Source organism: Vulpes vulpes, chromosome 12 (genome assembly GCF_048418805.1).
Source record: "Vulpes vulpes isolate BD-2025 chromosome 12, VulVul3, whole genome shotgun sequence".
Classification (NCBI taxonomy): domain Eukaryota; kingdom Metazoa; phylum Chordata; class Mammalia; order Carnivora; family Canidae; genus Vulpes; species Vulpes vulpes.
Genome location: NC_132791.1, coordinates 80,531,250 through 80,603,338, shown reverse-complemented (window position 1 = coordinate 80,603,338; position 72,089 = coordinate 80,531,250). Strand labels below are relative to the sequence as shown.

The 72,089-nt window shown below is 37.3% G+C and overlaps 1 protein-coding gene across 1 annotated transcript; it reads right to left on the bottom strand.

The window, feature by feature from the left end:
* Positions 1-34,683: 34,683 nt before the first annotated feature.
* On the bottom strand, positions 34,684-44,304 carry PRL (prolactin). Its single transcript, XM_025999309.2, has 5 exons — positions 44,208-44,304; positions 41,921-42,102; positions 39,735-39,842; positions 37,216-37,395; positions 34,684-35,028 (listed from the first exon to the last, which is right to left on the bottom strand). Exons 1-5 carry the CDS (start codon positions 44,233-44,235, stop codon positions 34,837-34,839), a joined length of 690 nt encoding a protein of 229 aa, XP_025855094.1. The 5' UTR covers positions 44,236-44,304; the 3' UTR covers positions 34,684-34,836.
* Between the last annotated feature and the right edge of the window lie 27,785 nt (positions 44,305-72,089).

Below are 72,089 nucleotides of genomic sequence, written 5' to 3'. Positions count from 1 at the left end.
CGTGCTTTTTGATGGAAGTATTAAAGCCATATGAATGTGTGCTATGGCACTGAGCATGGACCTATGTGGCTGTTGGAGGAAAAATGCAATTTACAATATATAAATATATAGACCTAGGACCTTGTCTGTGCAAATTGTTCTAAATTCTATGCTCATGTGTACAAGACCCAATATAAATTTTCCCAAGTTATCAATAAAACTTTATTTACAGATAATGCAAAAATAAACAAAATTAAAAAGGAAATCACTGATAATGCATCCAAAAACAAAAAGAGTCATTTCTAAACTATTAATAAAAAGAAAATAAAATTTTTGTTAACCATGTTTAAGGAGAGACTAAAGTAGTTGTCTAGCATCTTTACAAGACAGGGAATGAAAGAGATTGAGGCCAAAAAAATGGGGGTCAATGTTATTGTGGTGGTGATCTGATAGATTGTTAATAAAAATGTTTGTTTTCCTTGAGTCTATAATGTTGATATTTGTCAGCTTTTACATTTTAAAATCTGTTACAATTTTTTTCATTCCAAATATTTATGCCTAATTTTGTATCTACAATTTTGTATTTTTCTCTTAAAGTGGGACGCCCCCCCTAGAATGTATAAGCTTCAAGTCCCACACAAACTAGATCCGTCCCTGCCTCCAAACATTGCTTTACTTGAGCATGTCTTAGCAAGTGAATTATCCAGTGTGTGATAATTGTTTATAATATTAGGGACTGTGTAGGGATTTTGAATATAGATACTGATGATGGTTAGGGAGCCAGTGTTGGCCATGTTGAATATGATAGCAGCGACAGTAATGAATGGCTGTTTCTTTCATTCGCAGATCAAGCTGAATCCATTACCACCCTTTGTAGATTTTTCTGACATGTCAAAGATTGCTTCTTGTTTGCTCAAAATCGCACCTACTGCAATTTAAACTTACTTCACCTTGATCTCTCCTCACTGAACAATGAAAACCTTTGGTCAGCATTTATTGTATATTTCTTGATGTGATTGAGGTCTGTGATAGCTATATTTTATCAACCCAACATCAGAGTACGCAGCTTTTCCCTCATTTATACATTTATGGGATTATACATTATGGTATTTCCAGCTTTATAAAAGTATCTGGTTAATTTATATTTGTTTATATACTTCAAAAATTGCCCTTATTATAGAAAGTGCATGAGAATTGAGTACATATTTTGAGTACATACTTCACAAACATATAACAGTTTGTGAAAATTGCAGTGGAAAATTGGGGACTATGTTATTTATAGTAGTATTTGTTTAGTCTTCAATAATTATGTTTTCAGATGTATTTTTTAATTTAAGGGTTGGCATTGAAATGGGTGGCTTCAGATAGATTTTTAAGCTCAAGACAAAGGTTAGAAGTCTCTTGTATATTATACTTTGAGAATTATTCAACACAGCATAAGTCAACTGATAGGTGTGCTTTCATCATATTTTACTTATGGGTATGTATTGTTTTTAGATGTCTATATTTTGCTGTTCTTCGTGTGTATCTTCCTAGTTTGAATAGATTCCTTCTTTTCTCTCTTCCTTTGTCAACTTTTCAGTCAGATTGCTCAATCCCAAAACAAAGAACTCGTGGATCATGGGCTAGAAAAAAGGGTTAAAGGATGGTTTAGAATGAATTCAAGAAAGAACGATCTGGTTGCCACTTGGAGAAGGACACGGGAGCTGAACCCAATGGTGCTGTGGAGCCTGGGGAGGAAATTGTGAGTACTTGCTCTTGATTGAGTATCATTATCCTCCTGTTGTCTAGGAAGATGATTGTTATAATTAGCGACAAATGTCATGGGCAACTATAATTTGCCTTTCCCTGTAACAGCTGATAGTTTACCTTTCTCAATGCCTTCTTCTACCTAGCCACCATGTCCTTCTCTCTCCACCCCTCCATAACTATAAAATATTGAATAAAATACATTTGTCTTATGGTATTATATATCTATGTACACTTATAACAATAATGTGTTAATTTTTTAGAAGTCACTGAGTGGCCACTCACCCAAATTTTAGGCTCTTGTATAGTTAAAATACCTACAAGGAGAAATAAGAAACCATGAGTTTACATAATAGGCTCCACCAGATGGGTTGGTAGAGATATTTTGGAAGTATCTTTCAATAATTTTATTTCTAAGTGTAGTACAAAGGGATGTAATTTGTGGTGTTGCACAGTGCCTTTTAAACAGACTTTTAATATCCTTTGGATTTTATTTGTAGTGTATTATTTCCATTTCATTTTGAACTTATTATGGTAATCCAATAGAATGATACACAACTCTTGAGTTAAATTTTAAAAAATAGAATGCAAAGCACAATAATTTACAAAGCATCATATAACTGTGAAGAATACTGAACTAGCATGTACTTGTGCTATGCATTTACTCTATGAGAGTCACAGTCATTGAATTGCCTTTAAATAAAAGTAGTTCAAGAGCTCTTTTAAAACGTGTCACTACTTGGTACTTCATACTATATCTAGGTGAATTAGTCCCAGTGTATATTTTTAAGTAACACAGAGTGTTATATTTAGAATAGTAATGAAATGAAAAGTCAGTGAATAAATAAATAGCCGATAAATCTAGGGCAAAGATAAATGCTTCCAAAACTGAGGAGGGATGTGATTTCATGTCTCATGATGATATGTTTTTATCTGAGCATAGCTTCTGCCCCAGCATTTTACAGTAGTCTCCATTACCTGTGGTTTGCTTTCTGCAATTTCAATTACTGGTAGTAAACTATGATCTGGAAGCAGATGAGCCTCCTCCTGACTTCTTGTCAGATGGTCAATAGCAGCCTAATGCTAGGTCACATGCTTACGTCATTCTCCTCACCTCATCTCCTCACTTAGGCGTTTATCATCTCACTTCATCATAATAAGGCTGGGTACAGTACAATAGGATATTTTGAGAGATAGATCACAGTCACTTTTATTAGAACATACTGTTACCATTGTTCTACTTGTTGTCATTGTTACTTGGCCTAAGTGATAAATGAAACTTTGTCATAGGTATATATGTATAGGAAAAACAGTGTATGTAGGATTCTGAACTATCTGCAGTTTCTGGCATCTGGCACCACCCCCCCCCCCGGGGGGTCTTGGAACCAATGGGGGGACTACTGTACTTGTTTTACTCCCACAATTCTAGGATGAAGAGTCAATATCTTACATCTACAGGTCTACTTTATATCCTTATGATCCAAAGTCATTCTGTATGTTTTCACTGAGACTCTCTTCTAGAATGTTATTAATGTATTGTTTTAGCCATATATAGTGGCCTTTGCTCATTGTCCATCTTTATAGCATCTCTGTAGATTTCAACATTTTTGAGCATTCCCTGCTTCTCAAAGCAGTTGGCCTTTGTGGCATTGATTCTGGGTTGTCTTCTCTCCTGGGGACAACTCCTTATCTCGCTACTGTTTTTTTCCACTATTTTAAATGCACATGTTGTGTTATTCCTATTTCCAGAACATCTGCTTTTTTCCTCCTTCTCTGGGGAGTATCTCTCTTCTAGGTCTCAACTATCATTTCTCTGTGGACAAGGCTAAGACAATGAACATCTTTTCATCTTTAGAGCTTTTTCTTGAATCTCGTGGAGTCCAGGAAAATGAGAAGAGAGCTAAAAAGATCAAGGATATTTCTGTGAGTTCAGAAAACTATCTAGTTGCAGATTTGGAGCTACGGAGAATAATGGAGATTCAGTAGGTAGAAACCAAACCAAAGCTGGAGCTTTTCATTTTTGCTCTCGTTTGAAAGATTCTTTTCTTTTCAATATACTTTTTAATCTTTCGTTCTTCATTTCAGAGTTGGTTCTGAGACTGTTGCATAGCTTTTTACTAAAGGTCAATAAAATAAACTGTTTTGAAGTGATTAGGTCAGGTACTAGACAGAAGTACATAGTTTTTCAGGTGATGGAAAAATTCATTTACTATTTATACTGAAAGTTACATTAAATGGCACTGGAGCAAGTCCATTATTTCCTCATCTTACTGATTTTGCTGATATTGATTACACTAAATATAATAATACTTTTCATTTATAAAGTGCTTTTTTATTTTATTTTATTTTATTTTATTTTATTTTATCTTATTTATTTATGATAGTCACAGAGAGAGAAAGAGAGAGAGGCAGAGACATAGGCAGAGGGAGAAGCAGGCTCCATGCACCGGGAGCCCAATATGGGATTTGATCCCGGGTCTCCAGGATCGCGCCCTGGGCCAAAGGCAGGCGCCAAACCGCTGCGCCACCCAGGGATCCCTATAAAGTGCTTTTAAACTATACACAAAGAGTGCCTGAATCAGGTCACATTCAAAATGTCTCTTCATATGTCACTTGGTAAGTTCACTTTCTGAGGCCTGATGAATACATTTGCATCGATTCATTTTCCTGATTACTGGAGCCAAAAAGACCAAATATACTCTATATATTCCAATTATATAGGATTGCCCAATAAAGCAATAGGATTTATTTATTTATTTATTTTTAAAGATTTTATTTTTTAAGTATTTCTACCCCCAACATCGGGTTTGAACTCACAACCCTGAGATCAGGAGTCACATGTTCTATCACCTGAGCCATTCAGGCACCTCAAGGATTAAGAACAAAAGAACAAACAACCAGAAAAACAAAACTTCTGTGAGTCAGAAACTAGACTGGTTTTTATGTGTGATTGTGGGATTAGTTTCATTATCTTAAACTCCCATCTGCACTATTCTTGTCACCACAAAAATTGCAAAGAATACTCTCATTAGCTGCCTAAAATTTGATTTTGCTAATGAAGAAAATATTTCTGTGCCACCTCTTCACCATTGGAAGGGATCGTGTATGAAAGCTCTGCAGGTACTTCTTAGAAGTTAAAGCATATTTGTTGTAACAGGTTAATCTTCTCCTTCAATTTCATTTTGTTCTCATTTGCTTCCTTTGGTCCTTTATCAGTTTCCATCTCCTCCACGTTGTTTGGGTAATGATTGTCCAGCAATATGTCCAGACTCTGGATAATTCAATAGGTTTAAACAACAAAGCGTTCATTAAAGAAAACTACTGAAACTGCATGTGCCCTCTGTCTCTTAGCCTTGTGGGTCTTTGGCTGTTTATTTCCCCTGCCCTTTTAAGACTATATTTATTTATTTGAGAGAGAGATGGAGAGAAGAGTGGGGGTGAGGGGCAGAGAGAGAGAGGGAATTTCAGACTCTGCATTGAGCATGGAGCCTAGTGTGGGACTAGATAACATGACCAGAGCCAAAGTCAAGAGTCAGATGCTTAACCAACCAAGCCACCCAGGTTCCCCTATTTTGCTTTTTGAATTTAAAGGACATTTACACATACACACACACACACACACACACACACACACAGATTGCCTTTTTTTCTTAAGTCATTTTCTGAACTGAAAATATCTCCATATAGACATATGGCCTTCAATATGTATGGAAACTGTATTTGATAGTAAAGAAGAACTTTGGATGGAAGTTAGAAATATCATAAAGTGATATTGAGGGTACTATCAAACTAGACAAAATCATTAATGTCATCAAATATTTGCTATAAAAGTATTAAAATAGAAGATTTATGTCATAGTAAATACTTTGAAAAAAGTTGCAGGAAGCCCTGGGTGGATCAGCAGTTTAGCGCCTGCTTTCAGCCCGGCGGCGTGATCCTGGGGTCCAGGATGGAGTCCCGGGATCCAGTCCACATCAGGCTCCCTGCATGGAGCCTGCTTCTCCCTCTGCCTGTGTCTCTGCCTCTCTCTCTCTCTCTCTCTCTCTCTCTCTGTGTCTCTCATGAATAAATAAATAAAATCTTAAAAAAAAGTTGCTACACTAGAAATTTGAGATGTAAGTTTTCATGGAAGTTACTTAAATATTTTTATTTGTTCTGTTCCTATTTTTTTTTAAATTAATTTTTATTGGTGTTCAATTTACCAACATACAGAAAAACACCCAGTGCTCATCCCGTCAAGTGTCCACCTCAGTGCCCGTCACCCATTCCCCTCCAACACCCGCCCTCCTCCCCCTCCACCACCCCTAGTTCGTTTCCCCGAGTTAGGAGTCTTTATGTTCTGTCTCCCTTCCTGATATTTCCCAACATTTCTTCTCCCTTCCTTTATATTCCCTTTCACTATTATTCATATTCCCCAAATGAATGAGAACATACACTGTTTGTCCTTCTCCCACTGACTTATTTCACTCAGCATAATACCCTCCAGTTCCATCCACGTTGAAGCAAATGGTGGGTATTTGTCGTTTCTAATTGCTGAGGAATATTCCATTGTATACATAAACCACATCTTCTTTATCCATTCATCTTTCGATGGACACCGAGGCTCCTTCCACAGTTTGGCTATTGTGGCCATTGCTGATAGAAACATCGGGGTGCAGGTGTCCCGACGTTTCATTGCATCTGAATCTTTGGGGTAAATCCCCAACAGTGCAATTGCTGGGTCGTAGGGCAGGTCTATTTTTAACTCTTTGAGGAACCTCCACACAGTTTTCCAGAGTGGCTGCACCAGTTCACATTCCCACCAACAGTGTAAGAGGGTTCCCTTTTCTCCGCATCCTCTCCAACATTTGTGGTTTCCTGCCTTGTTAATTTTCCCCATTCTCACTGGTGTGAGGTGGTATCTCATTGTGGTTTTGATTTGTATTTCCCTGATGGCAAGTGATGCAGAGCATTTTCTCATGTGCTTGTTGGCCATGTCCATGTCTTCCTCTGTGAGATTTCTCTTCATGTCTTTTGCCCATTTCATGATTGGATTGTTTGTTTCTTTGGTGTTGAGTTTAATAAGTTCTTTATAGATTTTGGAAACTAGCCCTTTATCTGATACGTCATTTGCAAATATCTTCTCCCATTCCTTAGGTTGTCTTTTAGTTTTGTTGACTGTATCCTTTGCTGTGCAAAAGCTTCTTATCTTGATGAAGTCCCAATAGTTCATTTTTGCTTTTGTTTCTTTTGCCTTTGTGGATGTATCTTGCAAGAAATTACTGTGGCCAAGTTCAAAAAGGGTGTTGCCTGTGTTCTCCTCTAGGATTTTGATGGACTCTTGTCTCACATTTAGATCTCTCATCCATTTTGAGTTTATCTTTGTGTATGGTGAAAGAGAGTGGTCCAGTTTCATTCTTCTGCATGTGGATGTCCAATTTTCCCAGCACCATTTATTGAAGAGACTGTCTTTCTTCCAATGGATAGTCTTTCCTCCTTTATCGAATATTAGATGACCATACATTTCAGGGTCCATTTCTGGGTTCTCTATTCTGTTCCATTGATCTATGTGTCTGTTTTTGTGCCAGTACCACACTGTCTTGATGACCACAGCTTTGTAGTACAACCTGAAATCTGGCATTGTGATGCCCCCAGCTATGGTTTTCTTTTTTAAAATTCCCCTGGCTATACGGGGTCTTTTCTGATTCCACACAAATCTTAAAATAATTTGTTCTAACTCTCTGAAGAAAGTCCATGGTATTTTGATAGGGATTGCATTAAACGTGTAAATTGCCCTGGGTAACATTGACATTTTTACAATATTAATTCTGCCAATCCATGAGCATGGAATATTTTTCCATCTCTTTGTGTCTTCCTCAATTTCTTTCAGAAGTGTTCTATAGTTTTTAGGGTATAGATCTTTTACCTCTTTGGTTAGGTTTATTCCTAGGTATCTTATGCTTTTGGGTGCAATTGTAAATGGGATTGAGTCCTTAATTTCTCTTTCTTCAGTCTCATTGTTAGTGTATAGAAATGCCACTGATTTCTGGGCACTGATTTTGTATCCTGCCACGCTACCAAATTGCTGTATGAGTTCTAGCAATCTTGGGGTGGAGGCTTTTGGGTTTTCTATGTAGAGTATCATGTCATCGGCGAAGAGGGAGAGTTTGACCTCTTCTTTGCCAATTTGAATGCCTTTAATGTCTTTTTGTTGTCTGATTGCTGAGGCGAGGACTTCCAGAACTATGTTGAACAGCAGTGGTGAGAGTGGACATCCCTGTCTTGTTCCTGATCTTAGGGGAAAGGCTCCCAGTGCTTCCCCATTGAGAATGATATTTGCTGTGGGCTTTTCGTAGATGGCTTTTAAGATGTCGAGGAAAGTTCCCTCTATCCCAACACTCTGAAGGGTTTTGATCAGGAATGGATGCTGTATTTTGTCAAATGCTTTCTCTGCATCTAATGAGAGGATCATATGGTTCTTGGTTTTTCTCTTGCTGATATGATGAATCACATTGATGGTTTTACGAGTGTTGAACCAGCCTTGTGTCCCAGGGATAAATCCTACTTGGTCATGGTGAATAATTTTCTTAATGTGTTGTTGGATCCTATTGGCTAGTATCTTGTTGAGAATTTTTGCATCCATGTTCATCAGGGATATTGGTCTGTAATTCTCCTTTTTGGTGGGGTCTTTGTCTGGTTTCAGAATTAAGGTGATGCTGGCCTCATAGAACGAATTTGGAAGTACTCCATCTCTTTCTATCTTTCCAAACAGCTTTAGTAGAATAGGTATGATTTCTTCTTTAAACGTTTGATAGAATTCCCCTGGGAAGCCATCTGGCCCTGGACTCTTGTGTCTTGGGAGGTTTTTGATGACTGCTTCAATTTCCTCCCTGGTTATTGGCCTGTTCAGGTTTTCTATTTCTTCCTGCTCCAGTTTTGGTAGTTTGTGGCTTTCCAGGAATGCGTCCATTTCTTCTAGATTGCCTAATTTATTGGCGTACAGCTGTTCATAATATGTTTTTAAAATCGTTTGTATTTCCTTGGTGTTGGTAGTGATCTCTCCTTTCTCATTCATGATTTTATTAATTTGAGTCTTCTCTCTCTTCTTTTTAAGAAGGTTGGCTAATGGTTTATCTATCTTATTAATTCTTTCAAAGAACCAACTCCTGGTTCTGTTGATCTGTTCCACAGTTCTTTTGGTCTCGATATCATTGAGTTCTGCTCGAATTTTAATTAACTGTCTTCTTCTGCTGGGGGTGGGGTCTATTTGTTGCTTTTTCTCTAGTTCCTTTATGTGTAAGGTGAGCTTTTGAATTTGAGATCTTTCCAGTTTTTGAATGGATGCTTGTATTGCGATGTATTTCCCCCTCAGTACTGCTTTTGCTGCATCCCAAAGATTTTGAACGGTTGTATCTTCATTCTCATTAGTTTCCATGAATCTTTTTAATTCTTCCTTAATTTCCTGGTTGACCTTTTCATCTTTTAGCAGGATGGTCCTTAACCTCCACGTGTTTGTGGTCCTTCCATACTTCTTGTCGTGATTAAGTTCTAATTTCAAGGCATTATGGTCTGAGAATATACAGGGGACTATCCCGATCTTTTGGTATCGGTTCAGACCCGATTTGTGACCCAGTATGTGGTCTATTCTGGAGAAAGTTCCATGTGCACTTGAGAAGAATGTGTATTCAGTTGAGCTTGGATGTAAAGTTCTGTAGATATCTGTGAAATCCATCTGGTCCAGTGTATCATTTAAAGCTTTCGTTTCTTTGGAGATGTTGTGCTTAGAAGACCTATCCAGGGTAGAAAGAGCTAGATTGAAGTCACCAAGTATAAGTGTATTATTATCAAGGTATTTCTTCAGTTTGGTTATTAATTGGTTTAAATATTTGGCAGCTCCCACATTCGGGGCATATATATTGAGGATTGTTAAGTCCTCTTGTTGGATAGATCCTTTGAGTATGAGATAGTGTCCCTCTTCATCTCTCACTATAGTCTTTGGGGTAAATTTTAATTTATCTGATATAAGGATGGCAACCCCTGCTTTCTTTTGAGGACCATTTGAATGGTAAATGGTTCTCCAACCTCTTATTTTCAGGTTGTAGGTGTCCTTCTGTCTAAAATGAGTCTCTTGTAGACAGCAAATAGATGGGTCCTGCTTTTTTATCCAGTCTGAAACCCTGCGCCTTTTGATGGGGTCATTAAGCCCGTTCACGTTCAGAGTTACTATTGATAGATATGAGTTTAGTGTCATCATATCTATTCAGTCCTTGTTTTTGTGGATTGTTCCACTGAACTTCTTCTTAAAGGGGAATTTTAAGAGTCCCCCTTAAAATTTCTTGCAGAGCTGGTTTGGAGGTTACATATTCTTTCAGTTGCTGTCTGTCTTGGAAGCTCTTTATCTCTCCTTCCATTTTGAATGAAAGCCTTGCTGGATAAAGTATTCTTGGTTGCATGTTCTTTTCATTTAGGACCCTGAATATATCCTGCCAGCCCTTTCTGGCCTGCCAGGTCTCTGTGGAGAGGTCTGCTGTTACCCTAATATTCCTCCCCATAAAAGTCAGGGACTTTTTTTCTCTTGCTGCTTTAAGGATTTTCTCCTTATCTTTGGAATTTGCAAGCTTCACTATTAAATGTCGAGGTGTTGAACGGTTTTTGTTGATTTTAGGGGGGGATCTCTCTATTTCCTGGATCTGAATGCCTGTTTCCCTTCCCAGATTAGGAAAGTTTTCAGCTAGGATTTGTTCAAATACATATTCTGGCCCTCTGTCCCTTTCGGCGCCCTCAGGAACCCCAATTAAACGTAGGTTTTTCTTCCTCAGGCTGTCATTTATTTCCCTTAATCTATCCTCATGGTCTTTTAATTGCTTGTCTCTTTTTTCCTCAGTTTCCCTCTTTGCCATCAACTTGTCTTCTATGTCACTCACTCGTTCTTCCACCTCATTAACCCTCGTCGTTAGGACTTCTAGCTTGGATTGCATCTCATTTAATTGATTTTTAATTTCTGTCTGATTGGATCTAAATTCTGCAGTCATGAAGTCTCTTGAGTCCTTTATGGTTTTTTCTAGAGCCACCAGTAGCTGTAAAATAGTGCTTCTGAATTGGCTTTCTGACATTGAATTGTAATCCATATTTTGTAACTCTGTGGGAGAGTGGGCTGTTTCTGATTCTTTTTTTTGAGGTGAGGTTTTCCTTCTAGTCATTTTGCTCAGTGCAGAGTGGCCAAAAACAAGTTGTATTGGGAAAAGGAGAAAAAGAGAGAGAAGGAAAGAAAAGAGAAAAAGAAAAAAGAGAAAGAGGAAAAAAAAGGGGTGAAAAAGAGAAGAAAAAGAAAGAAAAAGAAAGAAAGGAGATAAAAGAAAAAAAAGGGGGGGTGGGGCGGGGTAAGCAATCAGAAATCAAGAAGAAAGAAAGAAAAAAAAAAAGCACAAAACAAACAAAAAAAAAAAACACTAAAAAAAAACAAAACCAAAAACAAAAAAAACCAAAAGCAAAAAACACGGGGGAGTATCTTCCGATTCTGTGTACTTTAAGTCCCTTGACTTCCCTTGGACCTGGTCCGTCTCGCTGGTCTTCTGGGGGAGGGGCCTGCTGTGCTGACTCTCAGGTGTTAGCACTTGGGGGAGCTGCTCTGCCCCTGCCTGGTGCAGGGCTCAGTGGGGGTTGTTCACCCCGTGAGGCCCCGGGAGGAAGCCACAGTGGCGGGGGCAGCTCTGGGACCCTGGAGTCAGCTCCCGCAGTAGCTCCGGGTCTCTCCGGCTGCAGGGCCTGGGGGCTCCCGGGCGGGGCCGCTGATCTGCTCAGTTCCAGGCAGGAGCGTCCTCGCTGTCCTGGGCCCTCCCGGCCTCTGCCTGTCCCGGGGGAGGCCGGATCCTGGGCTGTGTCCCGGCGCCCTGTGCTCCGGGGCCTGCGCTGTTGGATTCGCGCTCCCGGAGCCCCGCAGCCCCCTCCGCGGAGCTTCTTCCTCCGCCCGAGCCGCCGCCGCTGAGCTGTTCCCGGAGCCGCGCAGCCCCCTCCGCGGAGCCGCCGCCCGAGCCCCTCCGAGCTGCTCCGGGTCCCGCCGAGCGCTGCAGCCCTTAGGGAGCTCGGCGCATCTCCCGGGGCGCAGTTCCTCTGTTACTGTCCCCGGGAGCCCGAGGGCATCCCCGCCTTTCTGGGGATCCTGCTCCAATTCCCCGGGAGGCCTTTCCGCGGGGAAGGTTGGTGCAGCTCCTGCTCCTCCGGGACGGGGCTCTCCTGTCCTGGGGACACTCGCCCCGGCCTCAGCCCGGCTCCTGGGGGCCCCTCCCCCTTGGAGGCCTTTTGTGTCTTTATTTCTTTTTCCCCGTCTTCCTACCTTGATAGAAGCGCGAACTCTTCTCACTGTAGCGTTCCAGCTGGTCTCTCTTTAAATCTCAGGCCGAATTCGTAGATTTTCAGGATGATTGGATGGTTTTCTAGGTAATTTGTTGAGGACAAGTGACCTGGAGACCCTGCTCCTCCGCCATCTTGCCCCTCCCTGTTCTGTTCCTACTAAGCTTATTTAGATACTTGATATTCCAAGTGTGAGTGAACTGGAGCACTGTGAGTTACCAAATATTGGAAGACTTAAAAAAATATCACTATATTCATATTCTGTTAAATTCATTCTGTGACCTACTGGCTTCCAAAACATATAGTAATATTACAATACATCCATTGAGGTGAATTTTGGAATATAGTAGTTGGAGAAATTTATTTCTGCATGACATAAGGCAAAAAACTCAGATACTGATAGTAAATACTTTTCACAAAGGATGCAAATTCTCTAACACATGATTAGAATGCTGTGTTATGTTCTACATGTGCTCAAATTTCGAATCCAGTTTTACTTCACAATTAGATTTTCTCTGATAGTTTTAGGTAAAACAACATTAAACAATTCATCCCCCAACATATAACAAAAAAGGTAAGACTTTAAGGGAAATCAGTTTACTTTTGTTTTTAAAATTTTAAGGATATTTGGAAGTTAGGCTGTCTTCATTTCTGTTTCAAAGTAATCAAAATGTAAGTCCATAATATATTTATTTTCTTGTCCTCCAGATCTTCCACTAATTAGATTATTAATGATATGCTTTTAAAACTACACCAGATTTTGTTTTTTGTTCTTAAGTTTTATTCTCTATACCCAATATGGGGCTCAAACTCATGACCTCGAGATCAAGAGTTGCATGTTCCTCTGGCTGAGCCAGCCAGGAGCCCCTTGCTTTTGTTTTTGTTTTTGTTTTTTATTTTGTTTTGTTTTTAAATAAAGCAGACTACTTAATCCCATATTATATATTCCACTATGGTAGATTTAACAGACTTAAAACACACCAAGAAAACATAGCAAAACATCACTCAAAGTAAATTAAATTAAAAACAATTTAAGTTTTCAAAGAGAAACAGTGACAAAAATATTAAAAGCATGTTATAACACCAACAGACTTGCTATAAATACACCAAAATGTCAGCACTAAACTTTTTAACAATTAACTGAAAAATTGTAACCTGGACAATTCCATAGTTCACAGAGCTTATGTGTTTAAAAATAGACCAGTTGTTCAAGAGGTAGAATTATTTTGTGTACTAATCCCAGAAAGGAATTTTTTGCAAGACTCCTCATTAAGAGAATAATATAAAGGACTGTGTCCTCCAGAATCCTACAGAAGAGCTTAGGGGGTCTGTTTTGAAAAAAGTATGTATATATATTAAGTATTTAAGAATTACTATATTTACATTAATGTATTAGGTGTGAACTGATATGAGTGCAGAAATTGAACATCGATGTTAAATATTAAATGACATGCTTTCCTACAGTATTACAACAAAGCAGAGAATAGAGAGGTACATGTATTGTCTTTGTAAGTACCATGAGCCAGCAATGCCTTGAATACACATTTGGCCATATCATTTCTTGACAAGCAGAGGGGCTCAGGTGTACCACTCTAGAACAATAGTCATCATTTTTTTAAAAAACTAACCATACCGTACAACTGACTTATAATGTTTTTTAAAAGATTTTGTTTTTAAGTAATCTCTAAACCCAACGTGGGGCTGAAGCCCACAACCCCAAGCTCAAGAGTTGCATGCTCTACTGAGTGAGTCAGCCGGGTGCCCCTTATAATTTTTGATTAAATGCAGTACATGAACTTATTTAGTTCTCTAGGTATATATTTTGCAATCAATTCTCCTATACTGTACAGAGAATGACCTGCTATTCAAGATGAACCATTTCAAAAGTGCTTTCCTGAGACTTAAAAAAAAAATGCCAAAAGGCATGAATAATTGGTTTGCCTGCATATATAATTTTCAGATTAGTTTGTTTCAACCGTAGACCTTCTACTGGTGAACTTTGGGGATCTTTTGGTCTCTTCATCTGTATTTTCAAAATTATACCTTGAACAGCTTCTTGCCTTTTCCCTTAGGGACTGAGGGCATCTCTCTTCATCGTATGGCCTGTAGGACAGACACCTTGACTTTCCTACAAGAATATTAGTCCATCCCAATTTGGACGTATTGTTCCAAGCTAAGGCGCTATGCAGGATGGCTGCATTCCAGGTAAGTGTTAGGGAATACTACCTTAAGGTCCCACTGCTCCATTTCTGTGGAAAACTCACTTAAACAAAAGATACTTATAAACACATGTGTGCACGCGCACACATTACTCACACACAGACACACCTCCCGTTGGAGATATATGAGGTCACACTGGGAATGGCATTGACTGCTGGCCACTCAAATAATTGTTTTCATTGAATTGCTTTTGTAGTACAAGGCCCCCAGCCTACAGTGAGTAATTTTATATGAAATAGTCTCGTGAAACATGTTGCTGCCTTTAGTGTAAGGGTGCTGTTGGATTTCTTTCGTCACTCAGTGTCCTCTTTTTTTTTTTTTTTTTAAGATTTTATTTACTTATTTGACAGAGAGCACAAGCAGGTAGAGCAGCAGACAGAGGGAGAGGGCGAAGCATGCTCCCTGAGGAGCAAGAAGCCTGATGTGGGGCTCTATCCCAAGACCCTGAGATCATGACCTGAGCCAAAGGCAGATGTTTAACCAACTGAGCCATCCAGGAACCCACTTGTGAGGACCCATGGGAGGACATTGTCTTAGATTTTAAACCAGTGCCTGTCCTGGGCTCCATTGCCCATCCATGCTATGAATCATGCACCTGATTGGGCTACATCTGAATCCTGGACTTCCTGGCTCTGTCCACTAAGGCCTCCTGCACTGGATGCCAGAGAAGGTAGAGTCAATATGTGATCTAGCAAAGGTCCAGGGGCACAGATCTGTAGGCAGCTGTGTATTCATTTTAGTCCTGCCCTCTGGGAATTTTTCCTATTATCATTTTCCCTTGATGCCATTTTTTTGTATCCACTTTGTTTTTATCTTTTCTTAGTATTCTGTATGGATTTTTAAAGCTACCTTAAATAATTGGTGGAAGTAAGCATGAGAATTTGAGGACAATGAAAGCTTTGACCTTTCCTTATTTCATGCCCTTCCAGTCTAGGGCTCCTTGTGTTCTTTAAGCCATTCCCCCAAAAGCAGACCACACTCAACACTTGTTCACTGTTCCCCTTTCCTGTACTGATAAAATGATATATTACCACCTTCCCCAGAGAGGGCATGAGACATGGTTGCTATTGCTTCTATCTCTGCACACCACTTGTGCTGTGCTCTACAAGCATATAAATTTTAATATAAAACTTAAGGTTTCTTGGAAGTGTTAGATTCTGTGGGCTTAACATTTTTGATGACTCACTGATGATCAGTTTCTTGGGTGATTTAGTAAAAGATCTGAACTCCTCTCAAAAATGAACACATTCGCTTAATAAAAAAAAAGTTTACATAATTATTTTGATAGGAGTTGACAGTAAAGCAGAAATTCTGTGAAATGTGGGTACTAAATATTGTCAGTAAACTCAATTCTCCTTTGTCTGAAAATCTTATTTAAGTGGCATAACAGAGATTCCATGTATCCTGGGAGTAGCTTTAGAATTCATACTTTTGAGTACCTAGGATGAATATGGGAAAGCCATTTTTATTAGTTTTTCATTCATTCCCATGTCTGTTTTTCCTGTAGTTAATTAGTGTAACTACTTTGACCTCACTATTGTTCTAGGTGCTGGAGATACAGTGATGACAAATCAAAATCCTTGCCCTTGTGGAACTTATTTTCTAGATTCAGGAGGAGATACTCAATGAATGAATTAATAAGCAATGAAGATAATTTCAGATGCAGATACAGCGAAGAAAGAGAAGTGGTTATGTATCCTGATGACTTTGGTTAGAGGGATCAGGATGGTCCAATGAGCTTTGCTATAAGGCCCAAATAAGAAAGGGAACCAGCCATAGAATGAACCCTCCAACAAAGAGCAAAACTAGGACAAAGGATCTGAGACAGGAACAAGTTTGTGTACTCAGAGTCCAGAGAGAAGTCCAGGGAGCTTAAGCATAGAGATGTCAGAAGAGGTAGACAAGAGGATGATGGCAGACAGAGTGCAGATCACCTGGTGCCTTTAGCTGTGCATATCTACCTATTTGAACCTTGAGAAAATGATCTAATGCCTTGGCCTCAGTTTCTCTTTCTTTAAAACAAAGAGGATGAAAGCTAGCTCATAGGCTTATTTGGATATTTTGTGTGTCGATTGATGTTAAGTGCTTGGAAGAATGTCTGGCCCTCAGTAAAAACTATATATGTTTTCTGTTATTAGTGTGTATATATGCAAAGTACAGTTTTCCTCTAGCTAATCACTTCAATTTATTGCCCTTATAGGCTTTTAAAGCAAGCAAGGGTCTTGGCAATCACATCCAATCTTGATATTTTACAGATGAGGCTTTAGCTCAGAGAGGTCAAATGGCCTACACAAGTTCCCACAAGTAGTAAGTAAATGTTTAGACTAGAATCTTAGTTTCTTGATTCTCAAGCCAAGAGCTTGATACTGTTGAATGGTGTTGGCCTGTAGTTAACCTAATGGCTTGGAATTACTTTCCTTAATATTTACCTTCTAGGATTATATTTAGATTAGCATTATTGAACCTGAATGCTTTTGTAAAGACAGAGATGGTTACCATATTGGTAGTGAAGTTACAAGCTAATGATTTACTGACAATTGAAAGATAGCTGAAAGTAATTAGAATTGATATTATCCTAACATTAACCACAGATTCAAATATCCCCTTAGTAGCTTCAGAATTCGTACTTTTTTTCATTAGATGGATATAGGAAAATCATTTATTATATAATTTATTCATTCCATCAACAACTCCTCCTTGTTTTGGACTATTCTAGATATTGGAAGTATAGTGATAAACAATTTGAAGTCCTTGCCCTCATAGAATTTACACTTTTGTCAGGGGAAACAAATAATAAACCCTTGAATAAACAGACAACTAAGTAAAACATATTTATTTCAGGGCAGTCCCAAAGATACTTGAAAAATTGGGAACTCAGGTGGTCAGTGATCTGATTGCCATTATGATATATATAAAGAGATTATTGCTAAAATTAGAAAATCTAATCCCACTTTATTTCATTTTTTTAAAACATTTTTTAAAAAGATTTTAGAAATTTATTCATGAGAGACACAGAGAAAGAGAGAGAGAAGCAGAGACACAGGCAGGGGGAGAAGCAGGCTCCATGCAGGGAGCCTGACGTGGGACTCGATCCCAAGTCTCCAGGATCACACCCTGGGCCACCGCTGAGCCACCAGGGCTGCCCCCTAATCCCACTTTAAATGATTAACTCAAACAATTCCTTTTTCAAACCTCAGTTCTCTGGCCTCACTTTTGAGATAAAGAAAGGGTCAGGTTACATACATTAAAATACAGTTATGCACATGGATGGTACTAGTTGAATGATGGGGTTAAGTTAATATACGGTATAAAGACTTTGCTAATGCATCACAATCTTGGATTAAAGTTATTTTACCCAAAATATATGATTTGGTGGCTTGGAGAGATTTAAAACTTGTCTGTTTTCTTAGACATATCAAAATTGGTTCCTGGGATAATCTTTTTTTTTTTTTTTTCCTTTGCCTCCTATTAGGAAATCTCTTACCTGGGAAAAATTCATTGTAAGCCATTTTGAACTCTTTTGCCATAGAAGCAATGTTTATTTAATATGATAGTTAAGTTCAAGTGGTAGTTTACAGAAGTTATTTTCTTTGTTTCAAAAGCTGAAAGATTGCATTTACTATGCTCCCCTAAATTTTGGCCAGGTGGGTTTAGAAGCAGTAGGCAGAGTACGTGCATTTTTCTTTTTCTCTAGGCTCAGAACCAGGTCCAGCCATCTTGGGAAACTGGTGAAATACCCCTCTTGCACCCTGCTGCCTTCCTTTCTCTACCCTTACTGGGACATGGCACTCTTCTTTTTTAGGCCTTTATAGTCCCCCATACCCCTGCCCCCTAGCAAAAGTTATGTGTCCCTATTCTCTATTTTCTTATTGAAATAATACCAAAGTTGGTAATTGAGTACACTTGGATGCTTGATTTTTCAGGATGACAAACAGTATCCCACACTGTCAGAAAGATTTCTTGTAACTTTCATTCACATACCTGTTTTTAGGGGCCAATCATTTTTTTTCTCAGACTTGCCTCCCTTTGCCCCCTAACAAACAGCTCCCATTCAGTCAGAGTTATAGCTGACTGGTGTCCATGTATTAATGGAATGTTCTTGTTTCTCACTTTGGGATGGTCTACAGGATTTAAAATCTATAGATTTCACTACGAGCAAGTTTAGTCCTCTAAGAAAAAGAAAAAAAAAAAGGCTGAAAAATTATAGCAATATTTTCCGATTAGTTTGGGTTCACCCTGCTGTTGGCATCTGCTTTATTCTTTATATTGTCTTTGTGCACTTTGCTGTCACGTTAGAGAAATCTTCTATGTGAAATCCTAGCCTAAGCAAAAGGCAAACAGAAGCAGTGAATTTGTCCCCAACCACTGTGAAGACTGTGACATAGGTCTCTGCCTGCCAGAAATAGACGTAGTTTATAGTTTGTTCAACTCCATCACTCAAATTTTTTTCATTTCCTGTTTTCAGTTGAATAAATGGGGGGGGGGGGGCAGAAAAAAATGACTACCATAAAAAGTACATTTCCCACTCTATGTTCAATTATAAAGGGACATCTATAAACACAGGAATAAAGCCCAAAAGAAAGGAGAGATTTCCTAAATGTTGTCGGATAGTCATGTTAGCTTCCAAATAAAAATTGTTTAAAAATACATTTAGGACATATAAGCAGAAATATTGACATATGGTATGTGATAATTGGCTGAGTTTATGGATAACATATAAGCCTGGCTGGAGGAGCTTTGATGACAATTGATGAGCCAGGAAGAGTCTGGTCATCAGAAATACAGATATTTAGGGATTCGTGGAAACTTAATGGTCATGTAGAAGAATTTATTTGATAATTAACATGAAGGAATATAACTCAAGATGTGACTCATATTAATGACACTTTTTAGAAACAACTAAATTATTCAGTTTTTATTTTTGTGATCTCCAAAAATGCTATTGGGTGAGCCCCTGATAGCCATGACCTTTGTCAGTATCTACAAGGGAATTCTTGTTTCCAGGCTACTTAGGGTATGACATTTGTTTATTAAACGTTACCTCTGAAGCATATCACACATGCATTTATAGCATATATAAACTTATAAGGATACGTAGATTTATGAGAAAAAGCTAGATTTGCAGCAGTACATGCTCCAGACTGTGCTTAAGTGAAAAGTAGAGTTTTTAAGAGATGGCATGGTTATAAGATATTCTACTGGATTGAAATTAGAAAATTTAGTTTCTATCTCTACTCTTGTCATCTAGCTTTATGAGTTTAGATACATGAGGTAATCATTCTTGGATTTATTTATACAATTCTAAAACAGCAGGACTGTCTACTTGATTTTCAAGATTCCTTCCTTTTCTAGATATCTGGTGAATCCTACTGGGTATTTTTAGGATATGATATTCCTTTTTTATGTTAAGACTATTGGTTGAAAGACCTATAAAATTATGTAAAAAGTTAAGAAAAAGGGACGCCTGGGTGGCTCAGTGGTTGACCATCTCTCTTTGACTCAGGGAGTGATACTGGGGTCCAGGATTGAGTCCCATATCAGGCTCCTTGTGGGGAACCTGCTTCTCCTTCTGCCTATGTCTGTGCCTCTCTCTCTCTGTCTCTCTCATGCATAAATAAATAAAATCTTTAAAAAAAAAAGTGAAGAAAAAGCATCTGAATAGCTTTTTTTTAAAATCTTGGTTTTTATTTAAAAATTTGTCTTAGCCGTTTGCTGACCTCTCAGCTTCTGATATTTGTTTTATTGGAAGCAAATTGAACTTACTGTTGGGGCTCTGACACATTTTAGTGTCATTTCAGTATTTAATCTCCCCATTCATGCACAATGCTAGATACACCCAATTAGGAAAGACTTCTTTATGGCTTTTTATATTTATATATATATATTTTATATACATATAATTGAAGTATAATTAACATGCAGGTTATATTAGTCTTAGGTGTACAATATAATGATTCAACAATCGTATACATTGCTCGGGGCCCGTCATGATAAGTGCACTCTTAATCCTCTTTATCTTTTTCATGCATCATCCCCAACCACTTCCCTTCTGGCAACCACCAGTTTGTTCTCTATATTTAAGACTTTGTGTTTTGTTTGTATCTCTCTTTTTTATTTTTTATTTTTTTTCTTAAATTCTATATATGAGTGAAGTCATATGGTATTTGTCTTTCTCTGATTTACTTCATTAAGCATAGTATCCACTGTATCCATCCATGTTATTGCAAATGGTGAGATCTCATGATTTTATATGGTTAAGTAATATTCCACTGTGTGTGTGTGTGTGTGTGTGTGTGTACCACACCTTAATCCTTTCATCTACTGATGGGCATGTGGGTTGCTTCCATATCTTGGCTATTAATAATGCTGCATAATGAACATAGGGGTGCATGTATCTTTTCTCATTCCTATTTTTATTTCCTTTGGGTAGATGTCCAATGGCAGAATTAGTGGATTATATGGTAATTCTATTTTTAATTTTTTGAAATTTCCATACTGTTTTCCACAGTGGCTGCTCCTATTTGCATCCCCATTAACAGTGCACAAGGTTGTCTTTTTCCCCACATCCTTGACAACACTTGTTATTTCTTGATCTTTTGATTCTAACCATTCTGACATCTGTACGGTGATGGCATTGTGGTTTTGATTGGCATTTCCCTGCTGATTAGTTGATGTTGAGCGTGTGTTCATGTGTCTCTTGGCCATCTCTATGTCTTCTGTGGAAATATGTCTGTTCAGGTCCTCTGCCCATTTTTTAATCAGATTGTTTGGGACCTTTTGTTATTGAGTTGTATAAGTTCTTCATATATTTTGGATATTAACCCCTTATTGGTTATATCCTTTACAAATCTCTTATCCCATTCAATACATTGCCATTTTGTTTAATTGTTCCCCTTGCCTTAGGAAAAATATCTGGAAAAATGTTTCTGTAGCCAGTGTCAAAAAATTAATGCCTATGTTTCTTCTAGGATTTTTATGGTTTCAATTTTCACATTTATGTTTTTAATACATTTTGAGTTTATTTTGTGTGTGGTATAAGAAAGCAGTCAGTTTCATTCTTTAGCCTGTACCTGTCCAGTGTTCCCAGAATCCTTTGTTGAAGAGACTATCTCTTCCCCATTGTATATTCTTGCCTACTTTATCATAGATTAATTGCCCATAGAAGTGTGGGATCCTTTCTGGGCTCTCTATTCTATTGATCTATGTGTCTGTTTTTGTGTGAATACCATCCTGTTTTGATGAGTACAGCTTTGGAATATGGCTTGCAGTCTAGAACTGTGATACTTCCACCTTCATTGTCCTTTCTCAAGACTGTTTTGCTTACCTGAAGTCTTTTGTGGTTCCACACAAATTTTAGGATTATTTGTTCTAGTTCTGTGAAAAATGCTGTTGGTATTTTGATAGGGATTGCATTAACTCTCTAGATTCTTTTGGGTCATATGGATATTTTAACAATATTATTCCTCTGGGTAGTGTGGGCATTATAGAAATATTAATTTTTATAATCCATGAGCATGGAATATCTTCCCATTTGTGTCATCTTCTATTTCTTTCTTTTACCTCATTGTAAGTTTCTTGCTAGGTATTTTATTCTTTTTGGTGTAATTATAAATGGGAGATTTTAAAATTTCTACTACTTCATTATTAGCATATAGCAGTGCAACAGATTTTTGTGTTGAATAGTTGATTTTTTATCTTCACCTAGTAGCTCTGTAGCCATATGTATCATTTTCAGGAAATAAGATAGTTCAATGAGGACTGTAAGGGAAACTTAATGAGCTTAGTAGAGTTTAAGCAGCTAGTTGGAAGTTGTAGTCAGAGTTAAGGTTAACCAAGGAATGACAAAAAGCTTTGGGACAGGCAGAAGCAAGGAAGCATTAACACTTTTAGGGCTGCAGAAACAAAGAGTGTGGACTTTGGAATTTGTAGAGTTTTGTGGGTAGCTAATAACTGTAGCAGAGGGCCTCTGATTAGAGCTCTGGGCTTCAGTGAGGAAGTCTGGCTGCTTTCCAGAGAGATACTTCTCTCTTTCTCCACTGACTGATGTCTTACTGGTGTCTCTCATTGGCCAAAGGGAGCCAAAGAAATGCTGACTGGCCAGGTCTAGAGGGGCAAAGAAAGAATATCAAGTATATCCATTATTTGATTCTGTAGAAATAGTTTCTTCATCCTATAATACATAGCTAGTTGTATATGTTTCTTTTTAAATTTTTTATTTATTTATGATAGTCACAGAGAGAGAGAGAGAGAGAGAGAGAGAGAGAGAGGCAGAGACATAGGCAGAGGGAGAAGCAGGCTCCATGCACCAGGAGCCCGACATGGGATTCCATCCTGGGTCTCCAGGATCGCGCCCTGGGGCAAAGGCAGGCGCTAAACCGCTGCGCCACCCAGGGATCCCTGTATATGTTTTTAATAGACATTGAGTATGGCTTTCGGCAAGATTAACTTTAATGGAAAAGTTAGTTTACAATTTGACACAGACTTGAATATTTGTCACCATATTGCTGTAATGATGATAATATTAGGGCCCAGACTGACTGTCACTGACTAATGCATACTCTTTCAAGAGATAGGTAGTGCAACCAGACCTTGGAAGGGAGCAGAAACAGTTCAATATCTATTTTTATACATAGTTAGATTCATTTTGCTGGTTTAGGTGAGAGTGAGGAATTTTAAATCTAAATTTATGAATGATATTGATCTGTTGTTTCCTTTTTTTGGTACTGCCTTTGTTTTTGGTATAGGGCAATTAGTTGGGAAGGTTTTTTTTCTCTTCTATTTTCTAAAAGAAGTGCTATAAAATTGATTGTAATTCTTCTTTGTTTGGTAGAATTCTCCTTTAAAACCTTCTGAGCTTGGGGCACCTGGGTGGTTCAGTGTTTGAGCATTTGCCTTTGGCTCAGGTCATGATCCCAGGGATTGAGTCCCACATCAGGCAGGGAACCTGCTTCTCCTTCTATCTATGTCTCTGTCTCTCTGTCTCTCATTAATAAATAAATAAAATCTTTTAAAAAATTAAAATAAAATAAAACTTAGCTAAAGATTTTTTTTCAGGAGTTTTATATAACAGTTTCATTATCATTAAACATTATATGACTATTCAGATGATCTAATTCTCCTTGGTTGAGTTGCAGCAATTTGTGAGTTTTAAGAAACTGATCATTTCTTCTATGTTGTCAATTTCATGATTATAAAATTATTTGTAGTGTTCTTTTTAAAAATTAACTATAGGATCTGCAGTGATATCTCTTCTATTTCATTCCAATATTGGTGATTTGTGACTTTTTTTTTCCAGTCTTGCTAGAAATGTATCTATCTTACTGATTTTTTTTTTTTCAAGGAACCACTTTTTGCCTCATTGGGTTTTTTTTCATATTGTTTTTACTGTTTTTTATTTCATTGCTTTCTATTGTTATTTTTATTATTTCCTTCCTTTTCCTTGTGTTAGATTTTCTGTACACTATTTTTTTTTTTTGTCTAGTTTAAGGTAGATATTTCCTTCTTTCTTTTTTTAAAGATTTTTGTTTTTGTTTTTGTTTTTAAGTAATCTCTACACTCAATACAGGACTTGAACTCACAACTTTGAGATTAAGAGTTGCATGCTCTACCAACTGAGCCAGCCGGATGTCCCTAATGTAAGCATTAATTTATAAATTTCCCTCTCAGCACTGCTTTAGCTACATTTCACATATTTTGATATGTGTACTTTCATTTTTATTAAGTTCTTTCTATTTTTAAAATTATGTTAAAATTTCCTTTTTGACTTATGGATCATTTAGAAATGTTTTTCATTTATACATGTTTAGAGATTTTCTTTTTATTTTTATGCTATTTCTGGGCACTTTTGGTTTTGTTTTTTTTTTTTTTTGGCTTTTTTTTGCAGTTTAGTTAGGGAACAGATTCTATGATTTTATATTTTAAAATTGGTTGAGGATTGTTTTATGGTTCAAGATATGCTCTATCTTAATGTTCTATGGGCACTTTGAAAAATATATATTTTGTTATTGTTGAGTGTTGTAATTCTGTCCTTTAGGTGCTGTTTGATTGTATTGTTCATATCTTCTATAACCTTGCTGATTTTCCATCTTGTAGTTCTTCTATCAGTTTCTGAGAAGGAGGTGTTGGAGTCTAAAACTATGATTGTGGACTTACTCATTTCTCCTTTCTGCTTTATATATATTTTAGACATTGTTATTTGATGTGTATGTATTTCGGATTATTATGTCTTCATGCTGGATTGATCCTCTTTCCTTATGTAATGTCCTTATGTTTTTCTTTGTCCCTAGGAATTTTTTTTAAATTTTATTTATTTATTCATGAGAGACACAGAGAGAGGCAGAGACAAAGGCAGAGGGAGGAGAAGCAGGCTCCATGCAGGAGCCCGATGTAGGACTTGATCCTGGAACCCCAGGATCATGACTTGAGCCAAAGGCAGACATTCAACTGCTTGAGTCACCCAGGCGCCCCAGTCTCTAGGAATTTTCTTTACCTTGAAGTCTTTTTTTTTTATCAGATATTTATATAAATATTCCTGCTTCTTTTTAAAATTGTTTGCATGGTACATTTTTTTTAATCCTTTAACTTTCAACATATTTCTGGCATTACATTTGAAGTGTGTTTCTTTGAATCAACTGTTACAGTCTCTCTCTCTCTCTCTCTCTCTCTCTCTCTCTTTTTTAACTGCCAATCTGTCTTTAAATCTATCTACTTAAATCAATCTACGTAGGTGATTATTGATATGCCTTGTTTAAGTCTGCCATTTTATTATTTACTTTCTTTAGTTTTTCTGGTTATCATTAATCTTTCTCTTTTCTTGACTTTTTATGTTACTTGGGCATTTTTTAAGATTACATGTTAATTTATTTCTAGTGCTTTTGAGTGTTTTCTTTTTCTGGGTCAGTCTATCTATCTATCTATCTATCTATCTATCTATCTATCTATTCATCTATGGATGAATGACTTATTGCAGCCTATTAGTATTACCATAGTGAAATGTAGAAACTTTATTTCCATTTATGGTTTTCCCCACTTTTAAATACCATTATCATGAATATCATGTGGTATTATATTTTTTGTTTCAATCAATAAATATGATACATAGGTCTCATGAGGACAAGGTCCGTCTGTTGTACATACTCAGTTCTTTCCACCTTCTTTTTTCTTTTATCCTGAGCCTCTAAGATTCTTTTATTACTTCCTTTTTGTTTATAGAAATTCTTTAGTCAGTCCCTAAGATTAGGTCTGCTAGTGATATAGTCTTTTAGTTTTCTTCTTCATTTGTGAATGCTTTTATTTTCCCTTCATTCCTGAAGGGTAATTTAGCCAAATATAAAATTTGTGATAGATAGTTCTTTCCACATGTATAGCTTATTTCCTCATATCCTTCATAGTTTTACGAGAAAAATCCATTGATGTATGACTTGGTGTTTCCCTATAGATAATGCATCATTTCTCCTTAGTTACTCTCTATATTTTTTCTTTGTCCTTCATTTCCTGAAATTTGATTATGATGTGATTTGGTGTGGATTTCTCTGGATTTATCCTTTTTTGAGTTGCTGAACATTATGAATCTGCAGGTTTGTGTTGTTTTCCATATTTAGGAAGCTTTCAGCCATTATTTCTTTGATTAGTCTTTCAGCTCTATTCTGTTTCTTCCTTTTTTCTGAATATGTTGAGATGAATGTTAGATTTCTTATTGATGTCCCACAGGTCTCTGGGGCTCCATTCATTTCTTTTTCAGTTTCAAGTTTCTCTCTGTTGTCCAAATTCCATGAATTCCATTGACTTGTCCTTAAGTTACTGATTCTTATCTTCTGTTGTTTCTACTCTTTTTTCTTTTATTGTATCTTTCATTTGTACAATTTCCATTTAGTTCTTTTTTATAGCTTCTATTTCTTCTTCTATAAGGTTTTTTTATATGTTCCTAGAGAATTTGTAATTTATCTCAAAGTCTTTTTAAAATGGCTGATTTAGGGAACCATGGGTGGCACAGCGGTTTAGCGCCTGCCTTTGGCCCAGGGAGCAATCCTGGAGACCCGGGATTGAATCCCACGTCGGGCTCCCAGTGCGTGGAGCCTGCTTCTCCCTCTGCCTGTGTCTCTGCCTCTCTCTCTCTCTCTCTCTCTCTCTCTCTCTCTGTGTGACTATCATAAATAAAAAAATAAAAATAAAAAAAATAAAATAAAATGGCTGATTTAAAACCTCTGTCAGATAATTATATCTGATTAATTCCAATGTTGGCATTGGTTGGTTGTCTTTACTCATGCAAAGTTTTATTGTTGTGGTTCTTGGCATGACAAGTCATTTTCTTTTGTTGCTTGGACATTTTTATCTTATGTTAGAAAACGTTTGGATTTTATTTAAATCTTGTTCTGGCAGAAAGTCAACCTGTTTATAGTTAGCATGCAGTTTCAGGTCTACTTTATGGGCTGTGCTTCCATTGCATTTAAATTTCAAAACTTTTGCCATGTTGTTTTAGTCTTTTTGCCTTACCTGATGTTTCTTAGGCTCCCATTGGCTCCTAATGATGCTATCTGAGGAAGCAAAATAGGTTCCTCCAATCTGGACCATTGCTTGTCTTAAAGTAAGACAAACAAACAAACAAACAAACAAACAAACCCACAGGGCCTATGGGAATACAAAGGCTTCCTGAGCCCCAAGTTACTATGGCATGATCCCCCTAAAGTTCCTCCCAGATGCACCAATGTCTCCAGGTAGAGGATGGGAGTTTTAGACTTTTAGAGACAAAGAGACTTTCTAGGTCCTGCTGCTTGTGTGGTTAGGTCTCTTTTGGGGGTCCTCCCCACATAGTCTGCCTGGTGCCCCCAATGTGTAGAGGAGTTTCAGGCTTACAGAGGCTTCTATGGCCAGGTGCTGGCCTGATGGGATCTTTTTCTCGAGGGGTACAGAGAGTGTTTCTCAGGCTGTGCTGCTTCTTGTGGTGGAATTCTTTATAGGTACCCTTGGAGGGAAGTTACAGGACCATGGGGACAAAGAGCCTTCCAGAGCTAGACTTGCTTGTGCTGTGTGGTAGCCTCAGATTCTTCCAATCCATTCCCCTTGTTGCTGTGGCCTGACTGACCTGGTATGCATTGAGTTCCATCTGGGGAAGGAATAGCCCTCCCTCAGCTGTCTTCGATGCTGTTTGAGATCAGGAAATCCTGACTATGCGTCACCTTCATTGGATGCTGTTGTGTTGCTTCTCCAGTATTCAGGTCCCAAACCAATTCCATGTCTTCTTAACAACTCTTACAAACTTCCTTTGGTGGCCTCTTGTTATTACCTGGACAAAGAGTGGGCACAAATAGACCTATGCTATCTTGTCTCATTCAGAAATCTAGGTTCTGTTTTATATTTTTATAATGTCTTAGAGGAGACTTTTTAAAAGATTTTATTTATTTATTCATGAGAGAGAGAGAGAGAGAAGCAAGCAGAGACACAGGCTGAGGGAGAAGCAGGCTCCATGCAGGGAGCCTAATGTGGGACTCAGTCCCGGGTCTCCAGGATCACCGCCTGGGCTGAAGGCAGCGCTAAACTGCTGAGCCACTCAGGCTGGCCTAGAGGAGATATTTATTTATTTATTTATTTATTTATTTATTTATTTATTATTTATTTTTAAATAAGTTTATTTTTTATTGGTGTTCAATTTGCCAACATATAGAATAACACCCAGTGCTCATCCCATCAAGTGCCCCCCTTATTTATTTATTTATTTTAGAGGAGACTTTTACATGAAGGCAGTTGTAGAGGAAAATGGAAAACTTTGTAGCAGGCTGAAAGAAATGGAAGTGGAGCCCTCTTCCTTTGGAAGCAGTGGGAATTTGAATAAATGTTCTAGAAGAATTGCACTTCCATCTCTGAGTATGCTTTCTGTGTCATCCAATTTTAAGTTTTGTATTTCTTCATTAATTCTCTATACAGATTGGTATGTATAATGATAAACATACTAGATTTTGTTTTTTCTTCTAGGCCATTGTTCTACTTTTGTCATGCCTTGAGATTTAAATCCATATAGAAAAGAATTGTATTGTAAAATTTGGATTATTATTTAGCACTGAATTAATTAATGTAATAATAAAAGGGGCTAATGGTGATTACTTAATTGAGCTTACAAAATTTTATATATGCATATGAAGAGAGATATTCACATGTAATATTATTCCCAGCCCCTTGTGGCACTCTGAGTACTTTGATTTGAATTGCATGTAAAAGAATTATTTTTTATGATAGTTAAACTGTAGTATAATTATATGTGTGCATACAGAATCTATTAGTCCTGTGATCTTAAAAGTGAATATCCTCATTTCTTTGGGAAGAAAATATCAGCATTTCTATTTATTTTGATCTCATTGTCCTTTAATTTATATTGTATGCATAGTTTTAAATACCATAATATATTAGAATAACAACAGATGCAGAAAAATTTAAAATTATATAATTTGGGGTCCTGATAGGGTACTTTACTATAAAATGAGGAGAATTTTGAGATTAGTGATTTAGGGAACAGAAATTTTTAAAAATTTGCTGTACACATGGGTATTCAATCTGGAGGAGTTTATCCTCAACTCTTTCAATTCAAATAAAGAAAGGCAGGTGTGTAAAATAGTCATGTTTTCATGAGTCTGGAGAATACATATAAGGATTAGAGACTCAGAAACATTTTTTAAGTCATGCAAGAGAGAAGGAAATCTGACCAAACAGAACAGAGCTTGACGCTGGGGTCTGAGAGAACACTTAGTCTGCATGATTTCGTAGGAAAGTCAGCCATTGCTCTTCCTAATGGTTCACACCTGTCTTTAAAAATTACTTCTCTTTTTCCACCTGTACTTCCTAAATTCCTTACTTTGCTTTGCTATTTCTTTGTCCATAGCATAGATTACCTGCTAACTTACTATAATGCACTTGCATTCATGTCTACTGTGTCTTCCTTCAGACAGAATGTCAGTTCCATGAGGGAAAGTGTCTGCCTGCCTTGTTCAGTGATATAAACCAGATGCCTACAACAGTGCCTGTGTAATGTGGGAATTCATCAAATATTTGTTAATTGACCAACAGCAGGGTACAGGACTTGCCCACAACTTTTAGGATTTAGTGGTTTTTATTAAACTATATTTGGGGATTAAGTTTTGAGACCCAGTATGCTGGCTAGAATACAACACATAAAAAAGAAAACAGTATTGGTTGATTTGCTTCCTTTATTCAAAATGTAAACCCATTCCTTTAAATAATACTTACTATTTATTTTTTATGGAGGTATAATTGACACCTGACCATATATTAGCTTCAGGTGTATAGCATAATGATTCAATATCTGTATGTATTATGAAGTGATCACCATAATAAGTCTAGTTAACAACCATCATCATACATAGTTACAGAAATTTTTATGTGTGTGATGAGAACTCTTAGGATTTACTCTCTTAGCAACTTTCAAATATGTAATAAGCATATTCCCTTTTTGTAAGTACAGTTAAGTGGAATGAGTGGCTCTGAGTGCTAGAATCAAAGAATCATGATTAAACAGTTGAGTTGGGTAAGACTTCTTGTAGCCAATTCATATAGAGCTGTCACTGAGGCTTTCCTGGCTCCTGTTGTGCCGGTATGGCATGCAAGTGTGGACCTGTTTTGTTTTGTTTTGTTTTGTTTTTAAGATTTTATTTATATATTCATGAGAGACACAGAGTGAGAGAGGCAGAGGCATAGGCAGAGGGAGAAGCAGGCTCCATGTGGGGAGCCTGATGTGAGACTCAATTCCGGGACTCTAGGATCACACCCTGAGCCAAAGGCAGATGCTCAACCACTGAGCTACCTTGGTGTTCCCTGTGGACCTTTTTTAAAACCTATGTTATCTTTTCCATTTCTTCATGCATTGCTTTCTGAATGTTGTTCATTGCTCCATTTGTCTTTTCTATCTTTGCTGTCCATAGGTTATAATTATTGCAAAAGCTTTCTGACTGGCAGAGTCATATCTAGATGCCTACAGGGCATTTTGGAAAGATGCTGGAGGGCAGTCATCTCACTATTAGAGCTATATTTTCAGGGGATTAAAGGCTTCCCAGTTTCAAGAATCTTTAAATATGAATATTATCTTAGGAGTAGATACTTTTAAATTATTTATTTAATTCTTGCTGGGATTAAAACAATAATGGGATAGGAAACAGGAGAGGATTCATGAGAGGAGAATGAGAAACTCCTGGAGAGGGTAAGACAAATTTTGGGGAGGTGGGCATGACTTTTTATTTAGTTTTTTTGCAAAGCTGGCTCTGTAAAGAAATGGATTGTTTTCATTTTATTCTTACTCATCCACTGTGCTTTACAATGTATGCCTTATGTTAGTGTTGAAAGAGACCAGTGACTTAGTACTCATTATTACTGGATAGTATAAATGCTTTGGTTCTGGTATTTGATATAGTCTAGCCATGGCTCTTGAGTGTACTCATTTCTGTCATTTGCTAAAGTAACCTACAATTTTTGATGGTTTCGGGTACAAAGTTGATGAAATACAGGAAAATTAAGTTCAGATGCATTGGACAAAAACTTATTTGATCTCCCCTCTTCTCTCTGGCTTTCCCATCCTTTATTTATTCATCCAGTCTCATGTACTTGGATACTCTTTTGATTCTTAACGTCTCCCTCATTTATTCAATTTGGTCAAGCCCTATTCTGTACCTACACATCTCATATACTTTGTTTCTTTCAGCTTGGCAGAGTCCTCTTTGATTTTATTTTAGAGTGTCATAATAGTATTCCAACTTGTTTCTGGACCTGCTTCTTTTTCCTGCCAGTCCAATACTCCCACAACCCTCCAAACCAGATTATTGCTTCTCTTTTCCAATTCTGGACATATTGCTCTCTTGAACTAAAATTTCCTAATTTCCTATTGCCTTGTAGAATAAGTACAAACTTTCCAAATTGATGTATATGATCCTCCACAATACATAAGCAATCCCTGAATGCTTTCCCCTATTGCTACCCTGCAGTAATGTGTATAGTATATCATCTGAGCATAATAATGAGTGCTATTGCATGTTTGTTAAAAAAGTGAACTTTTTTTGTGTTTTGATCAACTTAATTATTTGGTGATACCTATAAATATTAACAGCCCGGTTCCTTTTAGATTAACAGTTCAGAATGCAGGAGATACTGACATCCCAAAACGATTTTAAATGAATTGACAGATATACTATCCTATTTGTGCCTATCAATATCCCATCAACCCCTCAGAACTCCTTGAAGAAACCCTAAGTCCATAAAACTTGCTTGTTCTCACAACCAGATGTCTTCTCATTGTCTTGAATTCACTCTAGTACTTTGGTTAGCATCACTTGGTGTACTGACTATTCTCTACCACATAGGATAGTAATTTGCATGTTTATGTCACTCTCTCCACAACTTGAGAGCAAACTTCTGGAAGATAGAGATTTTTAAAATCTCTTTTAGTCCTTATCATGCTCAGGATATGTGATTGACAAATCTATGAGATCAGTGCATTTCAAGGATTTTTGTTAGTTAGTTTGTTTCTCTTTTGTAATCACTGCTGCTGTTCTTCCTATAACAGGGCCTGTTTCTTCAAATGTAATCTTACACGGAAATCCATAAAAGTAGCAAAAAAATAGACTCACTCTGGTTGGCAGGGGAGTGATTGTTATATTCTTCGCAAATATCCCCTTTCCACCTGCCCCTTGCTGACTCTACAGAACACCCATGGCTCTGCTCAATCTTGTCTGAAAACTACAGTATTCAGTTTATATGTCATGGTCAAGCTGAGAGAAACCTTTTAATATCACCACCTCAGTTATTTATCTGAAGTCTTGAATTTGTGCTGGGAGTAAACTTTATAAGAGAAGAATACATGAAGATGTCTGTGAGCTAATGATGAACTTATGTTTCATACAATTGCATTGTCCATTTATTGCCAAATTTCACCCCTTATAAATACCATCCTCTCTGTTGGAAATATCTAGAAATTGAAGGAAAGGGAGTTAAGTTGTAACACAACAGAATTAGATATTTCCAGCAATAAATGACTGAGAAAGGAAGTGCATACAGGTTTTTTCTCATACTTTTAAAAGAAAACTGAAATATGAGAAAGCTGACATTTTGTATGCATCCAGGAGAAAAGGGAGGTTCATGATTGGTTTAGGGCAGAGATTTCTGTTGTGTTCTAAAAGGTTTGGGTCAGCACAGCTAGAGGCAGAAGCAGGACTCAAATAAAAATAATCCTGGCCGTGAGGGAAGAGATTAGTTTTGTTGGACAGTGTTCCTGTCTTTGTGAGAAAGGCTTCACCACATGGTTGAGGGAAATTGCCTTGAGTTCTGATCAGAAGATATGTCAATTTTTGCTTGTCTCTAGAGCTATTGCAAGTTAATCAGTAAGGGCAAAGAATATTCTAATACAAAGGAAATTTCAGAAAAGGAAGAGAGAAGAATAAAGTGGAATATGAGGAGAATATGAGATAATATTTGCTCTTAGGGTGTAAAAATAAAGCAATAGATTCAAGTTGTCACCAAATGCAGTACTGATATCATCTCATCCTTCACAACTCAAGTCTTTTACTCACATTTCCCCTTCTTCTCCCCACCCCTTCCCTCTTCATCCTCCTCCTGCTTTAACTTTTTATATCCTCTCTCGCAGGATGTTGGATGGAGTATTTCCTCTTGTCTGTTGTCTAGGAATTCATGCCAAATCCCTAAAGCTGCTGCAGAAACAGCCTCGCAATCCCACTGCCTTCTAAGGAGAGCTAGCAGAGATCAGCCCTAATCCTGGGTTGTTTAGCAGCAGTTGGACAAGCTGAGCTACCCTAATCCAGTTACCTTTCTCCAGCAGGAGACTAAGTATATGAGAAGGTTGTTGTGATTCAGTGGCCTAGCAGGGAGTATTTGCAAGACCAACTCTCTAAGACAATTATTGACAGAGATAATTATTCACTGTTTCTAAAAGAAGGGGAAAACCACGTATCATCCATCAGATTGATGTGTGTTTATGAATCCAACTTTCTGCTCTACTTGTGTCTATGTGAACAGGAAGAGAAAAGGATTGTCAGGAGACTCCAGGATGGGATAAAAGGAAAACAGTATAATAGCTACCCAAATTTTGGAATGGTTATGATGCATGAGTTTGCTGTGGGTTCCCTAGTAGACAGATGACCCTGAGCCAATTTTCTCTGGTAGGCTGCTGGCAAGGCAAGGGGAGCAGCAGCAGAGGCTGGGGAGAATACTGCAAGTGGCACAAATGTGGGGTAAATAAAGAATCAAGCCAGAGAGTATCCCCTGGTAAAGAAACTAGACAGTGGGAGTGTCCCACTTATAAATATCCTTGAAAATCACAAGGGTGTCTCACAAGAGAGACACTTGCCACTTGAGGGAATTCAAGGTTAGTTTCTATTGGCAATGAGAAGGCTACGGCAGCACCACAGAAGTCAGTGATGTCAGAACTTGCCCGTCTCTCCTCGTACTTCTAGCATAGCAACGAGAGATGGAGATCCAGAAGTAGGAGGGAAAGAAACCTTGCAGAAATTGACAACACCTGCTTCCCCTGGTAGGTCCTATGAGCCACAAAAGGGCAGAGGAAAATCTTAAATAGGTTGAATATGAATGGAGTTGAGAAGTGAATGGACTTATGAGATCCAGAGTGACTAGAACCATGGGATGCATCCATGATAAGGCCAACAAGATGAGTTCAGTGGTACATGGTTGAAAACAGCCACTGGAGAAGAATAATGCCATTTCTCGTTTAAATCTTCTGTGGTCTGAATATTTCTAACCCTCCAAATTTCATATGTTGAAATCCTAAATGCTAGAAGGCAATAGTATTAGTAGGTGGGGGTTTGGGGGAGTGATTAAGTTATGAGGGTGGAGCCCTCATGATGGTATTAGTACTCTTATAAAAGAGACCCCACAGAGCTGCCCTGGGTCCTTTCACTACTCTGGAACACAGCAGAAGTCTGGGACCTGGGAGAGAACCCTCACCTGGCCATGCTGTGGAAGTAAATTTCTATTGTTTTTAAGTCCATGATGTTTTGTTATAACAGCCAGAATGGACTGAGTTGCAGATGGCTCAGTAAACTTTATGCTATGAGGGTGCATCACAGCCTCAGAGTGCTTACGTTGTCTGCTGGAACACTATGAGAGTTAGCTGACAGTGTGTAGCTGACTTTCATAATGATGCTGGGAGTTCACTCTTCTTGGTAGAATGACAAGCATGATGAATAATTACCTAATTCTTTGATTCTAATAATGTGACCTGTAATTATTTACTACGATTTTAAAAGAAGCTGTTTATGGTCTTATTTGTAATGCTAGCTTCTGCTATTTGTGACACATTTTAATAGGAACTTCTCATTGGTAGTGATGGATTTTCTTTTTATTTTCTATTAAATGAAGATAAGAAACTTTGACAAATTGCCATTTTTTTTGACATCTCTAAGGAGTCAGTTTTTATTTTTTAAGATGAGACCCATTACACCCAAGCATGCATTAAAAAGCTATAAAGCTAAGAGAAGCTTGCGATGGGAAGGATCATTAAGAACCTTCCCAGAAATAGATAGAATGGATGTGGGCTTAGCAGTTGCTGTCGTAGACGATTCGGCACTTCAGGAGCTTGAGATAATTGTCAATCTTATGTGAATCCCTGCGTAGGCAGTGGAGCAGGTTATAAAAAGCAAAAAGGCGAGTGTCTTCATCCGCCATCTGCAGGGATGGAAGTCCTGACCAGACAGAGTAGACCTCATTTTCTCTGATTCCAGGATGAACCTAATCACCAAAAGAGAGTGACTTAGTATTATTAGTATTTATTTATCTTTATTCCTGAAGATTTGGGGAAGAAGCATGAATGTAAAGCTCTCTAGATAAAGGCGCATATTATTGAGCCAGTGTATCATAAATCTACTAATAGTATAAAAAGTGGAAGCTGAATTCAAGTGTAAGTGTTCTAACATGTATGTGATCACAGATGAAGTATGTGCGCATAGGAATAAACAGAGAACCAACCACAAAGGTGCTACATATTGAGAGAGATTCAGCTGCAATATAGTTGTGCCATATATATATGGTTGTTCTCTAACTTGAAGATCTATTTCATGTCCTACACCTTGTTTCTGATATGTTCTTTGTACCGTATTTCTTCTGATAGGTCAGCATAATTACATTTATCTATTCCCTGCTTCAAACTGATTACATATTCCATGTTGTGTATGTATGAAAGACCTCAGAAATGATAAGGATTGCACCTGATGGTTTAAGATGCAGATAATCTAGGGACATCTATCACAAAGAGTATCTGCTGAATTAGGAGACTTTCACAATCTACCCAGGACTGAGAACCCCCAAATGTCTATGAGCAAAAGGTGCTTTGTTTTGAGATCTCTGGAGTGGGAGTTGTTGAGAAAAGTACCTAAGAAAAAGAGTGAGGATGCTAGCAGTGACCCCTCAATGGTGAGGGGTGGGTGGTAGGCTGGGAAGCATGACAATGATAACAAAAGGACACTAAGGAACATGAGGGAGAGGCACCCTGATCTCTGCTTCCCGAGCCCTTGCAAGCTGGCAAATCCCCAGAGGACTGAGAGACCGAGTAGCCAGCTTGGCAACTAGGCATGTCAGTTGCTTTGAGAGCTCCCAAGTCCAAGTGTGACGCTGAGCTACTGAACTGTCTCTTACAGAGTAAGAGTAATTTTTAAACCTAGGATTTCCCATTGTAATTTAAAGTGTGTTTATTTCTACTGTGTGTATTTGTTGTCTTGCTTTTCTGTTTATTTTTTGGTGCTTGGGCCCTAAGATGAAATTTACTGTGCAAGGGACAATGATATGAATAAGAATCAAGAAATGGTTAAAAAAAAAAAAAGAACAAAATACCAAATGAAGTATTCTAGAACAAATCAGTGACATCAGAAAGTAAACTGACAGTAATGATGAAAATAACTTGAAAATCTAGGTGTTTATTTCATATGTCTCAAGGTGGAAATGTGGTTTGTATTTGTGTTGGATATATTCCTCTCCATGAAAGTGACAAAAAGGACACATGATAACATATAGTTTGTAGATAGTAAGGGAAGAATAAAATCACTCTGGTTATTCTTACAGTCCCATCTTCTTCTTTAGAATGATACATAATTTCTGACAACTTCATAAAGCTATTTGAATGTTACCTCACTTGTGCCAAAATTATCCCATCTGATCGGAGATCTATATTGTAAATATTAACTTAGTCTAAATATGACATTATTTGGGGAGATTAAATGTAATGACATGACTGTTGATTTTGGAGCCCCCCCACAAAAGAAAACACAGAATTTAGAGGAAACCACTATTCTGCAAATGACAAAATAAAGACCATTTCAAAAAGTTTTGCTCCCTTCTTTTGTGACCCCCTGAAATCTGGTGCTTGTGAGGCAGCACGGATGCCCTGACGTCATCTTTTCAATCCCTGACAGTCTCTTTTCTCTCTGACAAATGTGTCCAATAGAGGTGGGGCTGGGGTAGTAGCACAAAATGCCATCTCATCTGATTTTACTTTTCTCTTTTCTCCATTCCCACTGTCATCCTCTGGTGTGGGGAGAAAAGAGAAAGAACATGAGCAGAATTTCAGTAGCAGGTATCCTGGGATACTTTAAGAGAAACGTTTATCTTGCCAGTTCCACCCTCCAGTTGTCTTTTCCTGGAAGATATTGTAAACCCCGGTCCCCAGGAAGGGGAAGGCCTTTGGTGGATTTGTGTGTCATATGGGGATGGCTGCACCTGTCATGTATCATATCCTAAGATTCACTTACCATAGATTCTATCCGTGTGAATTACTAGAATCTTACATTATTTAATAGCAGCCTAGGATATAAAATGCCTAAATTTTGTACTTTCAAAGAGAGGTATTTTGGAACTTGCTTCTCACCATGGAGGTCACCTCTTTCATCAATGAAGAAAACAAAGAAGCATCAGGAGGCTGCTCACCTGGCCAACTATCTTCTCCATACCCTCTAGAAGTCTTCTGTTTTGTTCTTCAATCTCTATGGCTCTGGATAGAATTGCCTCTGGGGCTTCTTGCATCCCCCGCACTTCTGTGACTAGATGATACAGGGGGTCATTCCAGGAGCGCAGCACCCTCAGTATCAGATTCAGAAGGTCTTCATGCTAAGTGACCATATAAAACAATCGTATTTAAAAAAGCATAATACAGGGGGTGCCTGCGTGGCTCAGTCAGTTAAGCGTCTGCGTTCAGGGTCCTGGGATCGAGCTCCATGTCAGGCTCCCTGCTCAGCAGGGAGCCTACTTCTCCTTCTCTCTCTGCTGTTCCCTCTACTTGTTCTCTTTCGAATAGAATAGAATAGAATAGAATAGAATAGAATAGAATAGAATAGAATAGATAATGCATAATACTAGAATAGAATAGATAATGCATAAGACAGTGGGTTTAGTCACTTGTGATTTTTGCTCTGAGAGGCTGACCTAAATTATCTCTTTGTTATTCCTATGTGTATGTGAGATTTTTTTGTAGGTGGTTAAAGTTGTAAAAATAAAAAGGTTTAAGCTATTGGCTTAAACTTTGCTAAAATTAAAAAAAAATCTGGATTGTTTGAATAACTACTTCCTCGGATGAGAATTCTAGTTTATAGCAGGAAGAATTTTGTTTTCCCTTGGAAATTTGACTATCCGCCCACTCAGTGAGTTCTTATATATCTGACAGCTTTGCTTGTCCAAAAAAGAGCTTTGTTGGAACTCACTGTGTGTCTAACCCAGGAAAGGCAGATTCCACTAGTGCCAATGACAAAAGGCCCAAATCATCTTCCTTCATCCAAGGACACATTCATATTAATGAATCACATCGTCCTTTAATGTATTCATTTGTGATTTGTAGGTTTTATTTTATGATATTAGAACAAAGGGACAGTGAAGAAGACATGGCACTCATGAATATGCTCTCCTCAATCTGTACCAACCCCTGCCCCCAGGCAGCTACCAGAGCAGGCTCTTCTGTTGACCTGTGTTGATGAATAAAATGGTACGATGCTAGCTGTAGTAACAGCTTTGGTGGAATTTACAAGGGAGGTTTGCCCCCTATTTTCCCACTGTTGGGATCGCACATGAAACTCTTAGGAGCTGCTTGGCCTTGATTTAAAATGCTTGCTTTCCTGAGGTCTGTGAACTAGTCTAGTGTAAAGGAAGTGAAGAGTAGAGAAGAATCAAATAGATGTGGAGATAGAAAGACGTCCTGGGATATGAAGAGAAGGATGTATAAGCTGCAGTGTGAAGGGCCGTCTGGTCATGCTAGCATGTTAGTTGTAGCACAGCGATTAAGGGTGAGGGCTTCAAACTGGATGAAGCTAAGACCCACAGCTTACCACCCCATCACTAATCCAAATTCTATCACCTCTGTAAGCTTCAGTTTCCTCATCTCAGCAAATGTGATAAGAGTGCCTAGTGTTCTAGGATTTTTGTGCATGTGATGATTAGCAACAGTAATGCATGTACATTGCTTTGTGAAGTGTCTGGAAGTGCAGTGGCTCTCAATAAATTTTAACTCCTCCTCATCCTTCTTCACCCTTTCCCTTAATTTTATCATCATCATTATCATCATTATCATAAGTACTATTAATGAGCTTAGTAGACAGAAAGAATGCCAGTACCTATTAACAAAGTTGTGAAGAGAAAGCAGATTGTATTCATGAGGATATTTATGTGAAGATGCTTATTTTAAGTCATGTTAAGACTGTGGTTGTGGCAGGAAATCAGAAGGAAGAGATTATTATGATAAAAAATAATTGGGATAAATGATTGGGGCTTCCTAGCAGATTTTGTGGTCACCAGAACACAGGCAATCATTGTAGCTGTGAGAAATAAAACATAATACTTTACAAGACCTAATTTAGGGGAATCTTACAAATAAGAAGTGAGAAGTGACAGAGAAGTCAGAGAGGATTGAAGACAGAACCAGGTGTCAGAGAAGTAGAAGTAGAATCAGAAGGAGAGCCTTCAAAGTCTGGAAGAGATGGCTCACCCGGTGCTGTGCTCAGTAATGTGAAATGCTGCCAGTGGAGCAGCCAAGGGTATCATGTAATAAATAGAGCTGCATTTGCATTTCTTACCTATCCATGAATTTCTCAAACCTTCTATTTTATACATCATGGAAGTACAATTCAGTTTGGGCTTTCATATGGTATAATATATGTGATCCTGGGTTCAAGCCATTGATTAAAATAATGTTGTTTGTATGAACAACTTATAGATTTTTATTTATTTATTTACTTATAGATTTTTTTATTTTGTTGCTACAATCTGTAGTCAGCATCTGGTTTTACTGATGCTTCTTCAATTATATTCTGTCATTTCTCTCAGATTACTTGCTCTTCCTCCCTATTTCTCTGCCTGTATGATTAGCATTACTTAATGCAGGAGCTCTGATACTCTGTAGCATGTTAACACCAGTGTACTGCCTCAGTGGTATTGGTGAGAAAGCTGGATAGAAGACTTACGTGGATCTGTTGGGCTTGCTCCTTGTCTTCAGGGGTAGAGAGGGAGGAGGTGTGACAGCTGTTGATGGCCTTGGTAATGAACCCCCGGCCCTGGGCATACCTTTTATCCTGAAAGTGAGCAAGCAAATTTAATTAGTTATAGTTGTTTGAGCATTGGTTAAATGAGCCCATTACCAGAATATTAACACACTTGATAGATGTATAATCTTTTTTTAAAATGAGAACTACATAAAAAACTAAAACTAAAGAATTGAGAAAAAGTTACCCTTTCCCTGCCTTTCATTTAGATTTTCTCTATCAATGCATTAAAAAAAAAAAAATCTCACTTTTCTAAATCCCGACCTTGGGCACCTGGGTGGCTCAGTGGTTGAGTGTCTGCCTTTGGCTGGGGTCATGATCCCAGAGTCCTGGGATCAAGTCCCACATTGGGCTCCCCACGGGGAGCCTTCTTCTCCCTCTGCCTATGTCTCTGCCTCTCTCTGTGTGTCTCTCATGAATAAATAAATAAACTCTTTAAAAAAAAATTCCAACCTATTCCCTTCTTTGTGATTTTTTTTTGTTTAATTTTACCCTTTCCATGAGACACTATTTGGAAAGCAAATACTAAAATATGAAACATTGGGTATTTTTGTTAAGTATACTATTTCTTTAGTATTTGAACCAATGTCCTAGTGCATATGTACCTATATCTTGCCATTTAATATTTTGTTTACTGGGGGTCCAAGCCAATATGATCCCCTAATAGGCATTACAAAATTATGACTTTTCTTTGACCAACATGTAAATCCACACAACTGTACTTTACCATGCTCATCATAGGTACATAATAAAATTTTGTCAATTCTTCAAAATGGTAAGTAAAAAAAAAACAGGATATAATACTTTAGGAAATATTAATCAGTGGACGCAATGAAAATACACACACACAGACCCCTTGCTCAACAACTAGCTAAAGCATTGACATAAAGCTAATCTCTCCCCAAAGCTGTGAAAATCTAAGGAGATTACCAGGAAGATGTGAAAGACAAATGTGAAAGACAAAGGAATGGCTATCAAAAAGTTGAAGATGAAAGAAAATTCCGTGAATACAGAGAACTATGGAATATATATTTATTACAAGCATTGAGCTACATTCTTTATAGTGACTGATTTATTGAGCCTTTTGTACACTGTTTGCTCCTTGGTCGACCTAAGAGATCTGATACAACTTTCAAAGTACCATAATCAGAAGTAGAATATTGTTTTCAATTCTAAACCAACACTTCAACTCTAGTTCTGAATCTAGAACTAGATTATCTTAGAACAATAATTTATAGCATTCTTGGTTTTCAGAAGAGCTATTATTGTTTGTTTATTGTTTCTGTTAACTTTCTTGTGATGAATTCTGTTCAGACCAATGTGATTCTCATTTTTTTAAATATCTAGTATGCTAGATGACAAATGCCTAGGGAGACATGTGCTCTACACACAAGGACAAGAAATCAGCATGCATCCATTTTCTCAAATACCACCCGCAAGTATTTTATGTCAGATGTTGTTAAGGAGTGATAGGTTGTGTTCTCCCGAAATTCCTATGTTGAAGTCCTGACCCCCAATGTTCTGTATTTGAAGATAGGGCCATTATGGAGGTAAGTAAGGTCAAATGATGTCATAAGGGTGGAGCCCTGATCCAATAGGATTCGTGTCCTTACAAGAAGAGACACCAGAGAACCTCCCACTCCCACCCCCACTCACTTTCTGCCACCATGAACACAGGGCAAAGGCATGATTGGAAGATGTGTGCCCTTCTCAGGACCTGACCATGTTGGCATCCTGATCTCAGACTTCCAGCCTCTAGAACTGTCAGAAAATACATTTATGTTTAAGCCACCCAACCTGGGGCTTTCTATTATGGCAGCCCCAGCTGGCTAATACAGGTACTTAAAAAATTTGTTGGAAAAAATTTTTAAAGACAATGAATTCAAGGAAAATTTTAAAGAGTTCTTCTAACTCTTTAAGAAAACTTGAGGTTTCACAAAACTGTCCCTTTCTTGTTCCACATTTTATGAACTGATGGCTTTTTAAAGAATCTACAAAGTGTGTTATTTGAGATTTGGCTCCTGCAGCTTTCATGTTTAAGGTGTGGGGGGAGCCCCATCATTCAGGTAAGGTTCCTTCCGGGAAGAAGCAAGGAGTAGGATACTTACAAATTCGTTGAACATTTCCGAGGAGAGGTTGTGGATGTAGTGAGACAGGATGACTGCACGGTCAAACAGGTCTCGGAGGGACACCTGGCAGTTGACAGCCCCGCTGGGACAGATGGGCAGGGAGGCCACGCTCTGGCACAGGAGCAGGTCTGACACCAGCAGCAGCAGGAGCAGGAGTGACCCTGCTCAAATAAAAACACGAACCACTCCAAGGTGATCTGTGCAGCTGAGGTTATCAAAAGTAATTCTGTCCGGGAAGCCTTATCCCTCCCCTGCCCTTAGCCGGATTTGGTACTGTTACAGCCAGGGTGGGGAAGAACCCGCGCCTCCTGCTGTGTAAATTTAGATATAGAATTATATTTGCACAGATACATAGTTTGAGAAGTAGGTTGCTCCCTGCATTTTTGTATTGCTCCCAGGAGTCCTTCTGTACTTTGCAAACATTTGGAGCTTAAATTAACTCCGAGCCAGGGTGTTTAAGTCATTCTTATAAGGTAGTTTAACATCTTGGGAGTTTCTGCAGATTTCCAGCAGCTGGGCTTTCTATGAATTTATAACTTTTTAGCTCTGTGTTGACTACTCCTTTTAAACCCTGAAATGGCAACCATAGCACAGTAGACCTGTTTGTCTTACTTTCATGCCGGATGAGAATAAATATGATCGGCAATGGCTAATAGGGAGTATGAAGAGAATCTAACATAAGACGATACTATGGCCTAGCTCTGCTAACTCACCTTAAAAGCCCTATGTGATTGCTTGACCCCTTACCAAAGGCTTTGAATTTTTTTTTTTTAATTTGTGTTTCCCGGTAACCTTGTGAGTGCTTTGACCTTCATTATTATCATCAAATTACATTGATGAAGCAGAAGGCTTAGAGAGGTTAAGTGATTTCCCTCAAGTCCTATGATTAGCAGGTGGAGCTGGTCACCTGTATTATCACTTTGACTTTGTCATGTGGTTGTCCCGCACACCTGTGGGCTCTCAGGCAGCATCCCTGTAACCAAGAGCATGACAGTGGCTCGGTGCTTGCAGAGTCATTGCCATTACTTGGAAAGAACAGTACTTTGTCTTTAATCCATGCTAACAATGGCCTAGAAAGTTGATTTTATCCCTTTCTTCTGTTCCATCTTAAACAAGAATAACAACAACAAAAAAACCCACCCACTTTTCAAATCTTGGACATTTATCAGAGATTTATGTGTGAAAAACATCCTAAGCCTAAATGCCTAAAATATCTAAAACTTTTTGTTAATAGAGAATGCAACTCACAATCTGTTAACTGCAAAATGAAAGAGCTAAATGTTGTGAGGTGAATCGTATAACAGACTTTTAATTTTTCAAACACATGATACTTCCAAAAAGTTTATTTTAGGTACTTTATAGTCATGTAATTTAGCTGAGCAGATATTTAATCTACAGGTATAAATAAAAAGTACGCTGCAGGTCAAGAAATTGGAATATCAGTTCTAGGAAATTCATAACTTCATAGATATTATTTAACTCTGACTACATTTATCTGTACATTTATCATCTGAAGGATTCTCACAGTCTAAAGAGGAGATAAAATAGATAAATGTTTTTGTTCTTCATTTCATAAAATAAATTTTATGGTTGTTGCTAATTTCTTTTTCTTGCAAATGTCAACCAAGAAAGTAAAGATGGTTAATTATTACCAGGCTGTTTTTCTTTTTTGAAATGTCACTTGGCTTAAACCCAGTTGACAAAGTATTATAAGAGACGATTCTACTATCATTGTCCATATATTACGACTTCAAAGTTGAAAGTTTTACCAGGCTGACTCATTGTGGCCAAACCATGTCAGAGTCTGAAAACCTGAAAATGTTAATATCTCCTTCTGGAGTTGTGATAAATTGGATCATAGAGACTTATGGTCTTATCCCAGGCCAGAATTTCTCAAATTTGCCATTATTGGCACTTTGAGCTGGATAATTCCTTGTTCTGGGAGCTGTCCTGTGTACTGTGGTACATTTAGCAGCATCTCTGAGTTTTACCCACTAGGTTATCAGTGGCATCCCCATTCCGAATTAAGGCAACCAAAAACATCTCAGACATTAGCCAATGTCTCTGGAAGGAGGACCTTCATTTGAGAATGAGTGTTCTACTGTGCCCTTGTACAATTGCTTTCCAGAGCAATGACTAGATAGCTCTTCTAAACTCTGTAAACTTGAATCCTCTTGCTCAGAGAATATTAGCTAAAATTTCAAACGAGTGCCACCCCCCTGAAGAGTATTGATAATTCAGCAATTCCACGAGTTGTTGCACATACCTTTCAGCGACCACCCTTTGTTATCCATGGTGGCGATGCTTTCAAGAAACACACGTCGCCAGAGATCTGGTAGTCCAACAGCTTTCTCTCTCCCAGATATTGGCTTTATAAGCCTTTAACATCTTCATGAATATATTTAACTAGGTATTCCCTTCCCTTTTGCCAGTCATCTGTTTCCGTCATTGAGATTACCCCCGTAATTTCAAACATCAAATGGTATTTTATTTCTTATTCATATTCAGGGAGACATACTGACCAGAAATGAACATTCCAGGAAGGATTTTGATTAATTAGACGAAAAGGAAATGAGAGAAATGATGAAGGTGAGATCTGGAGACTATTTTGAGTGAAAGGGCCTGTGCCACTACAGAAGTCATTTGCTTTAAAATTTACCTTTATTTCTCTGCAGGCTCTTGAAGATAGCATTATATTTCACTTAGATATCTCCTGTATTAGCAAAGGGGATTCTTTTTTTCCTAGTTCAAAATTGTGAGGTGAAATCATGATTTCACAACTGACCCAGGAAATATCAGGAAATACAGAATAAGGAGAATGTGGTACATTCAATCCCCCATCATGCTCTCCATATGTTTGCCCGCATCTTTTTCTTGCTTTTACACATTCTGTTTTGTTCTTTTCAAAATGACCTGTATGTATGGTATTTTGTTTTAAAATGGGTATTTTCATCTCTTCATTTCTTTTAACATTTATGTAAATTGAGCAACCCCAGTTGACAGATTAAAGAACCAAGGCCTGGAGAGATTCAGCATCAAGAATATTGAAGTGATTGGGACACCTGGGTGGCTCAGTGGTTGAGAGTCCACCTTCCGCTCAGGTTGTTATTTGGGGTCCTGGGATTAAGGCTCCCCACAGGGAGCCTGCCTCTTCCTCTGCCTATGTCTCTGTCTCTCTCTGTGTGTCTCTCATGAATAAATAAATAAAGTCTAAAAAAAAAGAATATTGAAGTGATTGGCCAAGTGAGATGCTGGAAGGATTATTACTTCACGAGGGATCAGGAGGGATGTAAAGAAGACTTGGAAATGAATCATTTAACAAACACAGTTGGGCATGAACAAGAAATCACCTCTGCCCTTCAGGAGTTTATTCTGGGGAAGCACTATAGTGGTTTTCAAGGACAAACACACACACACACACACACACACACACCAGAGTATGATGTAGGAAAACAAAATTCTAGGCAATAATTTGCATTCTCCTCAAGGATAGGGTGGACGAACTGTCACTAATTTATGACCACTTTATTTCCATGACCCAGCACCCCTCCAGGGCCAAGCTGACAAAAGTCATCTTTCTTCATAGGCTCAAAATTTCCATCTGCCTCTTAGAGATTTCCTAAATGAAATGATTATAATGAATAAGAACTGGGTTGTTGACGACTTTCTCTCATTTTTAAGTCCTTGCATCTAAAGCAGCCCATGACCATTAGCTTCAATGTCACCATATGCCTCTCCTGGTAAATCAACAGGTGAAGTAATGTTTTAAATAATTCCTTTCAATGGCATTGACTTTTTCCATAATTTTGACTGCCATAATTGTGCCTTAGCAATTTTCCAAATGCTCTTATGGAGAGCTAAAAATCTTAATGAATTACTACTTAATGAGTAGCATCCCTTAAAAACTATCTTTCTAATTGCCTTAGTGTAAGCAGTACTAGATTTTACATCCTAGGCAACAAGTGTGGTGATATATAGGCTCTATCAGTCTGAAGCTGGGTCAGGATTTCATTGACTCTACGAGGTATCCATTTTTTTTTCTCCTGGACAGTGAAAGTCTGAATTATTAAGAGACCAGTGCTCTGTGGTAGAGAAATTAATGCTGCCCTCCATTCCCCTCTTCTTCTAGAAACTTAGGAATAGGAAAATCTGCTGTAAGAACTGACAACATAATGTTAAATTTTAAAGGTGTTGTGACTCTTGTAGATGGCCAGGAAAAAAGCTATCTAGGAACACCTGAGTTGTGTTTATTCTGGGAGGCCAATTGATTTATTTGACTCCAAAGAAGGGCATATTTCTCTGTAAACTTTCTTTGCTTCCTTTCTGCCCCACTGTATCCCCCCGCCATTTCCTGTTAATGGGATGTTGCAATATCGAATAATGCAAAAGGCATATTTTATGCAAAGAATCATAGTTGTCCTATTTTTTCTGCTATCTACACCTACCTTTCACCTTAATTTTTGTACGTGACTCTTTTAAAGATCTTTCTCTTTACCAAACCCTGTCCATAATTTAGAGCAATAAAGACATTCACTGAGAATAGACTTGTCTGTTTTTATTTACAAAACTTCATTTGTTTGCCATTTGGGGACTTAGGATATACCTGAAGCTGATGATTGATTTCTGTCAAAAGCTGGAATATATAGCTGAAATGATGTTAGAGTTGCCATGAAATTTTTAGTACCTGAAACTAATGAACAATTTTGTCATCTCTTCTAAATGATTCTAATTTTTAACATTAAGTAACATCAGGTTTCTTTTTTTACTAATTAGGAATAGAGCTTGTAGTTTCTTTGAATTTTCTTTTGTTTATTTTTAAATTTGGAATAGCACTGTTTTTTCTTGTCTCATTTGTGATGCGAAAGTGTTAAAAATATATCACAAAGCTTGAAAGGTGTCTGCTGCAAGATATTATGTGGGATATAAAGTAAAAGAAATGAAGTTTAAAAACCATCAGATAAGAGGATCACAATGGTATTTCAAATTATATTAGTCATGAATTGCCTTTAACAAAGTGAAAGTTGAAAATGATGAAAAGTGTATTGTTAATAGATTTAAGAATTCCCAACAGCCATCTTCCAAAAGCTGGACTGAAAGATCAGATAGGTTGTATGTTGTTTTCTATAAAAAATAACAGCAAATATGAAGGGTATGTTGGGAAAAGAATCAATCACAATGGTGCTTTCTTGAATTGCACTTTTTTCAGGATAACCAAAAATAATGATTTCGTTACATCCTCTATGTACGTCAATTTCATGCATATTAAGATGTACATTTTCCCCTAAGTGCTTGTATTTAATGCTTATCTCTGCCAGGGCTTTGCAGGTCATCAGCTTCCTTAAGTAACTCCAGAACCCAAATTCTTAATCTAAGACGCTGTTAGCAGGGTCTTGAGGGCATTTGCTCCTTAAATAATAAAGCCATAATGGAAGCGTTTGGAAATTTCTCTTGTAATTTCTTTTCACTGATACAATATTCATGTCCTCTGATTTAATTCTCTGAGTTCTCTGTGTTAGCTTCTCCTAAGAGTATCTTGTCACATGTTTGTTCTGAACAATGTGTACCTTTGGACAGATTTTAACAGGTGATATATGACAAATCCAGACCTAAGGCTGATGTGTCTGGAAACTACAGATTCACTCTTTAAGATTACAGTTTTTAAAGTAAAAGTGTCAAATACTGGCTGTAGGCTAATGCAAAGTGGGGCAGATAATAACTTTTCTTCTAAAAGATTCTTCATACTCCAACATTGTGTGTGTGGATCTCTTGTCAAATGGGAAGTAGTTCTAAAGCATGACCGCTTTCAGGGAGATATATGTCTATATATAGATATGGACACACACACATGGAGTCATCATCTAATGGGAAGTGGGACTCTGAGCCATTGCTACTTCCAGGGATAATTTTAAATTTTATAATTAGCATGGGCACCACCAAACAGAACAGAACACTCCAGCAACAGACCAGGGTCCCTGAGGGTGCCGTACTCCCTGATAGGCATTAATTCTTTAATTGTTCAATTGTGGTGAGACTGTCAGTGTCCTTGGGGAAGGACTAGGGCAGTTGGGAGGAGTCAGTGCAGCAAATCTGTACTGATCCGAAGAGAAGTATTTCAATAGTGTAATAACTCATAGAACTGTACATGTACTGACAGCTGTCATCTCTGCCTTCCTCCATGGGTCATCATTTTTAGTGTATTGAAAGAATTCAGATTGAGAGTAGGGCAAGTTCTTCACAGGAAATAATATACTTCAGTTCTAGTCTATATACCCATCATCCTGCAATACATTTTTCTGTTGAAATTTGCCTAAAATATCTTATCTGGGACATTTCCCTTTTTTCCTTTAATTTATTCATTAAATGAAAAATGTATTACCAACATAATATATACTTTGATACTCAAGGAGTAACTCCAGTGACATTTGTTTAGAAAACTCTCTGTCGTTTGGGATTGAAATATAAATAATAATTGATGGAATGTTCTGTTGACCAATTGCTCTATGCACAGACACACATATACACATATTTTATACTCTCTATATAGATAGATATTACTGCATGTGTGTGTGTATATATATATACATACATATATTAGTGCGTGTATGTAAATTACAGAAGGAAAGTTAAGGTACACAGTGATTATGAGGATTTCTGAGATAAGGAGATCACAGAATTCTGGCTCTCCCTAATTCTAATAAAATGAGCAAAAAAGTAAGCTTAAAAAAACTAGCAACATTACACCTGTTGTCCAAGATAGGAAGACATATGAGCCTGTTATTTTTTCATGGCTCAGAGTGGGAAATCATTAGATAAGATCAAGCTAATTTTCTAAAAAAGGAAGGGAATCGACAGATGATGCAATTATTACAACCGCTAAAAATATGGAAAACAGATTAACAGCCTTCTAACTCAGAAAAAGGAAATATCACACACAAGCAGGCACACACGCACGTGCAAACAAAATAAAAGACATTCAACAAAAGATAGGGAGCATAGGGAACATAAGCAGATACACACACCCACATGCACAATTAAAGGTCAGAATAGGATCAAACATCAAAGATAGGATGGGACAAGTTATTTATTAAAAGAATAATACTCCACCCTCTTTCTTTAAAGGTGGCAAATGCCAATTAGATGCTGGATACAAGTGATACATTTAAAAGTTATTTTCAAAGGATGACAGTTGCAGACTGATTGTGCCTCTACTCTTGGGGACATTTTCCAATGTCTGGAGACAGTTTTGATTGTCATAACTGAAGGTGGCGTGATCTTGGCATCTCCTGGTCAGAGTCCAAAAATGCTGCTAAATATTCTACAACATTCAGCACAACCACCCAACCAAATATGACACCATCAAAAATGTCTGTATCTCTAATGTTGAGAAGCTCCGACAAAAAATGAAGTGGTTAAGAAACGTTAAGGTGCAAGTACAAAAAAAAAAAAAAGCACATCAGGAAAAAAACTTAAAATTTCTGAAGTGACAACATCACTATAAGGAAAGTTTAAAGTTAAGGTGAAAATTTGAAAAGGCCATACTTTGTGATACAATGGAGATGAGGCTATCAACAATCTTTATGCATTGATTGTAGTGGGATTCAAAACATAAAGTGTATAGTAAGAAAATGTGAGGGGAAATTAACTAATACACAAGAGTAGGAGATCAAATGTGTGCGTGCATTTGACACACCTAGGAAACCTCTGCAATAAATGACATACTTGGCCATAATGAAAATGTAACAATTTTCCAAAGAACTATGATGGTGTCATATTTCCATACATGGAAAGAAGATTAATTGTTCAATTTATTTTGTTCTGTTTTCTCTTCATAATCACCAGTGAATATTTCATTACTGGATCAGAATAACTCCCTGAGTTTGTAACTATATCATTTCTGGGACATTGTACCTGTAATAGCCATGAAGGTGATGCCAACTCTATCTTCCTTCTCTGCCTTCTCCTCTGAAGTGCCATTTACCTGATACACATTTCAACCTCTCTGTCTTCAACCAACATACACTGAATATTTTTTTAAATCCATAACTATTCAACTCTTCTCTTGAACTACTACCTTCTCCATGACCCACACTTAACCTCCCAGAGGTGTGTTTATTTGCTTTTCTTTCATCTCCTTTGACTCCCACTTCATCAATTCCTAAGTTGCAATGATTCTGCCTCCTTAACTTTGATAAAATTTTCTTTTGTCCTCATCCCAGGTTATCTTGACCTGGATACTTTTACTAGCTTCTCCATTTTGTTCTGCCTGAGTCCACTTCAATTTCAATCTGTTTATCCATCAGGAAGATTAGTCAACCTGAAGGGTAACTTCTTGAACAAGGCTTTATCTGTCTAAACCATAGTATTTGAGATCAGAGGCACTAGAGAGTACATCTAACCACATGGCTCATTGCACAGGTGAAGAAAATGCAGTAAGCATATTTAATTACTGACAGAACTGTCCTGGAACTTCAGTACTCCTGCTTGCCATGCTGATAATATTACTTTTTGCCTTCCACATTCATGCTTGTGCCCCCTGAGCTTCATGTACAGCTGATGGTAGTAAGTCTTGCTGAGGAGATGCAGATGTGACCTTGAAGACACATTGAGAAACACATTACTTCAAGGAAAAATGCCAAGGTAATTGAGTTCCCAAAGAGAGAGGAGAGAGAAATGGAATGTTTTAAACACTTTGAATCCTTTAAGGAACACTGACACTGTCACATAGAATTTGAGTGTGATTCTTAATCACGTTAAAAAAAAAAAACAGCACGTTTGTTAAACTATTTCTTAATGAGTTATGTAGATAAGGAATGAAGAGCCATTAATTTTATTTCTACTTCAAATTGGTCTTTGGTTTATCTGCCATTTTGGTCTCGAAGAATTCTTTTACTAATAGGAGTCTTGCATGTGTCATAAAATCTTCATTTAACTTTTTCACTTGTCACTTCTACATCATTAGTAGAATGAAAGTCAAAGAATTCTTGTAGATTAAAAAAAAATAAAAGGTTATCTGTCGACCACTTGAGAGAAGCAATATTATTATTACCATTATGGGTGATGTGGCATTTGAATGTCCTCTCTTCTACAGGCCATTTGTACTCCTACCTTATACAATGAACTTAATAGATGAGAAATAGGGTGTTTCTTCCATAAAGGGACATTAATTTCATAGAGAGAGTGAATATAAGCTGTAAGTTTCTGTTAATAACTGCAGGATAAGAGATAGACTTTACTTTCACCTATGCCTGAAAATAATGACCATTTATATAAATGAAAGTCGTGGATGTGTATAAAGGAAACAGTTATGAAATTGTGAGAATGTTTTTGTGTTTGGTTTATAGAAAACCTTCCCATTAAGGTCTCAAGTATATAGAAACACCTATTTTATCATTTGAGAATATGTTTTGAAGTATGTGAAATAACCATATCTTCCAAATTCTTGTATATATAAATGACGTATTAAAAATAAAGCAATATTGATAGGATTCAGCTAAAGAGAACTTTAATCTCAGATGTCAATACACAAAATTTTATCCCCATTAGTGTCTCAAGCAATTTCAAGTATTCTTTGCATTTGTTTGTGTAGATGTGTATCTTACTTTTGGTGAGAACTTTAAAAATTTTTGTTTACATGGGAGCAAATTAGTTGAAAAGAGTCAATGAAATTGTTTGCTAAGTTTTGTAGATTGAAGTGAAATCAGTAATAATTTTTACTTTTCAAGCAATGATGATTAGAAGAATGTAACCATTTTTTAGTGTTGTGATCAGAATCCTATAACATATACAGTGATGGGTAGATTTTATTAATGTTACTAGAATATTTTAACCTTAAAATTTTATGTCACTTTTAATCAGTTTTTGCTGGGGGGTGGGGTAGTAGACGTCTATGAGTATGTTTTCTAAATTATTCAGGTTGTCGTCACAGTGTCATTGTATATTGCAAGATATGTGCAAAATATGTTTTAATTTCTCATCCCTGTCTTTCTGTTTTTAGAAAATATTTCTTAAAACAAATGTATTATTTCTATTATCTGGGTTATTTCTAGCAATACAATGCAAATTAAGAAGCCCATAAAAATGATGCCATTAGGGCTTTCAGTGACTGCAAGAAGGTCAAAGATATGAAAGTGGAAATAGGTCTACTTTTGATGCATTTAAATTTTTTTATAATGTGTATAAAATAAAAGGTGAAAACTTAGGTCTGATAGCATTTTATCACCCAGGTCCATTTACACTGATAACCAATGCTTCCTTCAAAGGTTAATTAAATTATGAACGCACACCTGCAGAATATTTGTGTGTTTAAAAAATTCATTAAAAGTGGAATATACCTTCCTGTTTGGCCAATTCCTTAATGAATATATTTGCATTTAATAACAGCAGCCCACCTTTAGAGCTTTCCTGCTCATTTTCTCTGCCTTTATCCTAAGCAGACAGATTTCCAAGGTTAAGACCAAAGGCTTTGTGAAAATGTCATGGGTTTGTCCTTGTCGGAAAAAAAATCTCAAAAGTCTTTTCTTGTAGTTTACTTCAATGTCATTCCAAGCAAAGGAAACTTTATCATTCCAAACATAAAACCAAAAATGTTGTTTTGTAGTGTTATGAAAGACTTTATTATATGTATTCTCCCTCCCAGCTGATATATTTTAGCACACATTTCATAAAAGATGATATTAAAGCTGTCTGCTTTCATTGTAGCCCCAAATTTCAAATTCATATCTTTTCAGAAAGAGGTTATGTAGGAGTAAACTCCAAGATTTTGGATGAAGACATATGCTTATTTCTTGAAACAAATTGTATCTTATTGTTTATCAAGGAGTTATATAGACTCATGCATAAGTCATTGAGTAAGGAAAATAAGTTTCATATTATTGTTGACTCCATTTCTGGCTGCTGGGGCTATACTTACATGATGGTGACAAATCATTGGTTTACAACCAAATTTGATGAGTATGATATGTCATGGTTCAGGAATGTTCCCAATTAGAAGTCAGCAATGGCCACACTTCAGTTAAGGTATCATGAAATCACACATGTCAAATATGCCCTGTGGGACAGTGGCCTATGTGTACAATACTTATTTAATATGTTGAATAATATTATGAATACCCTTTGAATCTTCAGTAAAACAGACTATAATTAGTTGTTCTGGTTATTTATTGCTGCAAAAAAGTCATCCCAAATTTTAGTGGCTTAAAACAATAATGATCAATTTGTTAATTATCTGTCAAGATTCTTCCTCTGAGTCTTTCATTCATGTCGGTTGCAGCCAGGTGGTAACTACGGCCAAAGGTATCTGAAAGGTTTCTTCAGCTAGATGTCTGGTAGTTAGTTGATGTAGTTTGTCGGCTGGAGTTGTCCAGCTGAATCCCTGCCCATGGCCTCTCCGTGTGGTCTGGGCTTCCCCACAGCATGGAGGCTAGGTTCCAAGCTCAGCCAGCGCAAAACTTGGAAGTTAAATAGCATTTCCTTCAGAGTCACAGGCATGCTCAAATTCAAGGTGACAGAGTAGGAGTGGCTGTCAATGGAAGGGCGCCAGCCTTATAAGAAAAGCATGTAGAATGGAAGATTCTATCATGTCCGTCTTGCAGGACGTAGGTGGCAATAATCGTTCTATTCTAAGTGCAGATATTATGTTCTGTCCTTAAATTATTCTGCAAATGAACTTTGATGTGTAGCATTTAATCTTTTTTTTTTTTTTTTTTTTTTATTCGACCAGCAGCACATTTCCCCATATTCTAGTTTGGGGCTTGCCAGTCAGTGACAGATTCTTCCTTTGGCCCAAAAAAGCATTTCTAAAATTATTTCTTGTGATCTGACACACAAGTCTTACAAAGGAAAGGATATCAGAAATAATTATTTTTTTTCTAGAATCTACATTAGGAGTCAGGAAACTTTTTCTTAAGAGCTAGAGAGTAAATGTTTTAGGTTTTGAAAGCCCAGAGGCAAAATTAATGATATAACGTAGGTACTTAACATAACCATTTTGAAGTATAAATAACATTCTTAGCTCATGAGCTGTACAAAAACAGCTTGTTTGGCTACATTTGGTCTGCAAGGTATAGTTTGTTAACTTCTGGCCTAGATCATTAAGATAACATTACAAATAAAATTTTTTAAAACCGGTGAATCACATTTAATTTGGTTTTAGGAATGGGTAGGTATTGAAGCCTGATTCTCTGCTCTGGTCACTGCAACTATTCTGCTTAATGCTCTCAATTCTGATTGCAAAGAGTTACCAAGCATTGCTTGATGGACCTTTCATAAAATGTGTAATCAATTTAAGTTATAAAACTAGTGTGGAAGTGAATCCTAAATATCCAGAGCTGGAAAGCAAAGAAGGAAAAAAAAAAAAGCAATGTCATGAAATTCGATTCCTTTTTTTTCCTGCCTTTTTTTTTTTTTTTTTTTGATGAACCTTAGGTAAAGGAGTAATTTATTTCAGAGTACGTTATCACTATTGTTCAATGCATAGCTGCTCCCTTTATTATTTTTATTTATCATCTATCTATATCATCTATCTCTTCTTATCCCCTTCTACACTCCCTTTATTTCCTTTTCCCCACAATTGATCATTCCAATATGTTTATAGGAATTACTTTATGTGTGTTCCTGTAAGATGTGTATTGTTCCTGAGTGAGAATATATTTGTACCTTATCTCAAACATATGGTCCTAGAGATTTCATTCTTTGTCTTATTCATTGTTTTCATTGTTATAAGATGCATTCACGTTGCTATATGTATTTGTACTGTGTCATTTCTAACTCCTTTTGATGCTCCATTGAATATATTAACATTTTACTCATCCACTCTTCCAAATTACATCTATTCCTCCCTCACTATAAACGGTTGGGTGATAAATATTTGCATACATGCCTTAATGGGAAATATTGACAGGAAATTCTCTTAATAATCAAAATGAAATTAGGAATTTGTTACTGTTGTGACTAAATCAGTCTTTTACAGATTCTCTTGAACTATTATAATTTCTGCATATAATGCAATTATAAAAAATGTTAAATATATTGAAATGAAACAGCATAAAATATATTTTATCAAGAATGTAAAGTCAATGATTATTCTGTGAGGTCTAAATGTATTTACTTCCTTAGATTTGATTGAAGTGACAGTTACTGTCTTGAAAATGACTTATGATTGCATTCAGATTCCAATAAATATTCTTTTAGTTGCTTAGCAAACACAGTGTGCCTTCATAATTTTTCCCAGGCTAGTTAGCAACAGGGTTTCATTCCATATAGAATATAGAAAACTTACAATTATATATAGGTCCATTTACTCCCCTCCCCATTCTTTATGCTATTTTTGTCCTATGTGTTACATGTCTATACATGATACAACTCACAAAACAATGTTATAGTTTTTGCCTTAAACATATTATGTAGAAATTAAGAGGAAATAGTATTATCTCTTTATCCAGAAATATGGCATTTCTACTGTTTGCTTCCTGGAAATCCAAATTTACCTCTGGTATTATTTCTTGTTAGACTGAAACATTTTTAACACTTCTTATAGTACAAATTTGCCTATGAAAATTCTCTCATTTTAAAAATCTAAACTCTCCTTTTTTGCCTTTTGAGTGATAGCTTTGCCCAATGAAATTTTAGTCGTATTTGTTCAACAATTTAAATATGATATTCCAATGTCTTCTAGCATCTATAATTTTTGATGAGAAGTCAGATGTTTATTAATCCCTGTACTGTTCCTTCTTGTTGGTTTCATGGCTTTTCTATTTTTGGTTTCAAATAATTGGACTATAATATGCTTAGATGTGATAATCTTTGGATTTGCACTGCTTGGGTATCATTGAAATTCTTATATCTGTACATTTATTATTTTCACGAACTTGAAAACTTTTTGGGTGGTATTCAAATACTTTTGCCCCATATTCTCTTCTCACTCTGAGACACCAATTAAATGTAAATTGGACTTTTAAAAATTGTCCCATAGGTCCCTTAGGCTCTGTTTTTCTTTTTTCCTCTTTTGTTCCTCACATTAATTTCTGTTGTTCTACATCCACTTTACTGACTCTGTCATTTGTATTCTGTAATTAAACAAACAAAAAATACTGCACTTTTCTGGAATTTTCATTTGTTTCTTTTTAATTCTTTCTCTGCTGTAATTCTCTTCTTTTATTCATTTTGATCATACTTATCTTCATATTATTGATTATAGATATAATAACTGTTCTAAAATTCTTGTTTGCTCAAACACCTCAGTCATCTCAAGATTGAACTCTGCAAATTGACTTTTCCTCTGAAAATAAGTGACATTTTCCTATTTCTTCATTTCCTCCCATCAATTTCATATTGCAGTCATTGTAAAGTATATATTGTGTTTGGATTTCAAAATAGTTAATTGAAGAGTATTGCATTTTTCTTGCTTGCTTGTTTTAGCTGGCAATTAATTTAACAAGAATCAAGCTTCAATCTACATTTCTTGGATGACAATTTAAACCTTAGTTCAGTGCTTTTATTCTTATCTGTGCTGATTGAAGTCGGCTAGAGGTCAGCCAGAAATTTGCACAGACTTTATAAAGAATTTGGGTCTCCTCTTCACTGAGTCTTTCCTTTCTGAAATTGTCTGCTCATTTTCAAGTGGCTTCAATTGCCCAGAGTACTTGTAGGATTTCCAAGAAAGTTTTAGCCACCTAGAGGAACTTTATTGCAGTCTTCCCTCAAGTTGAAAGTCTTCTAATACAGAGAAATCACCCTTGTCTTTCCCTTCTTCTGAATACTGCCTGTCTTCTAGAAATGCTTGCATTTGGTGTTCTTCAGTATGTTTCTGCCTCTTTCCCTTTCTCCGCCTCCCTCCCCCCTTCTTCCTTCCTGGCTCTTCCTCCTTTCTCTTTCTCCTGCTCACTTGCTTGTGTTCTGTCTGTCTCCCTCCTTCCCTTCCTCTCTCTCTTTCTCTCTCCCTCCCTCTCTGTTTCTCCCTCCTTTCATCCTTCCCTTCTTTCCTCCCTCTAATCTCTCCCTTTCTCTTTTTCTTTTTTCTTTCTATTTTCTTGACCCAGAGTTTCTATTACCAGCAGAAAGAGAAAGTATATTAGGAGATTCAGGTATGTGCATGTTGGAGGATATTAAATCTTCCTTTGATATCCAACAAAACACAAATCTTTTGATATCCCACACTGAAAAATATAAACATCCCTATGGTTATAAGATAAACCATGATCTATTTTATATAAAGTTATGTTGCTGCACTTGGATAAAAAAATTTCAATTGAATTTTTTTAAATGTTTATTTTCCTTTTTGTAAAAAGGATATCAGATGATAGGCAATTGTCCTTTTTATCTAAAGTATTTTAATGTCCCTATTTGTTTTAAAAATCTTCATTTTTAATATTTCATGATAAAAATGTTTCTGAGAAGAGAATTTAAAAAATATGCCTGCAAAACCTGCTCCAGTCGGGTCTGATCTAACTTTCATGTTGTCATCAAGTTTTAATAAACTTTGATATCCTTTTTGCCCCTGGAACTGGAAAAAGTTTATTGAGAACCTGATTCAAACTTGGAAGAATAATGAGCTAGTGACCTTTGTAAATAAGTGGAATTCAAGACTGAAGTGAGAAAGAATTTAGCCTGGGAAAAGACTGATGAATGAGAGCGAGATTTTATCATCCTGAATGAGATCTGCACATGATTGTTTTTCCAATTGATCAGAAGAGTGGTAATTAAATTAAGGATAAGATATCAGCACTTATTAGATTTTCTATGCTCTTAGTCAATTGGAAATGGCCATCATATCTAAGAGCAAAATTGTTATTTATAATTAGGTGGTTAAAACAAAAGAAATGGCCCTCAAAAAAAAAAAAAAAAAAAAGAATGAGTTAGAGAAATATATGACTGTATCTCTCAACATACTTAGAGCTTATTGTGGCAAATTAAGGGGAATAATAGCTCATATATCATATATATGTTTGTCTACATGTATTTCTGTGTATATTTACATGTGTTATACACAAATATAAATATACATTTAATTGCTATAGAGCAATTGGGGGATTATCTTGAGTACATTTTATGTGTAGCAATAAGTATGGAATAAAATCCTAAGTCTTTGTCTGATCGATCATTCACTGGTAGATGAGCAAATGTATGATTTTGTTCGGTTAAAATTGTTCTTTTATGACCAGATAACCTATTGAAGTATGTAAAAATCACTAAAGAAATTCTCAATAGGTCATCCAGACTTTGAACTGAAGACCTCAATAATCACTGGATAAATACACATTACCTTTAGAGTTCAACGAGAAAAATAAACTGATAAATACTATTTTATTCAACTCTGTGTTATAGCAACATTGAAACTCTGCCTTTATTCACTTTTAGGTGTTATATAGTGTCCAAGCATTAGAATTGGGCTAGTTCCCAGAAGTGCACAGATTTGACTCCTGCCTCAGAGTCTTTGTTCTTGGTGCTGGAGTCTCTTCCATTTTCTGATCCACCAAACCCCATGCCTAAGGATCCTCTGATCCCAGACATTTGCATAAGCTTTTGTATTTTGGCTCCATAATGATTTCCTTTGTTTTTTTGGTGGACACGTGAGTGCATTGGTGATTTATTTTTCATGGTCTTTTGGGTTTTGTTTTTCCTGATGCTGATGAGTGTATTTGCTCTCAGACCTACCTCCATTCCTAAATTTTCATACCTACATGTACACTATTCTCAGATTCTCTTAAAGTTTGGCTTTTTGCTTCATCATCTGTTTATGAACTTACTTTTTCTTCTGTTATATAACTTAAGCTGGCCTCCTCACTTCTGGCTTGTTCTCAGCTTCTTAAGCAACTTTGAGAACTTTGCTATGTCTCTAGGCAAACCATCCTTCATTTGGATCCCACTGCTGACTTTCTAAAATTCCACTTCCTGCCTCATATATTCTGTCTTTGTCTTTCTCTATTCACTCTGATTTCATTACCATGCGCCTCTGTGTCGGTATTAATCTTCATAGTATATCATTAACCTGATGTACCAGAGAATTAAAAGAGATAAAAATACAACAGTAATAATAAATCTTCCCCAAACCATATAATTCATTAAGGCTGCCATTTTTTCATTATTTTTTATCCATATATTATTGAGGTCCCCTAACTCATTTTTCCTGACTATGCCGTTCAGTTTTGAAATAAAATTTAGAGAGCAATGGGTTGTTGAACCATAGATGTTACCTTGCTTTTCATATACCTATTAGTAAGTATGTGAATATTAGTTATTGCACACTGGGGCTCTTCTGGGGCCCATGTTACAGCTCACTCTAGGGTGATAACTTCTGAGTTCAGGGACTGCAATCACAAAACAGATGGGTGGAAATGAAAAAAAAAATGTAGTGCCCAGGAGACATGGAAGGCCTTTGTTACTCTGGTAGGATAAGCTTGCCATGCCTATCATCTGGAGTCTGATCTGGAAATTTATCAAAACTCTTACTCTTCTTTGTCCATTTGAAGAAAAAATTATTTTGCTGTTGAATTATATGAGTTTCTAATATATTTTAGGTATTAACCCCTTACTATGTATGTGGCTTACAAATATTTTCTCCCATTTCTTAGGCTGCCTCTTCATTTTGTTGATGATTTCCTTTGGTTTCCTTTGCTGTGCTTGTTTAGTTATGTGGTCCCACTTATTTATTTTGGTTTTTGTTGCCTTTGCTTTTGGTGTCAAATCTAAAAAGATCTGCCATGACCAATGTCAAAGGGACTACTGTCTAGGAGATAACCTCTTATGTTTTCTTCTAGAAGTTTTATGATTTCAGGTCTTATATTGATGGGGGTACAGTTTCATTCTTTTCCATGTGGCTATCCAGCTTTTCCAGCACCATTTACTGTAGAGATTGTCCTTTCCCATTGGAGATTCTGGCTCTTTCATAATAAGTTAATTGCTTGTATATGTTGTGTGTTTATTTCTTGGCTTTCTATTCTATCCCATTGATCTCTGTGTCATTTTTAATACTATACTATTTTGATTAGTATATTTTTGAAGTGTAGTTTGAAATCAGAAACTACTATGCCTCCAGCTTAGGTTTTCTTTTTCAAGATAAAGAAAACTTTGGCCATTTGGTGTCTTTGTGGTTCTATATGGATTTCAAGATGTTTTTTTTACATGTGCAAAATACCGTTGGGACTTTGATAGGGATTACATTGAATCTGTAGGTCACTTTGGGTAGTAAGGAGATTTTAACACTATTCTTCCAATTCATGAGCATGGAATATCTTTCCTTCTATTTGTGTTTTTTTCAATTTCTTATACAATGTCTTATAGTTTGCAGTGTAGAGATCTTTCACCTTCTGTGTTAAACTTATTCCTATTTTATTCATTTGAAGCTATTATAAATGGAATAGTTTTCTTCTCTTTCTGATAGCTTATTGTTGGTGTATAGATACACAACTGATTTTTGTATATCTCTTTTATATACAGCAATTTTCCTGAATAGACATTTTTCCCACAAAGAAGACATCGTAATGGCTAACAGAGAGTAAAAAGATGTTCAACATTATTAATCATGAGAGAAATACAAATCAAACCACAATGAGGTATCATTTCATACCTTTTAAAACAGCTACTATCAAAAAGACAAAAAATAGAAATTGTTGAGGAGGATGTGCATGAAAAGGAGCTCCTGCCTACTGTCAGTAGGCATGTAAATTGGTGTGACTATTACAGAAAACCACTATGGAGGTTTCTCTAGAAATTTCAAATAGGACTATTATATGATCTAGTAATCCTACTTTTGTGTATAAATCTAAAGGAAATTGAACTATTGTCTCAAGAGATAGCTATACTCCCATGTTTATTGTGGCATGATTCACAATAGCCTAGATACAGAAACAAGCTAAGTGTTGATGACTGAATGAATAGGTGAAGAAAATGTGATGTGTGTGTGTGTATGTGTGTGTTTGTGTGTGTGTGTATGCACATGCACACACACACAATAGAATGTTATACAGCCATAAAAGGAGGAAACTGTGCCATTTGTAGCAATGTGAATGAAATTGGGGGTTATTATGCTAAATGAAATAAACAGGACAGAGAAAAACAAATACTATATGATAGCAGTTATATGTGGAATCTTAAAAATTTAAAAAGTTGAACTCATAGTAACAGGGTACAAAAGTGATTATACCATGAGCTGGGGAGGGTAAGATGGGGGATAGGAAAAGATTGATAAAAGGTTACAAACTTTCCATTCTAGGATGAATAAGGTCTGATGATCTAATGTATAACATGGTGACAATACTTGCTCAGGTTGTATTGTGTAATTGAAACCTAGGAGAATTGGACTTGAATGTCAACCACAAAAGGGCAAATGTAGGAGGTGTTGAATGTGTTCATTAACCCAGTGGGAAGGAGAATCAAATCATGAGATTTATACACTTTAAACATTTTACAATTTTATTTTCTTTTTACGTCTTCCAATTTTATTTGTTGATTATGCCTCAATTAAAAAAGAAAAACCTCTTACTCTTCTTAACTATTCACTGTTTGTGACATTTGATCTCTCCGAATTGGTGTTTGTGTAGGAGAAAAAACTTGTTCTTGGCAGCATTTTCTGGGAAGTGGTATTGAGAGCTTATTGGGTAGTTTAAGTATTATTTAAGCCAAAGGGTTAACATATAAGTAGTAAATGGTAGTTGGAAAGCAATATCTTTCAGTTTTAACAGGGCCTGTTCTTTGACTTTTTAAAATTTTTGTAGGTGCCATCTCTTTTAGGTCCAGTCAACAGGGCAATCTGCCCCAAAATGGTTGTTGGTATAAGTGGGTATGCAGGCCCCAGACATGCCAAAGTTCCCTATCTTTTGAAACAGCTGGTGTGGAATAAAAACCACCCTCTCTCTCACTTGTGTTCTTGATGAGATTAAAAAGAGTTGAGGTAATGTTAAAGGAGGGATTTTGTTTTCCTACCTGGACTCTTCCTGTCAGGACTAGGTAGGCAGCATATGAAATTTTTCAGGTTGCTTGAGCAGCAGTGGAACTTGTATGTATGTGTGTGCCCCCCCCCCCACACCATACAATAAAGCTATAGACCTGGAACTGAAATCAGGGTCTCACAATCCACTACACAAAAGATCTATAATGTAGACTTCTTTTTATTACTGTAATTCTTTTCTCTTTCTTTCAGTGCAAAATCTGAATGAGAGAGGTGAAAATACCATACTATAAAACCTTGAAGTCAAAAGAGAATTTATAACTTCTCCTCTTCATTTTCTTAAAAAAAATTAAAAATGAAATAAAATATGTATATATATGTAAAGTGTAGCTGAGGGATCTTTTAACAAGGATGCTGTTAACATTTGTCTGGATGTACTATGACCATGTTCATGATGACGCCCCTGAAAGAATGGAAGTTCTTGATTTGGCCAAAATATTTTTGGGGGGAGGACCTGGCTGGTTCAGTCAGAGCATACCACTCTTGATCTCAGGGTTAGAAGTTTGAGCCCCACATTGGGCACAGAGTTTACTTAAAAAAAAAAAATCCTTAAAAGATAATTTTTTTTGACAACTCAGGTTCTAAAGGCTTTATGGCGATACAAATAAAAAGAGAAACTTGCTCTTGTGTTGCTATTACCACACCTGTGATACAATTTTAAACCCCTTGGAGTGTCTCGTAAGCAGAAGTGTCGACTGAAATGGCCTTTGTAAAGTTTGCATTTATTGTGTGCTACATATTTTATCTTAAAAATATTTTTAGGGATCCCTGGGTGGCGCAGGGGTTTAGCGCCTGCCTTTGGCCCAGGGCGCGATCCTGGAGACCCGGGATCGAATCCCACGTCGGGCTCCCGGTGCATGGAGCCTGCTTCTCCCTCTGCCTGTGTCTCTGCCTCTCTCTCTCTCTCTCTCTCTGTGACTATCATAAATAATAAAAAAAAAGTTTTTATTAGTTGTCAGCATAACGGAATTCTAAGCTGATTTTCAAGTTAATAGATTTTATTTTTTTTTAATGTGTCTGTGTGTGTGTTATACTGGAGTTATAGGGACTTTGCATAAGGTTTTTAAATATATAATACTTTGACCATTTTGGAATTGGAAAATATGATTGGGGTGACCTAATCTCTCTCATTCCTTTTGCTTGGTTACAAAGTATGAGCCACATCAGACAGTGACCATTTTGCTTCTTATACAACTCCTGGGAAGTCAGACCACAGTCTCCTTTAATGATTCATCCACTTCAGGATTCAACAATCCAGACTGTTGGAATTTTTTGCTACATATACCTTGACACTTAAAGTCACTCTTTTTTTTCCTTTTTCTGGTTTTACACAGAGTTTGAAGACCTCCTTAGCCTAATAATAATTATTAATATACTTGAATGTTGTTATTAAATGATCTTGAGCATAATTCTTTTTTGAAAGAGAGAGAAAGAGAAAGAGCATGAGTAGGGGCAGGGTCAGAGGGAGAGAGAGAATCTTAGGTTCCATGCCCAGCTTGGGTCCTGATGTGGGGCTGTATCTCACAGCCCTGAGATCATGATCTGAACTGAAATCAAGAGTTGGAAGCTTAATTAACCAGGCTACCTAGATGCCCTAGACTTAATTTTCTGTAAGGTAAATAATCCTAAACATTTGACATTCTTCATAAGTCTCACTTTTCATTCTATCTTTTATGCATGTTAGGGTATGAATTACTAATCATAACTGAAATTATTATAAAGGTTCGTAGTTTATTATGCATTTCATATTCATGCTCTCTTTTATTTGGTCCTTCCACAGACATTGTGCTAAACAGGGAGATAAGATGTTCATGTACTGAGATAAGGAAGGAGAGATTTTGGGAGGAGGATAAGGGTATATGTGTATGAAAGGAAGGCTCAGATGGAATAGGAGATGGACACTAGAGCAGATATATGGTAGTGTTAGTGGATTTCAGTTGCCTAGTGATACAAGACCAATGTATCTGCCTGGAACAGATTCCCTTTCCTGATTCACTAATTTCCATATCAAAACCAAAGCCCCTAATTTTTGCAGACTTTATTGCCTGCTTAAGATGGATACTGAATCCCACTGAGATCAACTTGCCACGCACCAGGCGCACACCCAGGCCCTTATAAATGAAATAAGCTGGTAAATAAGCTGGTTATCCATATCGTGCTACTTGTGTTCTTTGGCTTTCCCCTCTTTCCCTCCAGTTCTCTGTACTTCTCTTGCTTGTCTGCTCTGTCTCCTCCTGGGTAGGGAGGAGAAAGAGGGGAGCTCAAACACATCTGTGTATTAAAAGCATGGAGATAAAGTTGGCTCACAAAAAAAGTTGAAGTTACTTCTGTCCAGGAAGACCTTTAAGAAGTCATTTCTCCTTTTTTTTTTTTTTCATGAGCTCCGCCAAGTATGATTTAAAAGCTGGAATTGTGTTTTTTTTTTTTTTTAATTCAGAATTACTTGTAAAGTTCCTGACTGAGTAATGAGTAGATAAACTCAGACCCTAAATGTTTAAACTTACAGAACGTCCTTAAGCTGTGATGAGACGGTCAGGGTTGAGAAATCTAAGCTCAGGTCAGTCTTCTCTTCACAGGGAGTCGGCTAGCAGATGACATCCTGATCTGAGCTTCTTATTTGTCTCTGGTTGTCTCCAGTTTGTAGAGCAAGAAGGCTTAAAAGACTATTAGGGTTTTGTGGGTCAGATTCCTAATGGCAAAAATTTCCCCCACTACTCGATCCCACAAAGAAAACAGCCTCTTTTTGAAATTGGAAACTTTAAAGAAAGATTTATGAACCTTCAGGGTTATGAAACCATCTGGTGCTTTGGGGCTTGCAGACTGGTTGCTCTGACAGTTCAAAGTTTGCGCCAGCCCCCCACTCCTCTTTCTAGAATAGTTCAAATCACTCTCTGCATCGATAACTGAGAGTCTCATCTTCTAAACATATTGAATGACTTGTAGAAATCAGTAGGATTTGTAAGAATATACCTGTTACTTTTTAAGGGCATTTCTACTGTTTGTTACATGCTGCATTAAGGAGCCAAGTTGGTGAACTCCGAGTTTCCACTCTGCTTAGCTTCCTTGCAGGAGCACTGTGTAATTTTGGTTTTGTTTTGACAGTTGGTGACCTTTGACCTCTCTGAGTAAAATGTTTAGGCTGAGGAGAACTAAAAGAGCTTTCAGATGGGATATTTCCAACCTCTTTCAAGCTAGAGCAGTCTCCCCCTGCCTCAGCACAGCAAACCCTTATATAGAAATGGTTTTCGGCCTCTAGACGGTGTTCTGGTGTAACACGTCAGATCAAAGGCTTGCTTAATATGTTTGAAAAATGCACATCCGCATTGCAGAGCAAAAACATGCTATGGGAATCAATAATATCATATTCAGGCAGCCCTAACTTCAAAGCAACTCCTAATGTGTGTTCTCAATTTCAAAAGAAAATGGAGAAGATGAGAACAGGGTGCATAAGCTTTCTCGGCTTCATTCTATTTGTAACTGGGCTGAGATCTCAAATGTCTCTTTACTGCTTTTTGACGGGTCCCTAAGGACTCTGGGCGTAGGGCAATCTGCTTGCTAATTGCCTGCACCTGTGATAATCTTGTACACTTAGGTTACAAGAGTGGCAGACCTTCTCCCAACCCCGTGCTTTTGGAATGAAAATTATTTACACTTTATTGGAGGAATAACATTTTAGGGGAGAATATAAAATGAGAAACACAGAGATAGTGTGGATTAACCCTTTAGATTCTTTCACTCTCAGCAAATTGGTTTGCACTGGCTGTTCGTTTCTCCACGGTTGTTACAATACTGGTTGACCCCTTGTATGGCTGTCGGTCACTGTCCTAAGTACAGTTTAATTATATATTTATTTATGTGATTATCTTTAACAATCTTTATGCCTGTATATACTCTTTGGGGGGATCGGACTGATATTTTTACATATTGAACTTGCTTTAGGATAACATTAGAACGTGTCCTCTGAAATGGGCATTTATAGTTTAGCATGTAAACTATTTAGTGTATTCTTTCATTACTTATTTGGCACTTGTGTCATGTACACATTATCTGATTTGCTAGAAAGTATTAACCGTAGTGTGGTAGAAGGACTGTATAAAATCAAGTCTCCCACCAACTCTTCTTCCGTGTATATTCTGTTGTTGTTGTTGTTGTTTTTTTTTTAGATTTTATTTATTTATTTGAGAGAGAGAGAGAAAGAGAGAGAGAGAGAAAGCACAGGAGGAAGAGGAACAGAGGGAGCAGAGGCTCGCTGCTAAGCAGGGAGCCGAGCACAGAACTCAATCCCGGGACCCCGAAATCATGATCTGAGCTGAAGGCAGACTGAGCCACCCAGGCGCCCCTTCCCTCTGTATTCTTTCTGGAAATGTTGATGATGAACTGTAACTGAACCATGTCAAGGATGCACAGCTCACAGAAGGAGAACCAGGGATTGAATCATGAAACTGATCTGTTTTGTAACTTTGCCCCAACACGTTGGACATCATATCAAGGGTTAGGTGAGCCAGTAGTGTTCCTTCCGTAGCAATAGCTCTTACTTTGCTTCTCAGGCTGTGGTAAGTCTGCTTGGTAGTGACCTTTTCCAGCACAGTGTTAACATGTCAAAGTTCATATGACAGATTGAGATGGAAAGTATTTGAATTGTGGGCTTTAAGTGATGCTCCACAGTCATTTGTTTAGAAAATGGGAGGATTCCAAATTGTCCAGATGCTGGTACACTCAGAGATTTGTCTACATTGATTCTGGACCTGACTCATTTGTGACTGAATCTTGGTTCCTACTACTGCATTTCAATTCAACATAAACTCCAAAAAAGGCATCAAAGATTTTGATCAGTTTCCTTCAAATTTATTTTTAGATAATTCCTCAGATGCAGCTTATAGACTAAAGTATGACTTTCAGCTCCTTACAGAATAAAATTGCATGCTCTGAAATTGTTCCTTCTTATACTGCTCAATAACTGGGGTAAAAAGCAGAATCGGGCTGCTTTCTTTCCATCCTTCAAATGGTAGGAAAGAAAAGGGCTCCCTAGGCATTGTTGAGTGAATACATAATAGAAGCTCAGAATTTCAGAGTCAGCTTTCACTTGCTCCTCTTTTTTAATCCTCCTATCCTGTATGTCCACGGTTCTCTGACTTTTCCTCTGGAGAGCAGGTATTTTTACTTGACTCTCATGTCAAGTGCTAGGAAAATATTTTTGAGTTTTGACAGATGTTATCAACTTTGGTTTTTCTAACTAGCAGCACTGAATACACTCTGTCCTGGGGATTACTGACCTCCAGTCGGCCCATTGGCGCTGATCAATGGTTGTGGTCACTTTTCAGGAAGATACTATTTAAAACATCCCACAATGGGACTCTCAATTGTAGTTGGACCCCTCGGTATCCATCTGCTGTCCTTACTCAGAGATTTAGAAAAATCTCTGAAAAATATCTGTCTACAGTTTTAAGTGTATACAATTATACATATATACTTATATATATGCATATATATGTGCATATATAATAACCTTTGCAATATCTTAATGTTTGTGTTACTTTTTTCTTCCTTTCTTCTTCTCCCTCCTTCCTGTTATGTCTCTTCCTTTCCTTTCCTTTCCTTTCCTTTCCTTTCCTTTCCTTTCCTTTCCTTTCCTTTCCTTCTCTTTCTCTCTCTCTTTCTTCCTTTCCTCCTTTCTCTCTTTTTCTTTTTCTTCTTTCTTTTTTTCTTTTCTTTTTTCTTTTCTTTTTTTTCTTTCTTTTCTTTTCTTTTCTTTTCTTTTCTTTTCTTTTCTTTTCTTTCTTTTCTTTTCTTTCTTTCCCAAGCATAGCTAATGTGCAGTGTAATATTAGTTTCAGGTGTACAGTATAGTGATTCAACCCTTCCATCCATCACCTAGTGCTCATTATAACATGTGCCCACCTTCATTCCCATCACCTACCCGCCCCCTCCCCAACTCCCCTTTGGTGACCATCAGTTTGTTCTCTGTAGTTAAGAGTCTCTTTCTTGGTTGCCTATCTCTCTTTTTCCTTTTTTCCCTTTGCCTGCTTGTTTTTTTTCTTAAATGTCACATATGAATGAAGTCATATGGTATTTGTCTTTCTTTGTGTTTCCCTTAGCATTATACTCTCCAGCTCCAATAATGTTGTTGCAAATGGCAAGATTTCATTCTTTTTTATAGCTGATAAATACTTTTTAATTTTTACCAAGAAAGGCCAAAACAAATTATGTTCCATCTCTCACGTTAGCGTACTTTGTTTCTCCTCTCCACTTTGTGAATCAAGTTCTAATTATCACTAAATTTAGTGAGATCCAGACAAAGTTTGTTATTATTTGCTGCTTTATTAAAAGCTTCATCATGAGGTCTTCATGTGTTTTCTGACCAGTAAATTTCACCAGAGCAAACCCACAATTTACTTCAAAACCATCACAAGAGTTTACTGGCCTTGACCTCTTGATCATTTGTTTGAGATTTTTATACTAACCACACATTTCTGGGTAAGTGAGCACACATATCCATGCATTTCTGCAATATTATGGTAAAAGTCTTGGTCAAGTTGTTTTCAAAGGGGGTGGGGAAGCTGTATTTTTAGTATTCGAGTGACCCCTGGGTCCTGGGTAAAATGCAGATTGCAGAAAAGAAGACATGACCAATCCTGGAACTTTGGCCTTTGGCCCAGAAATATATCTTGATGGGTCTCTGGCTGAATTTCCACAGCAATTCTTAGCGCAATAAAACTGACAACCATGAGCTTTTCTTAAATGTTTACACTGTAGTTTCTTAACAACATGTGAACACAATTGAAGCATTTAGCAATAATCTTCAGATTCTCAAAATTCACAAACATTCGTCTGACCTTGAAGAAAGCTATAGGCAAGGGATTTGGAATTCCTAGCCTGGAATAGCTGAATTAAGTGAGAATAGTCTATGTGAAAATGCTGTGTAACTTGTCACTGTCATGCTGATGCCAGTCATTGGTTTTTATTCCTTGATAATTTTCTTTCATTTCCCTGAAATAAGGTTCGAGTTATAAGTGTTATTCGGTTGAAGTGTGTGTGTGATAGTGAAACAGACACCGAATGGGTTTCAGAATAACTGATTCTGTTCTCGTTCCTATATACCAGATACCTATCTGTTGGCTCTGCTTGTGCAGCATTTCTTTTACCCCTACTTCTGGGAAAAGTTGTTTTTTATTTTCTTTCAAGAATCTACTCCTCACTTGAGTCCATGCTTTTTGAGGGACCCTGACCCTCATATCCTACTCTGGGGATGGCTAGCTGTGTTAATTTGACCAACCATAATTCACTATGATTAGTCTGTGGGCGGGCATGTGAATAATGCTAGCCTAACTGCAATCATCTAGGGGAATTTTGCTAGAACCACTGGGAGGAGTAACCTTATAGCTTCTAGTAGCTGTGCTTTCTATCCTGTGAGGACAGCCTGCCTGAGAATGAAATCACAATGAGAAAAAAAGACAGGGGTATGGAGAACAGGGCCCCACATTCCTGGTAACAGAGGTCAGGCTCCCTCATCTACTCGTGCTCAAAGTCTGTTCCTATGAACAGCTCTGGAGGCTGTGAACATCACCACTTTAGTTAGTTTCAGAGAAGTTTCTATTCCTGGAAACAGAGTGGTCTGGTTTATTGCAACTCGTCATTCATTGACTGTCTAATTGTATTACTTCCGGGTTTGCCACCTAACTTCTCAGATTTAGATTTTTCATCTGTAATACAAAATGGTATTATTTAGAATTCAAACAGAAAGCAGGTGGCACGATGAAATGAGAATATTTCAAGGGGTGCTGGTTTATAAAGGTATGGAAGTGAGGTGGTATTAGATGAGTAGTATAGGGATCTCTGGTGGCTCAGCAGTTTAGCACCTGCCTTCAGCACAAGGCATGATCCTGGAGACCCGAGATCGAGTCCCGCGTCCGGCTCCCTACGTGGAGCCTGCTTCTCCCTCTGCCTGTGTCTCTGCCTCTTTCTCTCTGTGTCTTTCATGAATAAATAAATAAAATCTTTAAAAACAGAAAAGATGAGTAGTGTACATCCAAAGAGATGAGGGCAGGGAGCGTATCTTGAAACTGAACAGAGAGACTCTTGCAGAAAGAAGCAGTGACTTGTGTCTGGAACAAACTTAACAGGGGAGAGCCAGGGAGGGTAAGCTCACTTGCCCCATTCTCCTTCCTTTCATCAGTCCTCCTGCCAAGGCTTCCCATTTGCTGACTTCAGCAGGAATGGACGGGGCCTTGCCGATGTGGTCCGTGGAGGTGGAGAGCAGGGTGAGAAGCATGGAGAGTGGATCTGCACAAGCAATTAGAAGGATCTTCAATTTGTCTTCTGGTTCTAAATTAAATAAGTATCAATGAAAGAATGAGGCAACTTTGGGATCAATTTGGATTTATGTACATATATGTGTGAGAAAAGAGGAAAACAAATCTCATTTGTTTTTTTAAGATTTTATTTATTTATTCATGAGAGAGGCAGAGACACACACAGAGGGAGAAGCAGGCTCCCCATGGGGTGCCCGATGCAGGACCTGATCCTGGAACCCCGAGATGATGCCCTGAACCAAAGACCGACACTCAACCACTGAGCCACCCAGGTGCCCCACAGATCTCGTTTTTATTCTTCTGCACATGTAACACTCCAGTTGATTAGGAACACAAATAATTTGGTCAGTGCCATCACATTTTCTCTAATGAGATGGAGAACAAAGGGTTAATGTACTAGTTAAATTAGATAATGCACTAGTGCAAATTGTTCTTAAACATTCCCTTCAGTCAGTAATTAGAGTGGGACTTTATTTGAGTGTCTGTTTTGCAAATGGATAAAAAAGCAGTTTTCTTTTGTATGTAGTGGAGTTACAGGACATTATCTTACTTAATTACATGTGCTTGATAAACACAAAAACAAACAAAAATAACTTTTTACAATATAGTCACTACAGGCAGGCCTGGTTTCATCCGGTTTCTTAACTGAAGAAACAGCAGGTTGTTTTGAAGGTGGAACCAAAGCTGACTGGATGAGGTTTATTCCAAGACAGTAACATACATACCAAACCACATATATCGTTCTTCGTGGGCAATCTAAAGAATGTTCAGGAGTAACTTTCTCTGAGATTTTCTTCCCCAGTGATTTAATTGCTGAGTATGATACAGCACCACTGTATGGCACAGTGGATTATTCAGGGAGGAAAATAATAATTTTGCATAATGGTGTGCAGATTCTATACATTTAGAAAATTCCTGTTCAGTTCTTTATCTTTTATTAGGACTGCATCCTTATGAAATATGAAGTGTAAATGTATGCATGTCAACATGCAGTGTAGAAAGGCCACACTCCTCCTTGGTGGTAATGATAGTCTATCTCTGGTTACAGAAGTAGGACAAGTTCCTCATGTCTTGGGATTGTTCTCCTGTGCCCTGCCCTCCACGATGGTAACATGTGCCCGGTGGCACAAGCGCCCACTCAACCTGCATGTACCTTGTACCTTTGTGCACGGTTTTAACTACAGCTGTACCGCTCTCCAGAACTTTGCTTTGGTGACCGTGGCATACAGACCGTGCCGTGCCTCCAGAAATTTTTCAATCCAAAGGGTTTCACCTTGAGGTTTTAACCCATAGCAGTAAAATAGATGTCCAGAAAAGAATGCAAACTCACGGCCTTGATTGCCTTCAGAATTTAAATTCGAAATCTTTTTAAACTAATTGAGGTCTATTTTCATAGGGTGGGGTTTTTTTTTTTTAATTGTCCAAGGAGTACCTGCCAACAGGTAAAGGTGGGCAATTCATCATCTGGATGCCTTTCCATGGGCTATTTCTATATGGTGGCAGAGCAGTGTAACAAACACCTGCCACACTTACTTCCCTTTGCTTTGCTAGGCTGCAGTCTTTGCATGCACTGGGAAGGATTCAAAGATAACAGGATCTTACCCAGACAAAAACAACAACAACAACAACAAAACAAAGAAACAAAAAACAAAACAAAACAAAAACCCACTTGCATTTGATTGTGAGAAAAACTGAGCAAAATTTGGTTTCATCCTAAAAATTGCTTGCTTGCTTCTTTTCTCTCTCTCTTTCCTTCTTTCTTTTTCTTCTTTTTTTAAGTTTCTGTTGTGGATGAGGTACCGTAGGAGATACATGGTATAGGGTGTCACATTTCCATTTTTATCCACACAATACATGGCAGGGCTTAAGATCCTTATTTTGCAGACAGAGAATGTCT

Excerpts from the sequence above, each read along its gene's own strand:
- PRL (XM_025999309.2), bottom strand. The coding sequence starts at position 44,235 with ATGGATAACAAAGGGTGGTCGCTGAAAG. Across the intron at positions 42,103-44,207 it reads CAAAGGGTGGTCGCTGAAAG|GGTCACTCCTGCTCCTGCTG; the intron begins GTATGTGCAACA and ends TTATTTGAGCAG. Across the intron at positions 39,843-41,920 it reads CGGAAATGTTCAACGAATTT|GATAAAAGGTATGCCCAGGG; the intron begins GTAAGTATCCTA and ends GCTCACTTTCAG.